The sequence below is a fragment of the Ptychodera flava genome, chromosome 7 (assembly GCF_041260155.1).
Source record: "Ptychodera flava strain L36383 chromosome 7, AS_Pfla_20210202, whole genome shotgun sequence".
Taxonomy (NCBI): domain Eukaryota; kingdom Metazoa; phylum Hemichordata; class Enteropneusta; family Ptychoderidae; genus Ptychodera; species Ptychodera flava.
In genome coordinates this window covers 5,810,918-5,883,006 of record NC_091934.1, presented here as the reverse complement: position 1 = coordinate 5,883,006, position 72,089 = coordinate 5,810,918, and the positions used below count along the sequence as shown (strand labels likewise).

The 72,089-nt window shown below is 37.4% G+C and overlaps 4 protein-coding genes and 3 long non-coding RNA genes across 7 annotated transcripts; 6 read left to right on the top strand and 1 right to left on the bottom strand.

Moving 5' to 3' along the window:
• Positions 1–16,723: 16,723 nt before the first annotated feature.
• LOC139136086 (uncharacterized) lies at positions 16,724–20,763 on the top strand. The gene is made up of 3 exons (XR_011553096.1): positions 16,724–16,802; positions 19,774–19,934; positions 20,650–20,763. It is a non-coding gene; the product is annotated as an uncharacterized lncRNA (long non-coding RNA).
• Positions 20,764–28,495: 7,732 nt separating this feature from the next.
• On the top strand, positions 28,496–29,588 carry LOC139136084 (uncharacterized). Its single transcript, XR_011553095.1, has 3 exons — positions 28,496–28,643; positions 29,179–29,253; positions 29,502–29,588. It is a non-coding gene; the product is annotated as an uncharacterized lncRNA (long non-coding RNA).
• A 14,473-nt stretch (positions 29,589–44,061) lies between these two features.
• On the top strand, positions 44,062–45,927 carry LOC139136083 (uncharacterized). The gene is made up of 3 exons (XR_011553094.1): positions 44,062–44,240; positions 45,093–45,313; positions 45,792–45,927. It is a non-coding gene; the product is annotated as an uncharacterized lncRNA (long non-coding RNA).
• A 304-nt stretch (positions 45,928–46,231) lies between these two features.
• LOC139137773 (neuralized-like protein 4) lies at positions 46,232–47,897 on the top strand. Its single transcript, XM_070706040.1, has 4 exons — positions 46,232–46,412; positions 46,667–46,751; positions 47,269–47,438; positions 47,728–47,897. The coding sequence occupies exons 1-4, from the start codon at positions 46,232–46,234 to the stop codon at positions 47,895–47,897; spliced, it is 606 nt and encodes a 201-aa protein (XP_070562141.1).
• Positions 47,770–54,437, top strand: LOC139136641 (uncharacterized). The gene is made up of 5 exons (XM_070704412.1): positions 47,770–47,839; positions 48,283–48,420; positions 50,249–51,688; positions 52,114–52,436; positions 53,236–54,437. The coding sequence occupies exons 2-5, from the start codon at positions 48,315–48,317 to the stop codon at positions 53,371–53,373; spliced, it is 2,007 nt and encodes a 668-aa protein (XP_070560513.1). The 5' UTR covers positions 47,770–47,839; positions 48,283–48,314; the 3' UTR covers positions 53,374–54,437.
• A 1,389-nt stretch (positions 54,438–55,826) lies between these two features.
• Positions 55,827–61,093, top strand: LOC139136640 (quinone reductase-like). The gene is made up of 3 exons (XM_070704411.1): positions 55,827–56,046; positions 59,296–59,532; positions 60,426–61,093. The coding sequence occupies exons 1-3, from the start codon at positions 55,917–55,919 to the stop codon at positions 60,656–60,658; spliced, it is 600 nt and encodes a 199-aa protein (XP_070560512.1). The 5' UTR covers positions 55,827–55,916; the 3' UTR covers positions 60,659–61,093.
• A 1,185-nt stretch (positions 61,094–62,278) lies between these two features.
• LOC139136082 (uncharacterized) lies at positions 62,279–65,339 on the bottom strand. Its single transcript, XM_070703870.1, has 3 exons — positions 65,260–65,339; positions 64,404–64,878; positions 62,279–62,752 (listed from the first exon to the last, which is right to left on the bottom strand). The coding sequence occupies exons 2-3, from the start codon at positions 64,863–64,865 to the stop codon at positions 62,393–62,395; spliced, it is 822 nt and encodes a 273-aa protein (XP_070559971.1). The 5' UTR covers positions 64,866–64,878; positions 65,260–65,339; the 3' UTR covers positions 62,279–62,392.
• Between the last annotated feature and the right edge of the window lie 6,750 nt (positions 65,340–72,089).

Sequence of the window (72,089 nt, the reverse complement as noted above, 5' to 3'; positions counted from 1 at the left end):
TTATCGTTGTTGTTGTTGTTGTTGTTGGTGGTGGTGGTGGTGGTGGTGGTGGTGGTTTGTGGTTGTTGTTGTTGTTGTTGTTTAAATATCCCTTACACTGCACTGCACATACGTCTCACGAGTCGTACATGACATTAGAAAAAAGTACACCTCTAAAATGAAACCAGCTACAATACTGTCAGCTATAATCACCGAAGAACAAACATTGAAATCAATGGTAGTAGAGAATCAACTCGAAAATGGGAGGTCTTCCTGACGTCGACGGTTTGAGACCTTAAAAATTATATCCGTGGAATATCACACTTATAATTAGGGATGAAGGTCTTCTCAAAACTGACTAAAGTCGATAACATCTGATGAGGAGAAAATCATATTTGAAAAGACGGAATTATGTTTTTTGTTTCTCTCGCTAGTGAGCAGAATGCTTAAGCAGTGTGGGTCATATAAGAAACAGTGCTGCTTTAAAATAAAATATTCACAAATAGTAAGACAAAATACACTGAGATTTCCTAGATATACAGATGATGAGTGCATGACTACTTGTGCAGTTTCAGGGGGGTCACGTGGATCTCCCACGGTAGAATGCTCACAAAGTCTCGAGTTCAGTGGCGATTTTATTGAAGTCAAACGTCAAACACTTCCGTAATCTATAAAACAGAAAACTTCATAATGTTAGAAACATGGGCATTTTTCTGAGAAGCAGAAGAGTAGAAATGAGAAGTACGCATACCCAGAAGGAGTTTAGGAAGTGAAACTAGTTAATAAGTGTTCGGGTTGGGTTTTCTAGGAAATAAGGACAAATTGTAACGAAATGTTTTGAACTTCCCAAACGCGCAAATCGCTGAGATATAATTTAAGGTAGCGACTCAGGTTCATTGTCACTTATTTTCAATCCCCATTTTCACAAAGAAGACGTGGTCACACACCCGACATGTGGTACTTTTTTTATCTGCTTGGTCACCGAAGAGTTCAGAAAATTTGTTAGTTTTTTAAAAACAGTGCGCATACGGCTGTTTTACTCAAAAACACGTGTTTTTTAGTTTTTTACTCAAAAAAGTGTAAGTACAAATCTCCAATCGGCCTTGGTGATCTGTTTACGGCAATCGACGGCTGGGTATACTGGGCAAAAAAACCGTGTCCCGGATTTTGAAATTCGCTTTTGTTTTCGCACAATGCACCTTCAAAGTGTCAACTTGACGTTTTTTGCATAAATTATCGGCCTTTGTTCACGTTTGTCAGGATATCTTCACTTCCAGGCCCTTTATCGGAAATCTGAGACACGGTCTTTCAGATATAGTCATTCACTGTCCACAGGTGAAAAATCAGGCTAATCTGTCCAGGCGCCGCCGACTTATACTTATTTGAATAATGTACGCACTGCCAAAAACGGAACTGAGAAAATCGACGATTTGTGTAAACGACCTATGCGTCACACATTGTGACCAAGAAGTCCGACTCGCGCACCATTTTCTGCGAATTTTCTTACACCAGGACTAAGTTGAAATATTTAGAGTCAGTTTTGGGAATTTTGAATATGTTTAGGATTGCAGATCGTGTGAAAATAGAAAGAAATTATACACTGAACTGGCAAATGCTTAGTGCCAGCAGCGGGTGGTATTTACACAACAAACCCAAAGGGGTACTTAGCGATTTAATCCATTTTCGGAACGTTTAACTAGCATATTAACTGTATACTGTTGTCTCAACGGTTACAATCTGGTTACCAGAGTTCACAGTCAAGACGAAGACGTCGAAACTTGCGTAAAAAAGTCTATCCGATCGAGACTTATGTGCTGTCGTCGCGCGATCGCGTCGGGCATTCACTTGTTCTTGACTCAAGTTGTCTACTTCCTGTCTCGCGATCGGCAATTTATGCAGGTTTATGCATGTTCTTTGTGAAAAGTGATTGTCAAGTTCATGTTAGCGCCGACACTGTGCGAACGGAACGTCACTTGCTAGTTTTCCTACCTCAAGATGAGACGAACACACGTAACTCTTGACAACATAAAATATCTGTCGTATTTTCTTAGCTTTTGCACCGCACTGCAAACTTGTCGCCCTTCGTTACGACGGGAGAGATTGACTCGTGTTATTTTTTCAAACTTTATTTATATGTGTTCTTGTACCGATTTTATCAAACTAATAATAATCACGCCGTAGCGTAGAACAGTGCAGGCTGTCATCGACAGCGTGTTCCGAGAGACAGAGTATCGACTAGTCTACAGTGGAGTCACTCGACTTGCGCAATACCAGCGCACACATAATTATTTCGGAGATTTTTACTTTTAGTCAAACTTTCGATGACTGCCCTCATATATCAAAAATTGCTAGTTTCAGCACTTCTAGAAGTTGAGCCGGGTTTGTTTTACGTTCAGTGTTGAGGTCCAGCTAGCAGCTGTGGAGTCTGCGGGTAGTTGATAAGTTTAGACAACACGCACACAAGAATCATTTGTGAACCCTCGCAATTCACGTTTGACGTAATTTAAATTTTGGGTTATATTTGAAGAAAGAAAAGGCATTTCGTTTCGAAAAATTAGCAGATCGGTGAACTTGCTCTTGTGAATCTACATTATGTGTGTATGAACTCCTGCACTGGCTTGGGAAACTCCTTGACATAAATGTCGCGTGATGTCGGGTACGGTGTTGTTCAAGGTTTCTCAGCAGACACGAAAAGACTGCACGATAGAAAACTCGAGTTTAAAAATATAAAAGAACACGATACTAATACCAAGCATGTACAGCAAGAGTGATAAAATTATCGCAACTAAGTTTCATCTAGACTGAAAGATCAGTCGTGTGCGGGCGCTCCGGCGCACTGCGACCTACGACCCTTTACCACGACTCGTGGTAAGGGTCGTAGGTCGCAGTGCGCCGGAGCGCCCGCACGCGACTGAATCTTTCAGTCTAAGTTTCATCTCGCTCAGGCTAATTTTTGGACTCGGGTATGTAATCAGCATAGCCTAATGTGTTCGAAAAGCAGCGTGTCAAATACTTTCATAGTTGTTGAACTGAGCACGTCTCCGTTATCGTCTGCGTCCTCGGCCAAATCTGACTCTTCACTGCATTCTTGATCGTTATTGCAGGGAGTATGAGCCAAAGTCGGACTGTTTTACATTTAAATCGACCTTTGCGCACGTTGCCGTCTTTTTCAGGTCCGCTTTTGTGGACCTTGCTTGCTTTTTCGACGGTACGGAGCGCGAGCGCCGGCTTTGGTCTGCTCGACGTGTTTGCCGTACCGATACATGCGGAGTTCAAAACGCTGGGCCTAACGTTGAAGCTAGCGCATGCGCACTACACCGCAAAGCCTATACATAATCTCTGCGTGTTTATCAAAGATATCGTGGTCGGTAATCCGCGACCGTTAAGACAAAAGGGAAATAATGGCACGCGGTGTAGCTGATAGTTTGTCATTTTAGTAATATTTCAGGAATTCCCGGTACGATGTGACCCAACACCTTTCCCCAAAAGAAAGACCACGTGTCAGTGGTTCGAAATTTGAAATAAAAAAAAATTGCTAAAATTGACCTTTGAACCTGAGTCGCATCGTTAAAGGACCAGATGCGGTATTGTAAGAGCCAGTGATATCAATAAGCGATAGCTGCTATGGGTGCATGAATTGTACTTGCAGTGGTTCCTAGATAAAATCAAAGCATATGTTGGTTTCTGTACACCTGTCTTCAGGAAACAGGGTAGGTTTCTCAAGATGTTTGTATTTCTAATAGGGTTTGACCCATGTAAAATAACGAACTTTTAAGAAATCATGCATGACTTTTAAAATTCGGAAAGGCAGTTAAATGGTTCGAGGGTTTTAAATAGCCTACATGTTAGCTCGGATTACCGGAAATCTACATTATATCTCCCTGCTATGCTTTAAACACAAATGAATCTTACTAATGCTTTTACAACCATCTTGCAACATAGGATCATAGACTCTGAGTCGTTCTTCAATATTTGAAGAGTAAAGTAGAGCTGTTCGTGACGGCCCTCCCACTGGCATCCGCGGAAAATACGCCCTTCCACTGAATTATGATGCCCACTGCCTCCAGTATCTATGGTCTACCCGCTCCCCGCTCCCTACAATTTAAGCTCCATACTGTCCTCTTCCCACCACTGAAATTTCCCATTATCCAACAAATGTACATATTCACGCTTGTGCATTTCATTTATGCAACTTTTTATCTGTCACTATTTTTGCGTTGGTTAAGTGCATGCATGGACGTAATATGCATTCGTGTTATGTGTAAGGCTACCAGACCGTTAGACTGTCCCTAATCCCTTTGCTTTTCTCGGGCATATGTATCAATCACTCGTTGGCTACGCTACTGTTAGTACTGTGGGCCATTGTGTTCACCTCATGACACAGGCCTGCTCATGACATATATGTTCAACAGACGCAGAGCTATTAGTATAATTAGCCGATTTGGATGACGTGCGGACGTGTGTGGCAACCCAGATCAACGCAAAACCTTGCGAGCAGTATACTTATCATTTCAACAGTTGAACAATGCCTCTGTAAGTTAAAGCCCAAAAAGCTGTTAATAGGCAATAAACCGATCTCAAAATATCCACAGTTTCCCAAGAGTTTTCTTTGAATAAGACCTCTCACAGACATAAATTTATAAAACAGTCATAAGTATCGAAAGTGGCATGTAAATTCAACAGTTTCAACATTATTTTAGATTCCCCGCCATTTCCAAAAATATGTACCAACACAAATTTAAGGTTATTAGATGTGAACACGTAGGCCCATCAAAATCGGGTATTTTCGGTTGGCAATAGGACTGTCGGTGAACGATAAGTAGTCGTGTTTCTTTATGGCTGTCTGTGCGTATATGTCTGTGTGTGCAAATTACCGTAGTTTTATCCTTTTGCGTTGGGTGCATAAAACTGAAATCTCTAGCGCAAACCCTCAGTCTGCATATGTCTACAGTTTGAAGTAAGTACGAGACATCTTATTCTATTCTCAAATCGCGTCATATCACTCTAGTGTGGTGACGTTTATTTGGAATCATCAGCATTGAAAACTGTATGATATACTTTGCAAATGCAAAGCCAGCTTTTCTTTTACGATATCGCCGACGTCGAAACTTTAGAACATCGAGAAACAGGAATCATTAGAATTGTGATAGCATGTTTACACGACGTGTTCATTCAATTGATTCAGACGTCTTTGTATTTAATTCATGCAGTGAAATCTAAACGCGCCGTGCCATTTTTTTCCTTTCTCCAACATGGAAGTTTAAGCCACACTCCAATCAATGGAGTGATCATGAACATTTGTTGATATATTAATCATGCTGTGTCTGAGAATTGATCTGTCCACTGTTTGGTTTTAAAGTGAACGTGTGAAACATGTCTGTAGACATCACTCCCATAAATTTTTTGAGGCAAAAAAGTAGACTGCGTTAAGTCTGAGGACACAGAAAAAAATATAGGGACTCGATAGCTGTTACTGTCATGTTTTGAAGTGTACCTGAAAAAAATCACGATTTGCGGCCCACATGCATTTTTTCATGCAGAATTACCGACTCACATACGTTTTGTAAAACCCCTCTTCTTATAAGTCGTCTGCTGAGCTCATTTTTTAACACAACCTAGCTTGTTTGGTATCATTAGAAAGGCAATTTATTTTGATTAAAATGATATATGCAACATGCACTATCTTCTATAGTTTTCATGAAATATAACCAAATTTACCCTTCAACCCACAGTTTTATGTCGCAAATCATCGTCAAACTAATCTCTAATTCTGCCAATGGCAATGATTTGTATTAAATTTGTTTCATTTGATACAGAAACATGTTAGAACCTTGAAAGCATTTTATAGACGAAAAGAAGTTTCGTATATGTAATGCCCATACGTTCGTCTCGTGCTCACTCTCACTCGTTTGTATTTTTTTATGCTTCTTTGACACCTTCAACTGTTTGTACTGTATAAAGAACACGATTGGAAATATTTTGGGATAATAGGATATTGTAGTAATATTGGTTTATTCAGTAAATTTAAGCTCATCTACTCTTCTGTTTTTGCAATTCACATGTTTTGAAGGGTAATCTGTAATATTGTAACTTTCAGCAATAGGGTACCCGACACTTTTGATAAATTTGCACAATAAATAGATTTCTTACCATTTCAAAATGACAGATCCTATTGTTTTCTTTGAAATTGTCATTATTGTTTTGTCCATTCCCCAAGTTTTGGTAATTTGAGAAAATAGAGGGTCATGTCCAAGGTGGCCCTGAAAATAGAGGGTCATGTCCAAGGTGGCCCTTGAAAAATAGAGGGTCATGTCCAAGGTGGCCTTGAAAAATAGAGGGTCATGTTCAAGGTGGCCTTGAAAAATAGAGGGTCATGTCCAAGGTGGCCCTGAAAAATAGAGGGTCATGTCCAAGGTGGCCTTGAAAAATAGAGGGTCATGTTCAAGGTGGCCTTGAAAATATAAGGTAGTGTTGTCATGAACAATTTTTAGACATTTTCAACTTTTCAATTTCAAAATATCTTTTAATACAAATATTTCACCAGCTACTTGAACTCCTTGTATTTTTTAAGTAGATAGAATAAAAAAATACAATTTTAACTATTTTACTTTGCCTTATTGAGGTACTAACTTCAAAAGTATGAAATACCTTAGTTTCCTGAACATCTACCACACAATGAAAATGACAGTTTAGCAAAATAGGAGAGTTTACAATGTACTATCAGCAGTCAAACAAAGTAGTGGTTAAAACTGTTCGAAAAATCGCAATTTGACAACCGTGATATATCAAAAACAGGTAAAGGATCAAAATTTGTAAGATTCAAAACATTCTGCAGAATTATATGATAAGTACAGTTTGCAAAATTTTTGTTTATTTCACTGTATTTACATTTGCAAAAAAGCAAATTTGACTAGATTTAGTAAAAAGCAGTTAACTTAACTTTGTTGCCAAGTAGATTGAACAAAATTAAGAAATTTACCTTAGTCTGTAGCAACAAATTATGGTCTGGTGCCTTATTTTTCAATAATTTTGACAAACTTTTCAAAATCCTATAACCCAAAATATTTCCAATCGTGTTAAAGGTTAATTGAATGGTGACTTATAAGCCATTGGCTAGGCAACTCATAAAGTTGCAAGTCACAATAATAAACAATTACAACTTACTACATATGAAAGAAGAATAAATTACCTTTCTAATTATAACAATGTAGCCAGGTTATGTTTAAAAATATGCTCAGTAGACGACTTACAACAAGACAGGTTTAACAAAACGTATGCGAGTTGGCAATACAGTTATCTTGTGGTACTCTTCAAAGTATGACTGTTACAGCTACAGCATTCCAATATTTTTTCTGTTAAAAGTTCATTTCAAGGTTCTAACATGTTTCTGTAGCAAATAAAACAAATTTAATACAAATCGTTGCCCTTTGTACTATGTCCTGGTAAATATAGGCAGATTTTGCGATTAGGTTTGACAGTAATTTGCGACATAAAACTTTGGGGTATGGGGTAAGTTTTGGTCCTTTTTCATGAAAACTATAGAAGATATTGCATATTGCAATATAGCATTTTAAAGAACAATAAATTTCCTTTCAAATGATACCCCACAAGTCAGGCCATGTTATAGAGTAAGCTCAGTAGATGACTTACAAGAAGACAAATTTGACAAAAATGCATGTGGGCCGCAAAATCGTGATTTTCAGGTACACTTCAAAACATGACAGTAACAGCTATCGAGTCCCTATATTTTTTCTGTTAAAATCCCATTTCGTATTCTAGGGATCCCAAGGCTTCTGTAAAATACAGGTTTGTTACCCTGGGGGGAAGCACATAGATGCCCCTCGGGCCAATGGCCTATTTGATTGTTAGTAATGGCTGCTGTATCAGCAATACCAGGAGGCATCGAACATTTTCCAAATAAACTTACGTCTTATCAAAATTACTTTATAGAAGAATATTTGAAAATTAAATAGACAAAAATAGACAGTCATCAACAGTTTATATTACTATAAGGAGAAAATGACAATAGGACTACATGGGCGTGTTTTAAATTCTTATTTTTATAGCTGTGCATTAATAGTTCATTGCATACGAATAAAATGCTCATTCACGATGAACCAGTATAGCAAAACTGGTAAGTTTAGTGACTAGAGACAATACTGCATGGAAAATACCCACTTTTGACATTTATTTTCTTCTTCAGCACATTGCAATAAGTAAATAACATCCATAAATCCATTTGATTTGCTTCATTGGAAGGAAACCATATTTATCATATTTTCTTCCGGTTAAAAATACTGAATTACCAGAAAAAATCGATTTAAAGTCATCCAATTCTATGACGTCATATTTGTTTGCTAAAACTTATGTATTTTAGAAAGACCAGTATCTAAGCTTTCTAAAACTGTAAGGTATATGGCATTTCAAGGCAGTTTACTTCAGGGAGAGAATGTTATACCCCTACCCCTAGCTTTTGCGCACCCCATACGGATACACGCAATTCACAATTGACTCCAGAGAAGTAGTGTATTTTTAAATATCCAATTTTAACACTTATTTTCTTGTTTAATATATAGAAATAAATAATGTAAACATAAAAAGCTGTCAAAATTTTGCTTCATAAACAGTTCACAATTGTTACATGGTATTTTGGGTAAAAAAATTCAAAATTGGCAAAAAAATCATTTTAAAGTCGTCTTATTCAATGTACACAAATTTATTTTGCTAAAGTTGGTGTTTCTCATAAAGAGCAGTATCTGAGCTTTCCAAAAATGTAAGGTTTGTGTTATTTCATGCTAGTTTACTCAATGTAGAGGAGGATATAGTACCCCCTACCCCTACCCATTTTTCGCCATTTTTCACGGTACATGCAAATCAAAAACCAGCCCAGATAGGTAGTGCATCCCAAAATATCCAATGTTAACATCTTTTTTCTTGTTCAGCAGGTCCTAAAGAACAAAAAAATACCCATGTAGTAGAGATGTGGGGGGTGCACGGTGGGGCCCCTCCAGCCAACAGACTAATAGTGTGTCTGAGATATAATGTAAATGACCGTACACAAATGCAATTCTGCTGTAGTATATGTAGTCAAACTACAGCTTGCACTTTCGCCACCTATAAGTTATAAGCAAAGCATGGCCTGAGTGAGGTGCCAGTTGTTTGAAGACCGTAAACAAAACTTGGAAATATTTTAGGCAAGAAAATGCAAGAAGCTTCAATGCAGGTTGCCTTTATTGACCAGAGACTGCACTTGCATTTCTGAGATTGTATATTATTACTGCCTGTGTAAACGTTTTGGTATATTTCAAAGTCTGAGAAAGCGTTAGGAAGATAAAGTCGTCTAATACTGTCGATGACTATTACTATACTAATAATAAACAGTGGTTACATACAGTGAAGCATAAAACTTGAAGTGAAAGACCATGCTTAGAGTCCAGTGATGTGAAGTGTCTCTGGTGACTCGGGGGTAGAAAGTCTCTGATTTGTGAAGGCTAAGTTTCCTTTGTATAGCAGTTTTGGAGGAATTAGGAGAAAGTCTACGAATCAGAGGAAAGGCGTATGATGGATTAGGCATATTGTCTTTGCAGATTGAATCACCGGTTGCTAAAATAAACAGTGGTAGGATCTAGGAAGTGGTGCCTCGAAGCTGAAAGCTTGATAGAATGAATGTTATATAAAGTAAGACACTGTACAAATAGCGACGCATAACAAGTATATGTTTTCTAACATAAAACAGTATTTTAAGCATGGTCTTATGTTTCGATTCCAGACATGGCAGCCTTGTTGTTGGCCAATGAATGGATATCAAATAATGCCATTTTTTCAGTGCCATATGTTAATCGGCAAATTGCAAAACAGATCGCCAAGGACACAAATTTGACAGTGTATTCAACAGTTATTGACCCTGCACTTCCAAAAGAGGTAGAGAAAGATGCAAAAGACGCGAAAGTTGACATAATTAAGCCTAGTATTGGGGATGATATCTTGAAGAAAAATGAAAAACCATCACCAAAATGGTTATATCTATACAAACACTATTACCCAAAAATCAGTCATTTAATAAAGCATTCAGATTTACGATTGGTTGTTGGCCATGCTGCATGTGGAGAAGGTGATACTGCTTGTGTAGCTCGTAGCATAATGAAGGAACTATGGAAGAAGTCAAGAGATGCACATTTATGGATGTTCATCCATTTCATACCAGATCGTCTCATCAACCAACAGAAAGAGTATGTACATTCCGATGACTACAGAGAAGAGAAAGAAAAGGAGCTCCGAGAATATGCTAACAAGGCTAACCTTGTAGCCGCTATCGGGCAGACAGTCTTCAACCATTTCTGGAATCAATTCCGGAGTCTAGATAGAAGAGAAGATCTTGTGCACCAATGTTATCTACCATATCCTGAAGACTTGTTTTGGAAACGAGAGGTATGTCCTGCAAATCTTGACATCCACACTGAGATTCTAATGGTCTGCAATAAACATGGCGATTTAACAGAAATGGACAAATTCGACTGTATCATCGAAGCAATTTGTGAAATGTCCGGCAGAATCTCATCAGACGTGAAACCGATACTCAAAGTCCACATGGCAAATATCTCTTCAAAGAATTTGCAGACCGAGCTCAACAACAAGATCGCCATGCAACCTGGACCTGGTTCACCCACGGTAAAGGTTGTCACCAGTTCCAATCTGAAGCAAGATAGCATATCAACGGCTCTAGCACAGTGTGCATTCCTTGTCGATGCAGACTTGGAAAGTACTTTTTCAATAATCGGTTTGAACAGTCTAGCTGCAGGTATACCATGCTTGTTAAGTAATCATTGTGGTTTGGCCAAATTCATCGGCCAGGACGAAAGTCTACGACTTTACAAAGACAACATCACTGTAAATGTCGGAGCCGGCACTAATCACAAATTCATGGTAGGAGAATGGAAGTCTTCGTTCGAAAAGATGATCAACAACTATGATACAGCACGTTGTCGAAGTCGGAAATTGCGTGCCATTATTAACAATTCCAGGAGGACGGGTGCCATTGCAAAGTCAATGAATCTGCTTATGGACAAGTGTCCAGGGAATGAAGGTAATGAGACTACAGAGAAATTTTAAGCTTGGTTCTTGTCATTGTAAGTTGTATTAATCAATGGGAAAGTTCAGTATGAAGGTTTAGGAAGACAACGTGTATGAAGAGGCCATCATTAACATTCCTGTAAACAAAGGAGCCACTACAACAGTCGATATTCATTGTAGATAAGAACCATAATGTGTAATTCTCCTTGGTCTTTTAATTGAGGCCGATTTTAAAAAAAAACTGCTAAGCTGGTTTCAAGTCGAATAATGGATTCACAATTCTATTCCAATATTTATACCTCTATTGATGGTGGACTGCTCGGCGACACTGCACTGTTATCCCCTAAATAGACACGAGTAAACAAACACAGATCGCGAGAATATTTTTGCAATCTCCTAAAACATTGTTATTTTCATCCTACATGTGATGAATATATGTATATATATATATATATATATATATATATATATATATATATATATATAATATATATATATATGTATAAATATATATATATATATATGTATATAAATATATATATATATATATATATATATATATATATATATATATATATATATATATATATATATATATATATATATATATATCGTGGTCAATATATATTGCCGGAGAGAGAGGTTTGTGTGTTTGTGTCTGTCTCTGTGCGTGTATTTCGTGTCATGAGATTTCATAAATGATTATTGCTGTTCGATAAATTAACTTATCTTAATCGGTGACGCGTTCATACTTTCTAACCAGCAACGTTTCTTGGTGGAACAGTGGTACGTAGACAGAGGCTTTGTATATTGCACGGCTTTCGTAAGTTAGATGAGAAAGTTGCCGTGCTTTTTGGTGAGCCTTAACTATTTTAAATTTTAAAGTCCAATAGAAGTACCGCGTACACTGAATAGTCGAGTCGGCTACTGCATAATAGGAAGTAGTACTCGAATGTTTAGCTTGCTATTATATAAACTGATACAAATGGCATATATACAGAGCCTTGTCAGAGCTGGTCAAACAGACCCCATGCACTCATTTAGCTGTCTTTTTTGCAGTTGCTGATGCCTCAACTCGGAAATCGCTGGATCAGAGCGCAGTTTCCTCAAGATCAGACCGGCCTGTCGACGATGGTTAGGCGTTCAGTATCTACAGTGTTTTGTGCATGTAATATCGTTCATCTGGCAAGCGAAACCTTGATTCAAATGTTTTCCAAGTAACACAGTTAAGAAATTCAAAACAGTATCATGAGAAATAAATTGTAATTTTGAACATGTATACGTACTTTGGAAAGGAAATGTTGAAAAGTCGTGTGCTTGATGGACCACTTACCAAACACTTTGCTTACAGACTATCCTATCGTATCTATCAAAATGCGTTTCCAAACTTGTTGCCTTCTGATAACTTCACAAATAATTTACATTCAACGTATTTCGTTTATATATCAACTGATTTCAGGTCGCGACGACACTGAACAAAGTTCATCTTCTTCCGCAACATCATCGCTAAGTCAGACATCAGGGGAAGCTAGTGACTGTCAAAATGATCAGCAGGATGATGATGATGATGATGATGATGATGAAGGCATAGGTGAATTTATGAAGTTATAACATAGCTTCTTCAAATCATTAACTTCAGTCTGTAAGATTACTCAAATTGATTATTTCGGTACAACATAAATTATTAAAATATTAGCTACTTAAATAATCATTTTAATCTATCTAAATGGCGTCCCGTTAATTTTCTTCAGGAGATCAGTTCTAAAAAGTTACAGAAGTACTGCATGTTGCAACATCTACTCGTCCATGAATCACTAATTTTGTATTATACTTTTAAGCGCTGAATACGGCGTCATGATTGTGTCAGTTTATTTATAGTAATAAGCTCTCTCCATCACTGCATAATACGTATGGAAGAATGTAATCGCATACATTTCTTCGCTATATCTACGGTCGAACACATTGAAAATATTGATTCCACGAAACCATTACTGTACATAATGACTTGTTCAGAGTTGGGGCAATAGCAGCATCACAGGTGTTAAATCGTCTCTTATGTTACATAGTCAAAAGATCACTGATTTATGAGAACAATTTTTTATTTGGCGTAATTTGTAGAAGCATTCACCGTCAGTATGTCTTGAAGGGCAATTTGAAGGGGAAATGTGGCTTGTGGCTTTACAAAGATCCGAAGATTTCGTAGGGCAGAAAATGTTCACAACATAGAAATGGTGTCGTTGTTAGCCCTGTCAAGTGCAATCATAATTACACTGCAAAGCATTGTGATTTCCTTCTGTTACATATCTTACCAATGACTCTTTATGATCCATTGCATAGGTTTATAAGAAACGGCTTAAATCAAGTAGCAACGAATGTACATTGTGCAAGGAGGTAAGGCCAAAGTAAGTAAATTCTTTGTTTTGCGTCCACTCAAAATCCTAAAAGGTACGCGGGTAAGCGGTTAAAAAACACACACAGAAAATTTAACACAAAATATGTTTGCCTTTATTGGACAATTTTAATCAAATCACATGAATACTCCTGTCACAGTGTGACACACTGTATGATCACTGTATGCATTTTCATGACAAATGGATCAAAATAAACAGCCATTCTTTGACATTTGCTTTTCTCTTATTAGTTTTAGATTTCTTTCTTGTGCATTCAAAGTGTCCACATGTCAATACCATTGCACAGCAACTTGACAGCCTCATCAATTTACTTAAATCTGGACAGTTTGAGGAATGGGTACACCTATAACTATATACAGTAGCAGTCTTTTGTCCTCAAGTTCTTTAACGTTTCTTTCAAGTTTCTTGTGATGTTTATGCTCTGATGCAATGTCGTAGTTTTGCTAAAAGGTGTCTGTTTTGAAAGAAAAACACAAATAGATATGGTAACTTGTAGCCTCTGCATTCAATTTAGAAAGATGGGGCATCAGAGAGAAGAAGACATTGGTATATATAATTGACAAAAGTATTCCCTGTAGCTTCCTCGGGACCATCCGTAAAACCAGCACCTTTCCTTTCAATCAAATAAAAGAAAGCATTTCGCAATTGTCAGTCTCCACACACAGACTCATCAGACCCAAATTTAGGTGGAAGCTTCACATCTGTATTCCTTGCATTTTTAAAGTACCACACCCCAGATTGATTAAAAAGATGAAGTATCACGGCATTAATGGAAATATTCTACAGTGGGTCAAAGCTTGATTGACAAATACAAAAACAGAGCGAGTCGTCATAAATGGAGCATCATCTGAATGGAGAATACGTCACAAGTGGTGTCTCACAGTGTTCAGTTCTCTTTCTGATCTACATCAATCACACTGGTGGTGAAATTATTTGTGAACTCAAAAATTTACTGACAATACCAAGACATATCACCCCTTGCGAAATAGTGATCCTGAAATTCGACAAGCTGATTTGGACAAGCTACAAAAAATGAGTGAACACTGGCGGACGCATATTGACTACAACAACCCCTTCAATAAATTCTCAATGAACAATATTTCACTGGGACGTACAACTGAAGAAAATGACTTGGGCGATCTACTTCATTCTACCTTAAAATCTTCAAGCAAATGTGATAAGTTTGCAATAAAGCAAACAGAATGCTTGATCTCATCAAACGATCATTGTCGATCAAATAAAAAAATGTCATTTTTCGTCTTTACAAGCAACTTGTTAGACCTCAGGTCGAATATGCAGTACAAGCTTGGTCACCATGGCAACATAAGGACATAAAAATCTTAACACGGCAAATAATACCTAAACTCAAACACTACAATTATCAAAATAGACTTAAATAGCTGGTTTAATAACACTTGAACAAAAAAGAATTCGCGGCGACATGATTCAACTCCAGAAAGTTATCAAAGGCCATGACCACTGTAACCTTTCACTTGAGTTAGCAGCCGACTCGAGAACTCGAGGACACTGTCCAAACTTCATAAACCAACCGTTCGACTTAACACAAGGAAGTTCTTTTTTCAGCAAGAGTTATGGACACCTGAAAAATTACCAGCCGATATCATTAATGCAGAAAGTGTGACCTCCTTCAAGAGCAGCTACGACCGCCTACTACAAGTTTGAACTTTCACAGAGGGATTCTAATATACTTTCCCATACCCAAACTGAACAAAAAAGTACGTAAAGGCCTTTCGTTTACAGGACTGATCACTGGTTTGTTTTTTGTTTCAAGTTAAAATGGACGAATTAACCAAATTTTTGGCAAACCTGAAAGACCGATAAACTAGGATAGGCTTCAACACTTTCCGATTTTTCCGTCTGCCATACTCTCTGAGTCGTGGTACCCAAGTCCAATCGGCCGACTGAATCTCTCTCTGTTCAAGTCCCGATTGCTCGCAATGACCATGCCTTCAAGTTGCCGTGCAAAGGTTTCCTGTTTTTTAACTTCGATTATTTCCTGCTTCCATCCATTTTTTATCGTGACGGCAAAGCCACAACAGACAAAGCCACAACAGAGAGCGAGAACGTGAGGCTCCAGGGGTAAATGTGTAGAGAGTACTGTTTTACGTCACCGCATGATCTATTAGTGAAATCTGACTGCCGTAAAGGAGTGTTTCATCGCAAAGTTAAAAGCCACACCTTTTTTTGCGACAAAATAGCGCCACCAACGGCGAAATTTTGAAAGGAAAGTTTGTGTTTTTTTTTCCGAAAAATCTCCAAAAACCTAGGCGCGCGCGGACGCAAAACAAAGAATTTACTTACTTTGGCCTAACAATATTTAATCTGATGCTCAGGGTTAAAAGTGTCGTTGCTCCTTTCTACATAACATTCATAGATATTTCTGTCCATGTAAGCGACGGCATGGGTGCCGTGCCTCAGAGTTATCTCGAAAAGCAAATACTTGGTCACATAAACAGTCACAACCAATTACCTGAAGTGAATGGATATCTCTCCGATAATGGTATGACTATGGGGGAGATTTCACATGGAAACAGCCTAATCGTTCCAGCAAAGGTAACAACGTTGGAGGCACTTGAAAAAATATGGTCGGACATGTGGAGTGGAAAATTAAGCGACGTTTTTCGCAAGGATCTTATCATGATAGACGTTCTGAATAAATCAAATACTACCACCATCATCGTGAAGGCAAACATCGAAACATGGGAGTACAAACAGTGTAAAGCTCTGTTACAATATAGACTCACAGGTAGAATTATTTGTTCTTTTTAATCATAATTTTAAGCATCTTTACAAATTTCACAGAGATTGAATGGTCAAGTAGCTTTGTTGAATAGAATTATTGCTTTTAACATATTTTTCAGTGTCATTGACTTTTTGCGAGTTCCCTGTTTCGTAGTGTGATCATTGTTACCTTTTCTCAGCCTCATGGTACACAACTTTGAAATACTCTTCAAATACCAATTTCGAGCATTGTACAACAATTCATTTTCTCTTCTGAGAACAGCTCGCAATGTTATTTTTCACTATATAATGAACGTTTATGGCCACTCACGTCACCGAAATATTTCATATTTTGCATCATATTTTTGTTTATAAATCAATACAAAAACACGTGTACATGTAGAAAAAAATAAAATAATTGATCGGTGATCAATTAACAATAGAGTATATCTCGATACTTTCTTGAGTAAATAAGAACCGAGAATCGAGACACAAATCACTAATAGTGCAATGTTGTTTTTACAGAGGAAAAGTCCATATCGTCGTCACGTGGCACTGAAACAGAACGTAATACCAGTTCGAATGAGACGGGCTTCAAAGGTATGGAAAGTTTTTACTTGGAAATAATTTTTTCTTATATTTCATTGGGTTTTCTACCAATCTTTACTCTTTACCTCCCTGTGATGTGAGTGAAACGGAGATAATCAATGATATCCTGATAATCTGCTGTCTATCATTCAGTGAATAGTGTCCATCTGACTATCACCGTTTCGCTACTTTGAAACTGCTGATTAAAAACTTTAAATTTTAGTTATTAGACCTTTAGAATGATGTCATTCAGATTATTTAAATTGCGGCAAATTTAGCCTATATAAATTGTTTTTGAAAATGTTTACATTTAAGTCAAAAACAACCTCTCTAAGTTCGTCAGTGCTTGTAAAATATACTTTTCAAGGCGTCAAAGGAGGATTTCATTGATATGAATATGGAATTAGCTCGACTAATAGAAAAGTCACTGGCTTACAGTGGAATTTGATCGAGTGTCCGTTTTGCCTTGCAGAGCTCGACAAGTCTACATGTTGCTTATCATTAGAAAAGTAAACATTTGCAACAAATTGAGTCTTTGATGTTAGATTATACAGCGCGCGGCGAACGTTTCCCATACACTGTCTAGTCTACAATCATGACAGTCACGGTCGTTTCAGCATGCCACTCATGCACAACAAGCTTGACACCGCACTTTAGCTATAGCACATCATCAAAGTTTTCTTTCAGCTATTTGTGTACTTTGATTTGGGAAATACAACTAAGACAAAACTCACTGGCATATTTTTCGAGTGTCGGATCTATATCTCGAGGAAAGTCCTCAACATCAACCAGACTGACTCTGGGCGTTTTATTATAGTAGAACATTGTATTTCTTCAGCAAGGTAAAGAATATTTTGAAGGCAGAGAGATATCACCGTCCCCTCCATAATAACCCGTTGCCGTGTATGACCGTCCGGAAATTAAGTGCCAAAATACAGTGAATTATTTCAGAAACACTGTGTGTGTTATTCAATTAATGGCACAAAATGTACCGTGTTGATTGAATTGCACTTGCATGTGCAAAATCAACATTTTTCTTCTAGTCTATTTTGTAGCTCAGAGAAGTGTCAATTGAGAAAGTTTCATTTACATGTAGCTGAGACAAAAGAGAAAGCGGGATTAAAGTTTCATGCAGGAGTGATTAGCATTTTCTGGTTGACAATATTCAGTGTTGTATCGTGTCAAACTTGTTGATAGACTGCACTGGCAATGATACAGACTGCATGCTGAAGGAACTGTTGTCGTGATTGCTGACATCGAGAGGAGAAGAAAAGTTTAAAAAAAAAAGAATTTACTTGTTTCTTCATAAAGTTCCCAATTTAAAAGTAAACACCTAAAAGAAAACTGATGATGTGCATGTAGTGCAGTGTTATGCTTGTTGTGAGTGACATGCTGAAACGACTGCAGTGATCGTGACGAGACAGTGTATGGGAAACGTTTGCCGCGCGCTGTAATCTAACACCAACCAAAGACGAAGACTCAATTTGTTGCAAATGTTTACTTTTCTAATGATAAGCAACATGTAGACTCGTCGAGCTCTGCAAGGCAAACCGGACACTCAATCAAATTCCACTGTAATTTCAAGTGCCCTTATGTACGACTCTCCAAAGTGCAATAAATTTGTACATGATGTTTTAAGACGTTTACCTAATACTTCTCAACAAATTGTTCCTTGAGCTGCTTTTCAATAATCTTGAAGATGGTTCTTACGTTCAACATTATGACTCTTGTCAGGTTTACTCATGCAATTAAGATTGCATATCGCGGGTTTCTGAAATTTTGCCTTAGTATTGGTTTCGTTTTTGAAACTCTGAATCCGAGTGTCCTGTAGTTCTCAATAATCATTTTGGATGCAAAGAGATTACATCATTCAGGGTTGATATAATGACACGTGAAATTCGCTCACAGAAATATTGGTCGAGTTTTATTGAGTCAAAACGTCCTTTCTCTAGAATCGCTTGTCCTGTACAGTAACTTTTACGTTTGGTTTGTAGATTTCTAAAGCTGACTTCAGATTTGTTAAAAACGATTATTAAATTAGTTTAATATAGCTGTCTTATGCCGTTTTAGTTATTTTCAATACTTAGGGAGATTTCAAATTTGGTCTCAGTTTTTAGGCATAACTATATTCGGAATAACAATCACTAGCGTGAAATTTGCATACAGAATTTTCAGCTAGATTTCTCGTTTTTTGGTGCTCACCACAACAGAATTTTGTAGCACTGGTCCTATAATAGATTTCAAATTGTTCTGTAGATTTTTCAGAAAGTCCTTTACTTTTTCTTCAGGTCACATTCTTATAAATTTCTTGTTATTTCAAATGCAGTGATTAAGGTTTTTCTTTGGAATACTCAATGCAAAATGGAATAGGAAACCTTTCTCCATTTCTTTAACCTGAGTGGACAGTCCTGCTGGTGGATATTTACTTGTCCCCGAGTCTGTCTGATAGCTCAGTAAAAAGCTTCGTGCTTTTCCGATTACTATATGTGTGTGTACTGTGTCTGTGTGTCGTCTGCTCCACGCACACCGTGTTGTTCGGTCGCGCACAGAATTGCAACATCTAAGTCGGTTACTGTGACCAACTCTTTTTGGGTTGGAAGCAGTGGCCGACTGGTTTTGTGTGAGGCCTAGCAGCTAGGCGATGTTGCCGTGAGTGTGTGGGGGTTCGTATCCCGTTTGGGTTATAGTAAAATTTATATTTCATTGTTGCTTTCAGTATCTCTCTGGTTTGCTTATGTAGGATCATTACTAAAATGAATAGGATGCGACAGCTTGTCCTATCCTCAGGTCTGCTCAATGCATATATTATAAATGAGATCTATCGTTTTTCATAATTGAGACACTTTTAGCTTTAAAGTTGAACAATCGAAAACTAGCGTCAATAATCATTCTCTTATTTCAAGTACTGTACATAAAACTCATAAATCTGGACATCTGAGGTGTGATTAAATCGTCAATTTATTTAACATTCAATAAATTAAAGGTTATCCAAGACCCAATCCATGGCACTGTCGAATTAGATCCCGTTTACATGACGGTCATTGACACATCTGAGTTCCAACGCCTCAGAAACATCAAAAGTCTAGGAACGGTTAACTTTGTCTATCCTGGATCTGTCCACACAAGGTTTGAATGCAGTATTGGGTAAGACATAGCATCCCATTTGTAATATTTCTATCGTATGTTCAGACCACTTGTGTTGACCCGAAACTTTTAAATTATGTTGTTAATTTTTAATAATTTCTTATATTTGTTAATCTTTGTTTATATAAATAAGTCCACAAAACATGAGCTGTAGCTACGACTTTACTTTGTATGCCTTCGATATTTTTTCGTTCATGTCGTTATACATTCCTTGACAATATAAACCCCTGTTTGAGAATATTGTTATACTAATATGTAAGTAACCAGAAAATAAACGAACTTCTTATGATACGACGAGTTTCAATAAAAGGTAATCTTGCAAGATGTTTCCAAAATAAAAGAAGAATGCAGGAAAATGTGTTGCTACCTCAGTATAGTGATTATGCAACAGAATTATGGACCTGGTGTTTTAATGTTAATGTACATCAGCTTTTGCGGACGATATACAGCGCGTTTTCATGATACCATTGAATTTGTCTGGATTTACTTGAACTAACATATGCAATTGATGTCTTCAGTCCCATTATCAATGCATCTTTATCAATCTGATTAACTTTTGACAATGATGTTTTTGTTTTAGTGCTGTCATTGCTTGTTGTTGATATCATTAACTTATAAAAAAGTTGATGTCCTGCTACAGGCCTTTGAGTATGGTCTGTGAAGTTTCGTTAGTGAATAATGCATGCATATTTTTTATTACATTTCTGTATTGCAGAAGATGCTACCTTGCACTTAAGGGTCAGGTACCTGAAGGAGAACTATCAGAAAACATTAGGCCTAACAAAAGAGGAAGAACTATGCGTTGGTCTTGCTGCGTTGTGTCTCGACTTAGGTTGGTTGTTTTGATTTGACCTTCAAACAGTAACTTTGTGTTCCCTGCATTACAAATTTCTGGGGACAGGACCTCTTACAACCGATAACGTAGTAACAAACCAATAACGTATCAAACCCAATAACGTAGTAAAAATTTACCGATAACGTAGTAAATCAACAGATAACAATGAACGAACCGATAACGTAGTAATTTTTCCGAACCGATAACTTATCAACAAATTTACCCATAACGTATCAATAAACTGATAATGTATTGGATAAAGTGATTCATGGAATAGATTCATTCAGGATAGATATCCCCGCGATCGATCGAACAATCCATTAATCGATCGATCTTTCTATCGATTGAATTATTGAATGAATTGATCGATTACGTGACTAACAGAACGATATATATATATATATATATATATATATATATATATATATATATATATATATATAGATCGGTCGACGGATAGATAAATAGATAGATAGTGTATCAACCCATAATAAAGCCAAGTGAACATGACGTATCAAATCGACCGATAAGGCAAAGTAAGTAAATTCTTTGTTTTGCGTCCACTCAAAATCCTAAAAGGTACGCGGGTAAGCGGCTAAAAAACACACACAGAAAATTTAACACAAAATCTGTTTGCCTTCATTGGACAATTTTTCTCAAACCACATGGATACTCCTGTCACAGTGTGACACACTCTATGATTGCTATATGCATTTTCATAACAAATGGATCTAAATAAACAGTCATTCTTTGACGTTTGCTTTTCTCTTATTAGTTTAGATTTCTTTCTTTTGCATTCAAAGTGTCTACATGTCAATACCATTGCACAGCAACTTGACAACCTCATCAAATTACTTAAATCTGGACAGTTTGAGGAATGGGTACACTATAACAGTATACAGTAGCGGTCTTTTGTCCTCAAGTTCTTGTACGTTTCTTTCAAGTTTCTTGTAATGTCTATGCTCTCATGGAATTTCATAGTTTTGCTGAAAGGTGTCTGTTTTGAAAGAAAACATCAACAGAAATGGTAACTTGTAGCCTCTGCTTCAATTTTAAAAAGAAGGGGCATCAGAGAGAGGAAGAAATTGGAGATATAATTGACAAAAGTATTCCCTATAGCTTCCTCGGGACCATCCGTAAAACCAGCACCTTTCCTTTCCATCAATAAAAGAAAGCATTTCGCAATTGTCAGTCCCCACACACAGACTCATCAGACCCACATTTAGGTGGAAGCTTCACATCTATATACCTTGCACTTTCAAAGTACCACACCCCAGATTGATTGAAAGATGACGTATCATGGCATAAATGGAAATATTCTACAGTGGGTCAAAGCTTGGTTGACAATACAAAACAGCGAGTAGTCATAAATGGAGCATCATCTGAATGGAGAATACGTCACAAGTGGTGACCCAAAGGGTTCAGTTCTTGGACCAATACTCTTTCTAATCTACATCAATCATACTGACGGTGAAATTAGTTCTGAACTCAAAAATTTACTGACAATACAAAGACCCTTGCGAAATTGTAGTGATCCTGAAATTGTACAAGTTGATTTGGACAAGTTACAAAATGAGTAAACACTGGCGGACGCATATTGGCTACAACAACCCCTTCATAAATACTCAATGAACAATATTTGACTGGGACGTACAACTGAAGAAAATGACTTTGGCGATCTACTTCATTCTACCTTAAAACCTTCAAGCAAATGTGATAAGTTTGCAAAAAATCAAACAGAATGTTGATCTTTTCAAACGATCATTGTCGATCAAATAAAAAAATGTCATTCTTCGTCTTCAACTTGTGAGACCACAGCTCGAACATGCAGTACAAGCTTGGTCATCATGGCTACATAAGGACATGAAAATCTTAGCACGACAAATAATACCTAAACTCCAACACTACAATTATTAAAATAGACTTAAACAGCTTTGTTTAAAAACACTTGAACAAAGAAGAATTCGCGGCGACATGATTCAACTCTAGATAGTTATCAAAGGCCATGACCACTGTAACATTTCACTTGAGTTAGCAGCCGACTCGAGAACGTGAGGACACTGTCCCAACTTCATAAACTAACCGTTCGACTTAACACAAGAAAGTACTTTTTTCAGCGAGAGTTGTGGACACCTGGAATGAATTACCAGCCGATGTATGACCTCCTTCAAAAGCAGCCACGACCGCCTACTACAAGTTTGAACTTTCACAGAGGGATTCTAATATACTTTCCAACACCCAAACTGAACAAAAGTACGTAAAAGCCTTTCGTTTACAGGACTGATCACTGTTTATTTTTTGTTTCAGTTAAAATGAACGAATTAACCAAATTTTTGGCAAACCTAAAAGACCAATTAACTAGGGTAGACCTCAACACTTTCCGATTTTTCCGCCTGCCATACTCTCTGAGTCGTGGTACCCAAGTCCAATCGGCCGACTGAATCTCTCTATGTTCAAGTCCCGATTGCTCGCAATGACCATGCCTTCAAGTTGCCGTGCAAAGGTTTCCGGTTTTTTAACTTCGATTATTTCCCTGCTTTCATCCATTTTTTATCGCGACGACAAAGCCAAAACAGGCAAAGCCACAACAGACAGCGAGAACGTGAGGCCCTGGCGTGAGGCTGAGAGTATCGACAGGGACAAATGTGTAGTGACTGTTTTACATCATCTCATGATCCATTAGTGAAATCTAACTGCCGTAAAGGAGTGTTTCGTCGCAAAGTTAAAAGCTACGACTTGTTTTTGCGACGAAATAGCCCCACCAACGGCGAAATTTTGAAAGGAAAGTTTGTGTGTTTTTTTCCGAAAAATTTCCAAAAAACCTAGTCGCGCACGGACGCAAAACAAATAATTTACTTACTTTGGCCTAAAGTATAAATCAACCAATTATGTATCAAATCAACCAAAAATAGCCAATAGTCAAAGAGTAAATATTCCACTCAACTCATAATGCATCAAGTCAACAAATAAATTATCAATCCACCGATAAAGTGTTAATAAATAAAACCTAATTGAATATAAATGAGTGTTGTATATTTCGTTTTTCAGAATGAGTTACACCTTCAGAGTTACATATATTTGGAGTATACTGTTTTCGTGATATCAGTCGGACATCAAGAATCAAATTTCATCAATTTGGTAAATTGCGAACTAATTGATAAGTATTTCTGCAGGATGAATTCAAGATACAACACATATGTGAGTGTCTTTATCGACACACTTTCTAAGTTGGGAGGACTTGGAAAAAAGTTTTCAACATGACTGATTATAAAATTTCGTTACTTACAACGTCAGTATATCAAAATGACAATAAGTCTTTACAATGTAACTCTCATTCTGGGACTGAATTACAGGTAAATCTGGACTCATTGTTCAATTGAATTCCCTATAATCAAAATTCATTAATTTTGCAAGTTACTCCTGTAAGCAAGCCAAGTCAACAGATTTTGTAGACAACATATTGCTTTTTCTTTCCTTTTTATCCTTTCTGTCGCGATTAACGTCAAGTCACATCGTATTTGAAATAGGATTACGAAGATATCGGAAAATTATTGAGTAGTCGTACTTTGTATAGTGCTGATAGGAAAAACGCTTACCAGAGTTCATTCATACATATTTATGCATATTTGCTATGTTGGCTGTTGGTGATTGCGGTATTACAATTGGTCTGTTAGAGCCAAAAACAGTCCCGAAGGAAAAAGGTCTTCCATTTTGTAGCAGGTCGGATTACGTTGTTAAAAAATTTGTTGTGATAATCACATTGACATGCGAAGCAAAGTATTCGCACGAGTTGCCTGTATAACTTTTGTTGCAGCACGAACGACTAACTTGATATACATGTTGCTACACTACTGGAATGGTTTGGAAAGTTGGTTGTAATCTTGCTATTACAACCATATTTCTGTCTAATAGTAGCCGATACATATACATAATAGTTTCCTTCTCGGTAGGTTTCTCAGTGAAAACCAACAGCCGCTTATTCCCCTGCCTTTGTTTCATCAGTACTTATACTATCACTTTGAATTGTACCCAACTACAACTAAACTGTATAGCTAATATAGCAAGACCAGAAAAAACTTCCCAAACCAACTCCAGTAGTGTAACAACATTTAGATCAACTAAGTCGTTCGTACTACCATGAAAAACAGTGGAAACACGATTGATTTGCTGCAGAAATTTGTAACGATTTACGGTAAACGGAGAAAATAAAGAAAGAAAAGAAGAAAATTGAGTACGAGACAATTTGATAACAGATCTATCTATCTATCTATCTATCTATCTATCTATAAATCAATCGATCGATCTACCGCTCCCCATGAATCGCTTAATCAGTTTTCAGTTAGTTGATACGTTATTGGTTTTTTTGATGCGGTATGGTTGACCGACCATCTATCAATCTATCGATTGAGTGATTGATTTATCTATCGATACATTTACCTATCTATCTATCTATCTATCTATCTATCTATCTATCTATCTATCTATCTGTAAATCGATCGATCTATCGCTCTCAATAAATAGCTCAATTAGATATTATCAGGTAATTGATATGTTATTGGTTGTTTTGATGCGCTACTGTTTGACTTTTCTACGTTACCAGTTGATGTAATCTGTTATTGGTCAATAGATCCGTTTTCGGTATATTTGTTGATACGATATCGGTTAGGAAAAATTACTACGTTATCGGTAAATGTTTGCAACGTCATTATTAGAAAAATTTACTGCGTTGTCGGTTCGTTACTACGTTATCGGTTGATTTGATACGTTATCGGTAATTTTTTACTACGTTATCGGGTTTGATAATTTATCGGTTAGTTACTACGTTATCGGTTACAGGGCCAAAGAGAATACTTTCAGTCTCACAATTTTTACAAATATTTACAGACAATCAATTCGCTTCAAATCTCTGTGACTATTTTCAACATCACACCTATTTTAATACCAATTTTGAAAAGATTGAGATCTAATACTTGCACACACCAGGTTGTGGTCCATTTTCAAGTCTTTTTGAAGAAAGAATAATACCAGCGATAACATCAATGGAACATGAAGAATTCTCCGTGAGTTAAATACATATCATTTAAATATTCTCTGGCACATAGAAAACTTCAATCTTTTTATGAAGGCGAACTCTCGTCACAATTCCACAGAAACTTAATTACATAACGTTCTCCTTCACAGACTCATAGCTCATTGGATAATATGGAATTTTACTTCCTACGATCGCCACTTAACTCTACCATTGGACATAAAAGACATTTCAGAATGTAGATAGGTAGGTAGGTAGGTAGGTAGGTAGGTAGGTAGGTAGGTAGGTAGGTAGATACATACATACATACATACATACATACATACATACATACATACATACATACATACATACATACATACATACATACATACATACATACATACATACATACATACATACATCGAAAAAGAGTATTACAAATATTTTAGATCTGTAAAACACATTGATATGGGGCAGATGCTCTTTGGGCAGAATCAATCCATTAATCCCATCTACTAAAGTGATCAATATGTCACTTCTTCAATTTAATGCTGTTTGACAATACAATACATTGTTCCAGCACACAATGGCATCCGTTAAAGTATTCAACTCGATGGTAAAAAAGTACGACCTTGAAAAGGTTTTCAAGGACTATGGCTATCAGATGACCGAAGTCAACTTTCATCTGGTGAAAGAAATGATCGACGGACCACTCGAGTTTGGGAATGGTTATGTCAAGGTAAGGTTATCTATTTTACTAGGAACATTAACAAACTGTATTTCTGTCCATGGGACCAGCGCAAATAGTTAGAAATATTATTCCAGCACAGAGACAATTTTCAGTATCAATATACTGCAAGAAAGCATGGAGTTGCCCCTGAATTTAAATATTGTCCGCGTTGAAAGATCTTTTATGACAAAAGTCATAGATTGCATCTATGTTAGCTCACACCCAGTTTGAAATCCTCGAAGGCTCTGACCTATGTAACAATTAGCACTTTCCTCATCCGATTTTGGTCAGGATACCCACTCTTCTTGTTATTCATGTTAGTGCATCTCACGATGTACTTCCATATAAACTATAAACTCGCGGAACTCATTAAATATTAGTCTCACTTACCAGGAAGCTAACACTAAAGATCTATTCCTATTCTACAGGCAACATCGTATCAAGCCACAAGTCCATATAGATATTTCCTCTATGAGGTGGGTAATGACTTACATGAATTAGTGTTTTAATTGACAAGTTCAAAAAAAACCTCGTTCATCCGCTGTGCACATTCAAATCTGTCGAAATATTTGCACAAATGCTTTTTTTGAACTTTCGATGTCAGGTTTGTAAGAGGGTGTTACTTCGGTTTTCTGGTCGCTTTATCATTACTGTCAACCAGAGGCCTACACAAAACCATCAGCATGACACATTATGCATTTCACCTCATATCCACATTGTAGTTTTGTACGGTTATCAAATCCAGTCGGGTTTTGATACGCTTTTGTCATTGTATTCGTCCATTGCGTTCAAATTGTCGAAGTCAAAAGGGTTTTTTTTTTACTATTTGTGGTGGTGCAGATCGTTTCAAACAAAAGAAATCGAATGGACGTCAGCGTATGGGATGCTCTGGCAAGGGATAGCTGCCATCTTGGTATAGATCGTGGTAATTCAATGCATGAACGCTTTATCAAATTCACCGGAGTATTTCAGGTCCACGAGATGGAACAGAGAAAACAGATTCATTTTCGAGACAAGGTAAAGGGACTATACATCGTGCACTGATTTTGCTGATCTGAAGAGAGAATTTTATCAGGTGATGATTTACCAGTCAGGAAACTAAGATGATTTGTAAAATATTTATCAATCAATGAACATATGATACGCCATATCTGTTTATAAGTCATCGTATATCTTCATATCAGTATTTCGCGTCTACTTACAGTACGTTTACATTAATTTTCTATTTAAGGAAGCATCAAGTGCATGTGAAATGTTACGTGCTAGATACAGACAGAGAAGTTTGACTACTTTCCATAAAGTGAAGATTGCAATCGACGCAATGTAAGCAAACTTGTCAGTAACTTACGAGTAAATATAACAAATATTATTCATTTAAACGTGCCTTTTGTGGCAAACTAAGAATAGAACAGCTTCTGTGTGTATTTAATAATGAAGAATTATTGGCTCTATGCAAAGCCTACGTCAGATCTCTAATGGCAAATACATACTGTCAATTTATATCTGCATGTGGTAATAGAAGATCAATCAGGTTTCTATGGAAATGTCTTGAACGCAAAGAGTAATATAATGAATCTTATAAATGCATTATAATTGGTTTAAGGATACTGATGCACTAGTCGCTGCTGCTCCGCATATGAAGCTGAGAAAACGTACAGGGTGAGGTATCTTCTGCGAAAGTAGTTACGCTACCCATCGCCCTTTAAATAACTTAAAATCATGTCTGGAAAAGAAGAAACACTGTAAAGAATTAATCAATGATGCATGTTAGCTTGTTACCCCCAACCATTCGGATCTCGTTTGAAATGAAAGATGCAATTGCTTCTTTGAAGTAGTCCCAACCACCATTTCAACTTCTGCATTGATTTTTGTAAACGGAAGATAACACATTACCTGCTATGATTTCATTTCCCTAATGTTTAATTTCTGTGTAGGGAAATTGTTGGTATGAGTGAAATACTCAATGACATGGAGGCTTACATGACCTTGGACGATACTATCTATAATGACATCCTAAAATCACATGGCGATGAACATCTGTCGGAAGCTCGATCAATCTTGGAGAGGATTGAGAGAAGAGACATATATAAATTCGTCGACAACGTCGAACTTCCTTCTCATATGAAAGAAGAGGTAATGCACTTTAACATTACTGGGTCTGTATTTGTAATTAAGGTGGAGCTGCATGTTGCCAACACAGATTTTTCAAAGCAATATTTCTCATCAAAGATGACAAGGAAACTCCCTTTTTTCGAAATTGGGAGGAAAAAGAAGCCAGGAAATTGGATGATTTGCATACGTTTGCATAAATTAACACTTCTTTATCACGCAACTTTCGACTGCTTGACAAGCTATAAGGTGAATCCAATCATTTTTTTTCTTGGTTAAAATTGAATAATATTTGCAAAAAATTGATTTTTGAGCAAACTATGCTGTGTTGGTTGCAGTGCGCCATTATAAGATGCCCATAGAGTACAATTTAATGTTCACATAATAATATGTTACAGTAGCAGAACTTTCTCGGCAACAGTGACGTCAGCTTTTATTTTGAACGGGGTAGATGATTCTTGAAGCAGTGTTGTGTTTAATCAATAGAAGTATGTTTTATCGACTTGTACTAACTAATATGGTGGTCGTTTTATGCTTTCCAATTGATTGTTACCATCAGGAAGTGAGAGAAGAAGATATTGTTGCATCGCTAGCCAATGACGGGTCTTTGAACGCAGAAGACTTAAGGCTCACTGTAAGATATAATCATATCCCTTCAATTTCTCATAAATACATGGAATTTTCAAAATAATGAGAAAAATTCAGCCTACCGATTCCCTTATTTTGGAGAGCCATTCATAATGAAGAGTACACCAGCCTCGGTTATATTCTTCAAGATAGACCTGGCAACATTAACCTAATAATATTCCCGTCTGGAAATTTCAGTTTCAATTTTCGAAGCAAAATTAACGTATATATATATTCATTTATTCTTAAATTCAGGTCGTAAAGATGGACTACGGAATTGGAGATCAAAATCCTATCGATAACATGCTCTTCTACACGAAAGAGGGTCTCCCTTTAAAAGATGAAAGAGCCTTGCGAGACGAGGTAAAATGTCGTTATCTTTTTCGCGAAGTATTCATAGGTTTATTCTTCAACATAAATACATTTGTAAAGTTTATTCACGTAGGAAGGGGGGGTAAGGCAGGGAGATCCATTGTCTCCTATGCTTTTTATTCTGATTTTGGAAACTCTCCTGGTTTCAATACGGTCAAACAAAGACATCACTGGCATCACCATACTGGGGGAAGAAATTAAGGATGCTGCTTTTGCAGATGACATGACTTGTTTTGTGTCTGATACTGAGTCTGCCGGGGTGCTATTCAATTTGTTAAACAAATTTCATGAGTGCTCAGGCCTGAAAATCAACATGGATAAAACGCAAGGGGTATGGCTGGGAAAGTGGAGGGACAGGAAAGACAAGATGTTTGGGGTCAATTGGCCCGCGGAGCCTATCAAGATAGTAGGAATTTATTTCTCATACAATAAAGATATTAAACAGAAAAATGTAAGCAGAGCAGTGGATACTTTGAAAACTATTCTCATATTTGCACCCCTCTTTTGAAGTCACAGAGCAGTTTTTTTGGTTAATCTCACTTTCGACACCTCTTTGACACTCAAAGAATCTAAAAATGCATTTACAATAGCAGTCACTCACTCTGAATGCCAGCACCGCCTTGTCAAACTTTCCTGAAAAACAGCAAATAATGACTTTCCCTTTTCAAACATTTTATTAAAAGCTAGGGGACCTCTACCATAGTTAATACACTAAGGACTCCCCAACTTCTCATTGTTTGGTCAGTTTTTCAGAAGTTTCAACAGGCTGTAACTCTGCAATGCCTTTGTGCCCAAATGTCTAGTTTTTTTATTCCACAGAGAATGTTGACTACTTTTATATTTAATAGTTTTGTTGAAGTTTATAACTGGCGCTCTAGCCTTTAAGGAAAATGCCCGATAAAAATTCTTTAAATATAAAAAAAAAAGTTTATTCATGTACAATAATCAAAAAACGTTGTACTTGAAGCGTACAAGATATTGACTGTAACCGTAACATTCAAGAATTTACAAGCCGAAGCATAGACCATTTCTCGAGGGCCTATGCCTGGCATTAACAGTAAATGGCAACACATTTCACGTCATGGAACATGCTTTTCTTTCGAATAAGTAATAATATGTTGAAATAAATTCTCTTTACAGATATCCAATCTGTTGCCAAAGAAGCTTCAAGAGCGTAGACTCTTTGTATACGTAAGGGATTACCGCAAAAAGGATGTCGCTAAACACTGTGTAGACGAATGGGCTAAGAATATATTGAGTGAACAAGCAGAAAGCAAGGTGGGTGTATTCGTTATGATGTTAAGATGTTGCAATGTTTTTCGCTTTTTCAGAAAACACGCACAATACTTCTCACTGCAATGAGGCAAACGAATGCAGATTTGAATAATTTAATGTTTAGGTAATGAAGCTGGAAGAAACAAATCCATGGCCTAAAATCACTAGGCACAATCAGTATCTCTTTTCAGCAATTTTAACCTGGTGGCGATTAGTAGTCTCTCCCTTTTCAAATATGCAGTTGAAGAAGGCCTCCTTCACTGTGTCACAGATTTATATTCATCCTTTGTCGACTCCCACCTCGATGTCAGTAGTAATAGAAAGATGTCCGAGCAGTAAAAGTTTCAATAAACTTGTGGTGTCAATTACACTGTAAGGACTATAAAGATTTGATAAAGAAAAAGTAACACAATTGGAAATGATACGGTCTCTTTGTTCGTAAGATCTGGGCAAAAACATTTGTCATTATGTTTTGCTAAATTTTAATATGTGAACGTAGTGATATTTATTATCGCTATTTTGTAGATTCCTGGGCACGATACCTGTAGTAAAGAACACGTCCCTCTACAAACTGAAGTCAAGGGCGAAGTCGAGGAGTCATATGGTGACGAAACTTTAAAGTCAAGTGTACTTGTATCTGTTGTGTGAAATAGACAGTAACTTTGGCTGTTTATGAATTTGTTTACTGGAGTTGGGGTTAATTTATGTTGTATTTGTAAACATAATATGCAAACGTAGGCTGTTGAGAATGTTTGGTAGTGGTGTATGTACATGTGAGTGGCTTGACTTGTTGACAACAAGCTTACAAGTCACCTGTGGTGTACCTTAGGGTAAATACTTGGACTATCGCTACATTATAATTTTTGTAAATGACTATCTAATTCATCTGACTACTTTAATTTCGACGTTTGTCCCGATTATTCGAATCTTTTCCACACATATACGAGACATACACTACGTATAGACTTCTCACTGATAGAAACTCATTTAAGAGATGTGATGCAAATAGACTCACTAAAAATATTAGGAAAACTTAGTATATTGTTTTTTCACCAGAAACATAGATCACTGTATTTCCATGGTTATATTTGAGTGAAAACTAGCCTACAATTCATTCAAACCAAGTGTCATTTTTGGTGTAATTATCAATGAGCATCTAACATTGAAACAAGATATCACTGTAGTGAACCGATCAAGAAGACAGAAAGTGGCGATTTTATTTAGATTCAGAATGTTGTACCGACAAACAAACTAGTGTTACTGTATACATAGTTATAGTTAGTTCAACATTACATATGATTTATAAATATGGGGAAATACGGATTCATTCTCATTTCTGAATCAGATCTACTTTGTATTACTCAGAAAATGTCTGTTAGAACCATAACTTTTTCTGGAATCAGGGAACCATCAACACCTTTCTTTTCGTTGAGCCTTTTTAGACGTTCGCTAACATCATAAGCTACTTGTTTGTAATTTTACGTTCGATTTACGTCATCAGATTGTACCCCATCCTCTGACAGGTTTTTTCCAAATTGTACTAGATCGTTATCATTACACCCGTCAACGATAAGGGAAGAATTTACCATTGCCCATAGTGTACTATAGGTCAGTCGGCAATATTGTACACGTGTGTTAAACCGTGGAATACTTTTTCTGCTGCAATCAAATCATGCACTTCCAGGTTTAGTCTCACAAAAGCATTAAGGGATCATCCGGTACACGAGTACGTTACGCTGAACCAAACATGTAGCAATGGGTATCACGTGATTTAATGATAGATCGTCTAGGCAAATACTAACACATTTAGGGTCTCAGAATATCGATTGTGTTATACAGGAAAACTTAACTCTGAACTATACTGTCTCAACAGAATACTTTCATAATTTGTAGAATCACTTCGCGTGTGTTTAGTTGTGCAATGAAAATTCTGTATGCGAGGCTAGACTAGCGAAACTTAGCTATAAGTTTAGCTCCATATTACTATTGAAATATCAAATTTTTAGTAGCTTTCTCGGCTCGATTACCAGTAAATGTGTCACATAGGAATATCTATAGCCGTGGTAATCATGATTTGAGATTATCTGATAACCGTGAAAGCTTACTATGGTTTATCGTGCTGAAACACGATTCGGTATTCAAGTAAAGATACGTGTTTTGAAGAAATCTGAAATAAGTCAAGCATTACCGCTCATTTGAGCTCATTTATCTTGCTTTTAGAAACCCTAACTATTATCCTGCACAACTTCGGTGTCTGACATACATCTAACCTTAATCATTGTTTCTGTTTGTTTGTGTTATTATTAGCTAGCCGTTTTTATAAGAGGTTCTGAAATGGAATGTGTCTACTAATATGTTCTTGTTTCATATTGTTGCCTTCCGTTATCTATATAATCAGGTCATAACAGTATACAATCTTCTATTTTTAACGTATTTTCTAACTGACTACCAATCAGTGTGGTTAAATCTATATTTCTTCTGCGTGACTCATTTTAGAAATTTGTTCTTTGACATAAAATCTACTTTGCGTCATAGTGTATACAGGAACCTTGCTATCTGTGTTTTCGATGCTACGAGTCTGTACTGCGTCTCACAACTGCTAATTTGGTGATTGTAGAGCTAGGACATATTTACTCTGTCATAATTACAAGAGGAATCTAAAGAATTGTATTTGAACATTTTGAAGAATGTCATATATTGAAGTAAATTTCATTCCCCGACCTGGAATTATATGTGTGCCAATTGAAGGACATAATTTGTTGGGATAAATAGCTCCCTATATTGCTTCACATCTTAAATGCATAAATTCACTACCAATATAACTATTAATGATCATTATGTCCAGAATGTAACGACGAATCGCTTTTGCAGTTCCTATCATACTTAATTAAAACGAAATATATTCTTTTGATTGGAATGTAACATCAGAACGGCTTTAACAGTGTTGCAGCCAGGACGCGCCCTTGCAAAACAGGACCTGTTGATCCGCTTTCTCATGTCCTGCGGGTCACCTCAGACGCACTCTTGAGCTACTGTGTTGAATGTCGTCTGCAAGTAGTATGTGATACTGATGGCGACCACACACACACTTACACACACACATATATATATATAATTATATATAATATAATATATATAATATATATATATATATATATATATATATATATATATATATATATATAAATAACATATATATATATATATATATATACACACACACACACACACACACATATATATATATAATATATATATATATATATATATATATATATTATATATATATATATATATGTGTGTGTGTATATACGAAAATGGATTGCTTGTCAATGCAGGCAAAGTATAGTGCTCAATGCATTTCTGCAGGGCGGTATTACTGAGAATCTAGGAACTTGTAGTTGTCACTCTACAGGCTGTTTCATGCGCTAAGCAATCATCAGATGATGATCATCATCTGATGATTGCTTAGCGCATGAAACAGCTGTAGAGTGACAACTACAAGTTCTTAGATTCTCAGTATATATATATATATATATATATATATATATATATATATATATATATATATATAAATATATATATATATATATATATATATATATATATATATATATATATAGATATAGTGCTCGGAATTGTGTTCATTGTCAGTGGTCAACTGTGAAGGCCCTGGTATTATCGCAGTTATACCCGCGAGATAGATGGCCACATTATGGAAGTTGCTGTATGCGTACTATTGAGATCCATTTCCAAACTTGTTCAAGCTGGCTAAAACGCCCTCGTTTTGCCTGCTCAGATCGCCGATTATGAGCGTGGATTTTAAGTTCAAAAACAAAATCACTGTGACAAGCAGTCGTAACAGCCTAGACCCTGAAACACTACACGCTGTCCCTGATCTCAGCCGACTCCCCCCCCCCCCCCGACGAATTTCCATTTAGAGATGAACTCCATGAATGGAGACAAGTAAAACAAAGACGCATATAAACAATAACACGGTCATCAACGTTGACTTTATTCATCAAGCTAATTGACCTGTCAGTGGACATTGACACAATTTTGAACAAACCGGCATGGCACAATTGGTATCAAAGTTCTTTACATTCTGTAACAACAGACCCTTGAGGGAAATCCAAACCTTAATGTAATAATAAATATATGCAATAATAATAATAATCATAATCATACAACATGTGCGAGTGTGTATTTTGTACACGCGCACAATTTATGTTGTCCAAAATATGCAAAATGTCCCAAAAATAAAGAGTATCGGGACCACTGTCCCCTGGTTTTAAAACTCCTGGCTGCAACGCTGACCTTTATATCGCTTACCAATTATGATGATGAATAAAGATTCCTTATTCTTTCATTAAATACGGATTGTTGTGTTTTAAGATCATTGGTGATGTTAGAAGTGAGTTGTGAGAAAGCTCGGAGCAGACATTTCTCTTTCTATCTTGACGGATGTAGCATTGTTAAACGGTATTGCTTCCATTGTTCGCTTATTAGTCATGGGTGCCTGGTACCATGAAAATTTTACCGGTGATTCGATATTGCAATCCTTACAATGTCGAAACTTAAGTCTTAAGGGTCAATAAGCTTTATAATTGGAATTTCGATGTATTTCCCAATACTGTTATTCTCTTTAAAATACAGTTTCTTGTTTGACTCCTAAAATCGTATTGATAAGCATGGCGTCCGATTTGCCATCACAGCCTGAATGTCCGGAATGCCCAGTGTTATCGTTGACAAGTGAACTCCCGACTTGTATTCAACAATATATCATTGCTTGTTACCCTGGTGGACGATCTATAGTTTGACACGTCTAGTGCTTTTTGTTTCAACATAGCTTAGACAGAATAAGAAAATGTGCTTGAACATCAGGGCCGTATCACGGAGCCCGATCAAATTGCTACGGGGGCAGAACCTAGCTTAGCGAGGATGTTGGTAATTTACATAAATTTACATATTTACAGTGTCGAAATTTTCATTAGCAGGGAGCCCCCCACCCTCCGGAGACTAAGGCCCTGAACCTCAACAACGAAAGTCGCCGTTTAAGGAACTGACGATTTATAAACGATATATTGGATCATCGAGTTATCATTGGTATCTCCAATGCTTGCAATATTTGACACTATCAGCGCCAATAGACCAATTATACAAGGAATGCTTAAAGTATTAATATCATTTAATCATTTTTCTTTTTAAATGTGACGTAGATGTTTGTCTTTGGAATATTGGTGTCTAATATTTTTCAACATAGTCAAGCAGAAGAGCTTATCTATGACAGAGTTCCTCTTGCCATGAGCAAAGTTTCCATCATTTGCGACATTATTCCCCAATGGTAAAAATTCTGGCGTTAAGCGTTGAAAGAGGCATATTTCTATAGCTGAAAGCTTGTGCGTGTTCCAACCTTGCTATATCACGAATATAGCATAGTTATTTTCACGTCTTGACCAATCAGACCGATGTATTTGCGTCATCAATATACTGCAATGATATAAGGCTGCGTTCACAAAAAACGGCGGAGACACTGGAGGAATTCGGCGGGATTCCAAAATTTTGGGGGTAGTAGAGGAGGACAAGAAAGTTTTCTCTGCCCGAAGAGGGACCTGAAAAGTTTTAGTTTCCTTTTACTTTTTGCATTTTTCGATTCCAAGGTTCGGTAGATAGTGCAATCAAAAATGAATAACACTTTATTGTCATCCACTTGTTCTAATGTTAGTAATAATTAAACAAAATCTAGAACAATTTTGTCGCAGTTCATGATTTTATGATTATCTCGAAAAAATCTAAACATGTATGATTTATTGTACAAAAAACCTACTTTGCAAAATTCATCATCAGTTTTAGAGACAACTGCTGCAGTTATAGTCATGTGCACATTTTCCTATATTTTTAAACTACATGGTTGGTTTTCCATTTCGTTCAATTTGTTGCGATTGCCATAGTTCTACAAAAAGCTCATGCAGAATAACCCCCACCAACCCCCACCCCCAGTGTTTTGTAAGTCTGACTCCAGCCGTCTCGTAAACCTAAACCCCCTGATTTCCGCCGACACCTCTGTAAAATATGGAGGCTCCCAAAGTTTGTCACGTGGTTCCAATTTCTAATTCGTAATTTTGATTTGCAGTTAACATTGCACAACTAGCGGTTCACGTCGCTATTCCTACTAGAGAAAACCAGCTACTTATATTACCCAATTCGTAATTCCCATTTGCATTATTGATTACAAACAAGGTTGGCCGCAAAAGATACTGCGCTGAACGAGTCATTCTTACTTCAGAAATAGAATGCTAACAGAGCAAATTCGAGATCGAAATTTGGTCCTATTTTAATGCAAATGGTAAAGTGAACCGATGAAATAATGAAATTTGCCCATATTTCGACTTTCATTCTCTGATTTCAGGGTGAAAAAATGGTTGGCCGAATAATGTCGCGGATTATATCGTAAACTGATACAAAAGTAAAACTTTGAACAGTAAAGACTACTTTAAGTGAAAAAAATGTATGTGACTTAATGAAATTATTTATTTTTAACCAAATTTCCCATTATTACACCCAAAATTTCCGAGATAAAAACGTTTATTTTATGGAATATTTTAACCTTCCAGTATTGTCAATTTTGAGTAGCATCTGAGTCATATATGTCTTGAACTCTGGGAACAAATTTTTGGTAGGTCACTGTGTTCAGTTTTTATATAATTTGGCAATTAGCTAGGAATTGACAATTTGCATACTCTCTCATGATCGTTTTGTGTGCTCTTCAGCAGGTGCCATTGACCTGGAAAGAATTGGATGAACTCAAGTTGGCTTAGACTGATAAATCCAAAACGTTCAAAGATGCGTGTAAAATGAATCAATTTAAGAACTTGCCCTAGGTATATGGCTCTACAAACTGCTAATAACAGGTAGTGTTGAACATCTACGAGCAGGACTGCGTAATACATGTTTATTTTTCTGGGATTGCGGGCTTGTGATAGTTTTTGAGGACTTGAAAAATTTTGATCATATAGAGGAAGATAGGAAATTTCTTGAGGGCATTGAGCAGGGGATCTGAAAAAATGAGATTTCAATCGCGATTCCTCCAGCCCCCCCCCCCTACAATCGTTATCGCAGCCTAATGAATCGTTGGCTGTCGTTTATTTTTTAATTAAACCATGTAAAATATTCTGGTATTAAACATTTACGCTGCCGATTCAGCTCACCTACTCTGGTACACGACGCCGTATGATAACCTGTGGAATGTTTATTTGAAGTAGGATTTTTGACGGAAACCGTCGATAAGAGGCAGTCGATTAAAGTTGTTGATGACACTTTAAAGGAAGTGCTTCAAATGTGGCGGTCAAAAATACAATCAATTATTTTGAATGTTGAACTACAAATATAACTCATTGTAACCGAGAATTTTCATATTTACAGTACTGCAAGATAATCATCGTCACCGCCGATTTATTTCATGATAACCGTTAAATCGTACCTTTTCTTTGTCTGTTATTTCAGCAAATGTATGAACTATTACATATGTCAGCATTTCCCATCGGGCAACATTGCCGCTGTGGTATCTGCGCTGCACTTGAGTCTTCTACTTATGAGCGTCGCCAAATATCCCAATTTGCATATCCATGATATCTGAAGAATTTACTATTCTAGGCACTGAGTTACAAATGAAAGCATAATAAATAGCCTAAGCTTACTTTGATAACTATTTCCTTCGACTCCAGCAAAATATCAGATAATGCCACAATAAAATGTTTTCTGTATGATGATTGTGATTTTAAAAACAAGTCCTATTCGGCTTACTGTTCATATAATACATCGTACGGTATCTTGAGTAGCAAACATAGTACACAATAAATTCGTTGAAATTGTTTCCTTGTATAATCATGATAGAAGCGCTTCGGGGACAGATATTCGTACTCACAAATTCTTACAATGCTTTTCTGATGTAGCTCTTGTGGAGGCTCAATTTGAAGTTCTTGGAGTAAGAGAAATTTGTCTTTCGAAAATCGAAAACTTTAATTTTCCCGTAGAGCTAACACAGAAATGGCGGCCATTTTGAATTCCAAATATCGGTAATATTAGGTAATATGTTTCTCTTGTACCAAACTTTGCTCTGTGACTCCCTGATAATATATTCTTGATTTGTTAAGAGGATCGTCGAAAATTTCACTGACGAAAGTTTGAGATAAAAGTTTAAGTCTTTAAATTACGGAACGTATACTAACTGAAGCAGCATAAAGATTCTTAATGTCGAAATGAAAATAATTCTGGATCATTAAAATATATCTTCGTTGACTACTCGTTAGGGGCAATGCAATGACAGAGAACTTTTGGCTGTACTGTGCCACCAGAAAAATGTGTTTGTCATTTTATGGTATTCAATCACAAAAATCTGCATAAAGGCGATTACACCGAATGTTCTGCCTCTTTCGCTGCTAATCTCCTTAGCAGCACGGTGCTACTACTACCTCCATGCAAGCATAATCGTCTACGTCATTCCGCATGCAAGGCACGTACACAACAAGAAGCGCGCCATCACACGACAGCTCAGAACGGATCGACTTGGCTGGACGTCAATAGCAGCGAACGTAGCAGCAGTTGGGAGAAGGAATTTTATACGTACCGGGTGTGTAAATGAACTGAGCTTCACTTTTTGGTGCGTGTAGGACAAACTATACACGATTTCTGATTGTGAGTAGAAAATGTCTCCTGTTTGTTGGTAGTCTGGCTATAAATTTGTGATCGGTTCTCTTTCACTTTCGATTTGACTACTCTGACAGTATAATCAATGTTATGAATTGCTTATAGCATCACCAAAGCTCGCAAAATTAGTTTAATTGCTCATATTTACAATATATTTTCCGGAATTAGCTATAAGCATCGTCGCTGTGTTGTGTGTTGAATGAACGCTGTTGTTGCGCAGTCTTTTAATATACACGGAAGTGATCAAAGTTCACAGTGCATAGGAACAGGTATTTAATTCTCATGTATGTGTATATAAACACATCTGAGTGCATAGTCCACAGTTGTTTTGTGTCATAAGCCGCGTCCGGCCATCATCGTTGAACGTTACTTTGTATTCTGGTCGTACGTTTATTTCGAGTACAGTTAGTATTACATCTTCTAGACTTCGAATTCGACAAACACTAAAGAAGAGCCAAACGCTGAGATATTGAAGTGGCAGTGCGACTCCTTTCACATGCACAGAATGAAATTAATCCGAATTAATCAGCAAAGAAGAAGTAGTAGTTTCTTGCAACATGTCAACAATACTTTTACTAACTTTAATCTCGAATAGAAGCTGTTACTCTTTCAATATTTTTCCAGTATTTTTGTTCAGCGTATTCAATAACCATACATGTTGAAATGCCAAGTAATTAGCCTATCAGCACATCCCATTCGTATCAGTTAACTGCTCTTGCGGTTGAAAATGAATTTAACTTCGAACTTCTGAATCAGTTCATTAACGCTCATGTACAGGCTTTGTTTAAGAGCAGAGAATATAGAAAGAATACTATCAAACTTTAAGGAGTAGTAGAACAGAATCTGTAGTTTTTGCGCAGAACGAACAATTACTGTTTCTTTTATGTTTCTGTGAATAGTCTAGCGTAAAATAAGAAGCAGTTGCGCTCATTAACCATTTTCCAAGTTTCTTGGTATCGCTGAACTTTTAAATATGCTTGCGGTCGAATGAGAAAGCGCTGTTGAGATTTCAAAAATTATGCTTCTGAATTTATATCTATTCATATAGATACCTATATCAAAAATCAAGAATTCTTTATCCGCCACAAACTTTCTTTTTTCATGATACTAACCCAATCTCGTTTCCCGTCGCCTGCTGTTAAGTGTGTTCGTTCGTTGATGCAGAAAAGTGCGTTTACCTAAATATCTGAACGATGTTTTATTTTTATGGCAAGGGGACAGATATTATTCAGAGGGGCAGTTTGGAACTTCGGTGATGGGGTGAGGACAGAGCGGGCAGTTGGGGCCGTGGGTATTGAGGGGGCATGCTGTTTGGGGCAACTACTCCAATTAAATTGATATGTACAAGTGTGCCACGTCGTTGTCTTCTTCTTTTAAAAAGATTCGACTTAGATTGAATACTTTGGAGATCACAGTGGAGAGGAATGCCACATAGCCTGTGCCTTATCAAGCAAAGATTAACTGCGTCCATAACAAAATCTTAACACTGTACTAGGTTTCGAAACCGGCTGACAACTTGCCCCGTGTTCAGATTGGCAGTAAACTGTGGATATGAACGGATCACTGAGGTAGTACGACGTGTTACACTGTACTTTGACTACAGTAAACATATATCCAGTTGGCTGCTGGTGATAACACGATGACCGACCAAGAAAATGACATTCTAGGAAAATTCGAAGCGGAAATAAATGAAATAAACCTTAATGTGTATTCGACACCATCGGCCAAGGTATGTAGGTCACCCGACATGCACAGAGGCAAAAACAACCACGCAAGTAATCGTTAGTTTAAGTTAGAATGCGCCTCGGGGACAGATATTTGGACTCTCTAACTTTTACAATTCTTTCCTGATATACCACTTGTGGGGGTTCATTTTAAAGCTCTAAGCACAAGAAAAGTTTCCACCTGGTTTTTTTTTTGAAATTCAGAATTTTTCTTCCATAGATTTCACACACGGATGGCAGCCATTTTGAATTTAAAGTATCGGTAAATCTTAGATTATTTATTTCTCTAGTACAAAAATTTGCATGGTGACATCAATTTTTATTCTTTATTTTGAAAAAGAATTGTTGAAGGATTCCTAAAGGAAAGTTTGACCAAAAGTTTAAGTCATTCACTTTCGAGGCGCATAGTAACTAGTAAAGGGCTGTAGGCCTAATATTGGCGAACGACGTGCGTAACATCATATTTACTGAATAGTCGTAGGTGTATATTAAATTTTTGTGCATTTTCACGTTCTTGTTGCTGTTTTGATAGAAACGCTGGTTGCTGGTCGACAACTCACTCGGTGTCCTGCATAAACTTGCCAAAGCCAAAGATAATCTAGGGTATTTTCAAGGCGCCGATGCAAGACGAATATTAGATATTTACAAGGCTGCCGCTTCTGAAGATCGGAGACTATCCTCTCTTCTGATTCTGAGTTACGTTACAGATCCTGAAACTGATGTTGAAATCATCAAAGATGACTCAGGTAAGATTCGACGCATAACGTTACGGTGCACAACCAAAATTAAAACATCTGTTTCGAAATATTTTGCCTTGATAGTTTATAAGTCTATACATTCTTTGATGTTTAATGTACCAATGTGATACCCCTTTCCATCGAACAACCAGACAAAATACAATCCGTAGTGAAAATTTATACATTGCCCTATTTTCGACATACGGAACCCTTTTGAAATGGTTGCATGGTACATGGTATATGTAAATATGCCCTGAGACTGATTGGGAAAGTCGCGGTTTCCGACAGTAATTTTGAGTGGAAGAAAAAACAGTATTGCTGTGGTTTAGCTCTATGAAAATTGAAATCAAATGTAAATGTCGATATGTTAACATAATTACATAATAATAGAAGGATACCTGTTAAGATATTTCAAGCAGTTTTAACATTTATCCCTGAACTGCAGACGTCATAGATCAGTTATTGAGATTGCTAAATGGTGTGAGATCAGGACATGGCAATCGGCGTGGTTTCTCGCTGCAGGAAGTTCTGGAAGGACTTGAAAACCTGTCATTACATCCAGACAATAAGGAAAAGGTAAATACGCATGCGTGATCGTTTTAACAGTTAGTGTGATCTGTTTCAAAATGAAATATATTGGTTCGTTTCTTGTTTAATTTTCACTAAATATGGTCAACTTCATGCAATAAAACTTTTTAATTCTTTAAATGCAGATACTATGTTTTAAGTAACATATAAGATGCCGACAAATTTTGAATTGTACCTGTTTGATAAGCAAACTTGCGTTAAATGCCTTCAGCAATGTAGCAAAACGTAAAAAAACGGTCTGTCTGTTTATGAATTTGCATCACAACGTGGTTTGGTTAAGACCTTTCTTTAAAATAGAACTTTAGAACCAATCCGCTGGCATCACATCTGTTTTGATTTTTACTTTAATTCTCGATATCCGTAAACGGTGAATCTATGTAGACATTTCTTTCAGTTGCATTTATTTAGTGAATTTGCTTCTTTTTCATGTATTATTAATTCTTTTATATCTATTAATTTATTTATATGTATTCATAGTACACCTGTATCACAATTACATGAAAGCCGACCGAAGAGAACAATCTTTTATCATTCCATTCTAGTTGGATGTGTGAACTGAAATCAAATATTTTATTCTTATATTACAATATTTCACTTGTCAGAATTTATAATTTACTACTTCCTTGACAAATTGATTTTCAATGAATGAGAGATCGTTTCAAATCATGATTATTGTGCAAAATAATTCGATATAAAAGTACTGACAAGGTATCTTCTAATCAGTTTCAATTTATATTCGATTTGAATTCAACTCAGATATTGACACAAGGAGTTCCCATCCTGCTGGATATCTCTGAAAGCTGTAAAACAGAAGACAAAAATCTTGTCGCCAGGACACTGTCAAAACTTGGATTATATCTTGAAGGAGAGAATAGTGATATTGCTGAGAGTGTCCAAGGTAAAAATTATAAACATGACAGATTCTACTTGGTAATTGAATGTTATGCCCTGATATTTTTGTTTAACAGTTGCCGCGGCCACACACAAAATATCTCAGACGAGAACTTTAATACATGCTGAATAGCTTGCAGTGAAATATATGCAGAACATAATGCACTTATCATATTTATGCCATTGATTTCTTATTTTAGAAGATGAACCATGGTTACTCTACCCCACGTGGGGTACAGTAACCGTGGATGAACTCACTAATTTTTATGACAGAAATTGGGGAAGAGACAGTTTCTGTCGGTATTTAGCGGCAAACATGCATTTTAGTGCAAAATAAAACCAGCTCTGTCAGATCGTGCAGTAACCGTACCTATACTCAGATCTGAGTACGCAAATGTGGTCTCTGTTGATTTGTAAACATACTTTCTTTTGTGAAATATTTTATGGTTGTGTCACAGTGTCTATGATTCTCTTCTTAAAATATCTTGTGGTTTATATTTTCACCATATTTCATCTAGAAGAGGGACTTCAAGACGACATTATGTTTGTGGAGAGTTTGCTTGGCAGTTTGTCAGAGTTTGATCCAAGTCAAGTGTCTGAAGTACAGGATATAATGAAAGCTGTGCTGGAAGTGACGTCAAAACACAACAGGAAGACGAGAAGTATTATCTTGGAGAAGGCCATCGATCAAAACATTGCAGGTAACACAATATTAGGATTCAAGAATCTATTCTGTACTTTGTTTCTATTCAATGCTTTTTAAGCGTTTATGGTAAACACAGCTCTCAATGCCTGACTTAGTTTTCTAAATTTCAGCCAAGGTTCATTTCTGAATGTAAAAATTAATAAACATTTATTTGAAACCTGTTTCTGTTCAAGGTCAGACAAGCACTAAGTTCATTCACCGAGTTTGAGGGTTTAATGTCAATTAAACACGTTGATAAAGGGACGTCTAAACAACACGTCTATATATCTAGCACCTTCACTATCTATATAATATCTAACAGAAAATAGACCGCATCCATTAATATCCTTCCCTGATCCCCTCGAATAGATATTGTATTGACCAATGGCCTTGTTTCCTTAAAGGGGCAAAGTCGGGTATTTTTTATGAATTTTGTTTAATGCGAGATACAATTTATATTGCTTGACATGTTGAAAGATAATGAATGAGTGACCATGTGTGTATTCGACCCCCGTTTAAGACACGATACATGAAACCATCGCGAAAATGAATGAATGGTCATGACCATTAATTCATTTTCGCGATGGTTTCTTTTATCTTGTCTAAATTCGGGGTTGAATATATGCATGGTCACACATTCATTCATTATCTTTCAACACGTCAAACAATATAAATTGTATCTCGCATTAAACAAAATTCATGAAAACATGGCCAACTTTGTCCCTTTAATGTAGTTGAGTTTTTAATAAATCAGCTATTATCAACTATTACACATACAGAACAGCGAAGTTGTAATATGAGGGAAATCGAAGCATCAGTCAATGATGACATTAATTTCTATGGAATATTTTTCTCTATTGTATCCAAGACATTTTGATGAGTTACTTTACAAAGCTCTTCATGGAAGGCGAGGCCTCGTTGTATGACGATGATAACAATGACAAATTTCATGCAATGTACATGGCGGCCGCTCTGCTCCTGAACTACAGTGACGTCAGCGTTTCCTTTGCCAGTGTCATGGGCAAAGCAGGATTGGTGACGTTTTTACTCAGTGTATGTGACAAACACTACGCCCATCTCATGCAAATGGTAAGATTCTTTTCAAGGCGAAAGTAAAACAAAAGTATATTGCGGGTAGTGCAACCCAACTAACTTTACGTCCGAAAACACATTGTTTTCGCATCTTCAAAAGTGAATTCGAGGAGGTAAAACTCTTTGTGACAAAGTTATATCCTGCAAGCATGTTACCATATGTGAGGAAAAACAATTTTCTTTCATTTATTTATTTATTTATTTATTCATTTATTTATACCAAGAGAGTCGTCATTTTACCGGAGGTCGGGGGTAATCAGGAGGTTAACTTTTTACAATTTTTATGCAGTTGTGAATTCTACTGTGGATAATTTGGGGAGTCTTAATTTACACAAACTTTTTATCAAAATAACAACAACAATGAAAGAAAAGTGAAAAATCTGAATACAGTAGGAATCTCTCTCTCTCTCTCTCTCTCTCTCTCTCTCTCTCTCTCTCTCTCTCTCTCTCTCTCTCTCTCTCTCTCTCTCTGTAGAGGGAGCGTCTTAAAGGAATGGAGAGAATTTTGCGAGGAAAGATGCCAAAGCATTTAGAGAGTTTACTCGAAGACAATGAAAAAACTTATGTCGATGAAAAATCCGAAGAGCTGGAAGAAGCAGAATTTCACGCGAAAGAAGTACGTTGAGTTGTTATAGTAGCCATAGTTTCTTCTCGTTTTAAAACTTATGTTATGCACAAAAGGAAAAGAGCCTTGCCCACTAAGGTTTAATGCGATGCTGCTTTCATTTTTAGCCTTGACTTTTGAAAATATCGCGTTGACTTTTAAAATATCGATATTGTAGATTGATGGAGACATTCAATAATTATCTCAGTCTGCGACGGAACTATATATATATAGGTTGATTTCTATTATCATCTATTCGAACAGGGGCTTTCAGATACAGACACGAAATTGAGAAATTCCGTTTTGTACCGATGGGTATACGAGCTGGTGTAAAATATGGCGGCAAAGTAGCGTACAGAATGGATGCAGAAATTGACGATGTCTTCAACAATAAAGCAGTATTTCTCACCAACAAGCCGTTGAAAGACAATCAAATGTACGAAATCAAGATCGATCGCTTTAACAGCAATCTGCCGTTTTCTCTGGCAATGGGTAAGCAATAAATTTTTACAAGCCTTACTTACGATACGTATCTGAAAGACGTCTTTATATATATATATATATATATATATATAATATATATATATATAATATATTATATATATATATATATATATATATATATGCTTGTGCATATATATTGTTTACAACCGAGTCCGTCTGCTAGACAATAAACAAAGGTCGAAAGGTCATAAACATGGAAGGTCTCCTTACCATACTATAGTTTCAAATATATTATTTTTCAGGGGTCTGTATGTATTCCGAATTTCCCGAAGATGTAGTATATTATGGTGATGGACATGGGAAGGGGACCGGTTTTTGGATTCTTCGGTAAGCATATGAAATATTGAACATATGCAAACAGAAACGAATATGAATCAGTTAGCTTTTGCTCAAATCACAAGTATGCTATAGTCAATCTGAAACTAACTAATTCAACGTGTTGTTGTTGTTGTTGTTGTTGTTGTTTATATTGAACTGAAGTCCAGACAATAATTCATATGTCACAGCAATGAAATGCAAACGATGATGTATCGTGTTTGCAAAACTGATATATTGTTTCGACGCAGAAGAAAATTATTCGTTTTTTCCACAAAAAAATAATGAAAATATTATTAGTATTAGCAGCGACATTTTCACATTTTAAAAACAAAATGAGTAAACTCTTTAAATTTACCCTATTTTAAGGGGCTAAGCCAATATAAGGGGAAAAATCTTGCGACCTACCTTCCCTTATTTTCGGAGGCATGTTATCGGAAACACATTTTTTATTTGGCCTTATGTTAGGATAAATATTTTCAGCCTTATGTTGGTTAGTCTCCGACTTTCTCATCTCCTTTGAATGTAGGACTGGTGATTTTTGGCAAGACTTTACACATATCGGAAGTTCTTATCCTTTGAACTTTGAGAACATCAAAAGAGGAGATCGCATTGGTCTTGCCAGACACTCTAATGGCACGCTTCATTATTTCCTGAACGGAGAGAGCAAAGGCATTGCTTTCAAAAATGTACCTGAAGGTCAGCTATCCTACCTTGCGTTTCAATTAGAATTACAATGTGTCTTCTTAAGATGCACCATTGTTATCCTACAATCTTCATAAGTACGAATTTCTTCTAGCCTATTAACACTTGCACATGTATGTCAGCACATATTACTCAACTGTACGCAAAATACACACAGACAGACTGACTAATTGCAGTAGGAGAGAGAGGGGGAGGGAGGGAGAGAGAGAGAAAAGAGAGAGAGGGGAGAGGGACAGAGAGAGAGAACAGCTGATATGATGGGCACGTTTCATTGCCTTCATAGGTGTGTTTCCAGTAGTGGCAGTGACAGGTAAATGCCTCAAGTGTCCATTGTGGACGACCCATCTCCTGTCGTATTTTAGAGGAAGAAGAGGACAAAACCAAGAAATCAATAGGTGTGACACTTCTAATCACTCCTTGAATATTATCTTATATATAGTGAAGAAAATGTAAATGATAGTCTAATTCACGAGTACAATTGTAATTGGAATAGATTAATCTGTAAATCGCTGGTGGGTGACAAATGGATAAAGACGATATTTTTTCAGAGGTTTGTACACCAAGTTTTATTGTACTCACAAGTAACAGCAGTTCAAGTGAATCCATAGTTTAAAGTTGAAAAATGACCAAGCACTTACTAGAGAGTGTGCAATGAGTCGTTACACTTGTAGGCGCGATGCTTGCTCCTGTTGTGTGCTTTATGTGAGTTATGAAACACATTATGAAATTGCAAGTAAAAACGGAGTTATAGAGCATTCCATACGGTTATTTTCGTTTTCAATCGGTACTTGTTGTCAATTACATAAAAATACATACGTTGTCTTTTGTCGTTTCATAGAAACTTTCTACGTCGACGCAGCTTTCGGTGCTATGCAAACTTTCAGACGAAACCGAGCTCCGATGGGACGCGACTTTGAGTATCAGCCCTTACCTAAATCACAGGATGACATCGAGTTCTTGAATAAGACTTTAGAAGGTAATTTACCGGTATTTATAACAATTCTGCCAATCAAGATCGTTGCATGACATCCCAAACACCTGATCACTACCACCTTAGGTGATTTAAAGTTGCATATGTGAGAATATAGGGTGTTGTCTAGTTTTCAATTAACACGTCAGCATGCATGTCTACAAGTATTTCAAATGATCACTCCCAAAGGAAAAGACAGGTCTTCCTTTGCTACTTCGTTCCCTCGTTAATTCGTCAAACAACAACAGTTTGCCCTCTTTAATTTTATTTCCGATCGACACTTTACTGAATTTTCAACACCGGATAGATAATTCTGCTGGTGGACAGAATTGTTCTGTTTGAAGACCAGTTTAGCGATATATTCATTGCTTTGATGAAGGTTTGTGAGCGATAACCATGATTTGTGAGCGATAACCATGTACAAGTGCTTCATGTACTCCACAGCGTGCGGTCAGAAAAATTGGAACAACTTAGCTCGGTTATTGAACCACTCTTTTTAAGGATGGGGATTTGACCGAGTGATTTTGACTGTGATGTCTTTGGTAGATGACATGGGTGCCACACGTTGTGAGTTCGAATCCCATCGAGAATTTACTGAATTTAAAATTGTAATCACAAATCAATGATTCAAAACCAAACCATCGATGTATGAATAAATAATTGTCATATCCGAAAATTTAAGATGGCATGATATTATGTTTATCTCTTGTTTCTCATTTGGAAGAAATTTCTCTAGGGTATCATTGCACTAAACCAATACATTTTTTTTCAAATCAATACTTCCTATCACACAGGGACATGAAAATCGCTTCACACCTTATATTTTTCAAAATGCAGAAAATCTGGAGTTTAGTATGGTAGCAATAGTTTAAAAGAACGATAAAGGGGTACATATTTTGGATAGAAAATCTAAATTTTGGTATTAATGATTGAAATTAATGTAAGTCAAAAACTTGATACTCCTTTATGAAATTAACATCTCATTTGAAATCAGAGGTACGTAGTGGGAAAATGACAATTTTGTTTTGCATTATTTATTCTCATTCTTAAATTGCAGAGGTTTAGAGATTGACATTCAAAATCGCTTTTTAAAATCATATCAGCAAAATTGAAATGACTCTTATTACTAAAGGAAATCGTACTTTTGTCATTTAGTATTTTTATCAGGGAACATAATGTGAAAATTTAAAAAATGACTAAGCTACAGTGAAGTTAATTTTTAATGTTGAAAACGGGAGAAAAAAGAAACCAGGAAATCAGTGATTCGCACAAAGTTTCTTAAATTTACACTTCTTTCTCACTCAACTTTCGACTGATTGTAATGCTATAAGGCGAACCTAACCAACATATTAATCTTGGGTTACAAATCAATGATTGAATGAATCTTTGCAAAAAAAAAATGATTTTAAGCAAAATACGCTGTGTTATGTGCAACGCCTTTACATAATCATCCTCTGGTTATGCTGAACACAGCAGTGGATGATCGTTTGAGTTATGGAGGCGAAAAGGATAAATTTTTAAAATATCGCGATGAAACGATGGATATATTGTGAAAATTTAGAGTGTATAATATAAATCTTGATGTATTAGACTACAAAAAGGAAATTCAGATTTCTTTGATTTCAGATCATTTTTTCGAGATCAGAAAAGGGGGTCACGACTCTTTGAAATTCGCTTTTATACGACGAGCTTGCAAAAGATCTTTGAGAAAACAAGCCTGTTACAATCATTTACTCATAGCCTCGTAATTAAGCAGTATACGCTCAGTATGTTCCTGTAGGTGTCATTTTATAGAGTGACTTTATTGGTTCTTATGATCAAATCTTCTTTTCAGAAAAACGCAAAGCTCAAGAACAGGCCCACAATATATATTTCCATCTGGATAACATCCAGGAAAATCTGGCACAAATCGTAAAACGAGCACAGAAGGGATACATGGTCGAAAGAGATTTACTCTACATGATTCAAATGACCGTCGAATGCGTAATGCTAATCGTCAAAGGTGGATGTGAAAGGGATCCCATCTCAAAGACGCCCTATCAATTCGTTGGACTGACACTGAAAATTCAAGGTGCACTTTTGAATGCATACCACAGAAATGTCGCTCCAGAAGATCCAAATACACTAACTGGGAGACTCAGCAACATATTTGAGTGTGTTGTTAAACGCTGCTTCGGGAACATTCGCAATTTAGATGGTTATATCTGGACAGGCAGTACAAGTGAGGGCTTTGCCTTGACAGATTATTCTGAAGGCAGTGAAATCCGCCTTGACGACGAAATGGACATTATGGTCCCCATAGCAACCATCGCCGAGGGTTCAAGAGGAGGACAGATGTGCGATGAGATACCAGATATTCTAGTACAGACCAAATGTCCACAAGTTGAAGGTGGTGCACATATCGGTCTGACGCTGAATTTTATAGAAAGCCAGCAATTCCACGACAATAGTTGCCAAAAATCGAAAGATGAGCAGATCTCCATGATCACCGAAAATTCCTCCTCCACAGATTCCCATGATGAAGGTAAAGTTCAAACACCTTGCAAGGAATCAGCTACTCTAAACACACAAAGGTCTGAAGTCTGTGACGTCACTGGTAAAGAAGGCGAGAAAACGCCGGAGTGTAGTGTAGAAAGTGCAGTAGCTGTCAGTACGGCAAAAGGAGATGTGAACGAGGAAACTTGTACCAGACGAATAGACATGAATATGTCGAATCAGCAAAGCGGAAGCGAAAACAATGATAATTCACTGGTGAAGGCGTTTGAAACCGCTGCCCAACTCAGTCCCACTGATGAACCATTACGAAATCCAAAGCCTTGGGACAAAGCTGGTAGTGATCTTTATTTTGGTGCGAGTGCGCCCGAAAATGCAGACAGGAAGGCTAAACCAAAGGGTCTTGAAAGGTACATAAGCGAACTCGAGGAGGTTGGAACTCGCCAGCCAAGGAAACACCCTGCGTTTATATGGGTGAAAGCATCACATCCTGGATACGTGAAGGTACAAATACCAGCCAACAGGAAGAAGTTATTCAGCGAGGGACTTATTAGACACCTGTGTAGTGTTGAGAATGAGGGTGGCGAAGAGGTGATCTACTTGTCCAGGATAAAGTTGTTGAAAATCCAGGAAGCATTTGTCCGCTCTGAAATTCCCAGCGTTCAATACTGCATCGATGTTCTACCACCGGTGTGGGGTGAAAACCGTGGTACATTGGAGGTAGTGCAACAGGGACCTGTCCAAACACTGTGCTTACATCATCATCTGAAGTCAAGAGAGGGTGAGTTAAAAAGAAATATCTTGTTTATATTTGTGTAAGCTTCTCGGCGCGGTTTTTATTGCAATGTGTATTTTGGTATGGGCGTGGCGTTATATTAAGTATGCTGTTCCTGTCGCACTTCATCTAGACAATTACAAAACCTGCGTGTCAGGTCACTTTTCACTCCCTTATCTTATTTTGTTTGTGTCATTCGCTCGCTGTTTGTGTCCATGACACAAATTACGATGAGATGAACTTGTCTGTAGTTTTACGGGGGGGGATCGACATTTCGCTTAGAATAAGATAAATCTTACTGATAGGATTTGAATTGTTTCTGTGATAACAGACCACGGTATAATGTGATTAGTGTGATAAAAGTAGTGCTAATACTGCGATGAATTCATTTCAAAATGAAAGTCTTCAAAGAAGTTTATTTTATATCACAGCATTGACAGGGGGAAATTACACAACAGCGGAATTCGACCAAACAATCGATGTCGCTTTGGTTCTGTCATGCATTGCCTGGCCATCTGAAGCACAGGAGTGGATTTCAAGGGCACGACAATGGCCATCTAGTGACATCGTTCAGCGAATCGTACGAGAGGGGTGTCACGTGGTTCCAAAGGCGTATCCTGGTGAAGAAGACAAAGAGGAACTTCAATGGAGGTTATCGTTTTCTCTAGCTGAACGAACCTTGGCTAACACCTTCATGCCATGGCAAAGGACGACTTATCTTGTATTGAAGAAACTGTGGCGTCGACATTTCAAGGTAAATGCTATTTTATGTACTGAAATTCACCATCAACTTTTTGTTCGCTTCCGATATCAAAGGTGTGTATTTTTCGTTGCAATCTTAATGTCGTTCGAGGATTGATGTTGATTGCTTCACGAAATTCACCGAGGAAAAGCATATCGTTCGTTTCTGTAGTCGAGCCCCAACCTAAGCAAAGTGCAATATGCATATTAGATCAGAACATTTGAGATGGAGTTCATGATAGGGTCACGGTAATTAGTCTAAATATTTTTAGGTGATTATGTATTATTTTTCGCACTCTGAATTCTTCCGGACATAGAGGGCGCTGCTATATCTTCCTGACATAGAAGGCGCTGTTGTCTTAGTTGGTCACCTCTGTTTGCCTGTATGATAAAAACTGTAAACATCTGTAAATTCTATTGGTTATGAATTCTGAAGTAGCATTAGACTCTGTCTTAGCCATTCGCTGGCTACTTTATGTGATCCTAGTCTCGTCTGTGTTTTATAAAGACTTATGGCTCTACCTGGCCACACAGGAGGACACAGCCGGCCAGTTGAGAGCGTACAAGTGAAAGCACTCCAGAAATAAGAAGCTGCCCAACCAATGGAGGGCTTTGACAGAATGTAGAGTCTTGTCCAACATGGCAATCTAGCCAAATAGCATTGCTAGGGTACTTGTTCATTTCAATCATAATCTCACTGAATCACGTTGATATCACAGTTGACAATTTTAAAGGAAATACGGTGATGATGGTGACTGTATTTGATCAAGTCTGCATTTGACGTTTATTTTACTGTTGTTTAACCATTCCAGGAACCTAAAGTGATTTCATCATATTACTTGAAGACGACAATGTTCTGGGTTTCAGAGAAGATTACGCCCAACCAATGGCAGGAAAACAACATCGTCGGTTTTATCTCGAAGCTCTTAGTACTCTCATCGGGTTCCTGACGAACAGGAAACTTACAAACTTCTTTCTACCTGATAATAATATGATTGGTCACGTGCCAATTGAAGACGTTCAAACCATCTTAGAGAAATTAATAGATATAAGAAAGAAACCACGATCGTACCTGGATGGTTTGGTCAGTCCGACGAACACATTTACTGTCTTCTCCGAAGAAGCAACAGAACCGTGTGTTGACAATGAGTACGGACAACACGCCATGTACAGACAGTTATTCAATGAATTCTTCTTCAAACTGTGATAGGAGAAAACGATACTGCAGCGTGACCGGTAGATATCGTCCGGTCTGATACAAAAATATTCAGAAGTGAAAGGTTCATTCGCATAATGTCATGCAAATATTTTAGACCTGCGAACAGTTTGATATATGGTCTTCTCCAACCAGACATCTTGTCCTTGAAACAATACCTATAGGCAACGAATGCCTGACAGTGTGAAGTTTGTTTTGTTTTCATTCATCTTCAGCTTAGATCTACCATTGTTTTGGTTTTAGGGGTAGCGTAAAAAAAATTAAATTTGACAAAATTTACCCACACATCCGGAAGAACAAATTACATATGGAATTATTCTATTTAAAGAAAGTTTCACTATTAAAAGAGACAGATTCAATGGAGGTAGGCTATAGTCACAGTGTTAAATCAGTTATCATGAACCAGATTGTATCACAAACACATAAGACTACAATATTTCAACCTTTGCGTTCGACCACAGCATAGATTAAACTGTCTTCATTCTCTCATTTCACTATATGTGGAAACTAAGGCGTTGCAATGGAGGGTTTTATTATATGTGGTGAAGCACCTGTACACAGGTGACAAATTTCATTTTATTTTTAAATCACATTCTAAAGAGATTATACACAATAGGTCTACTACATCTAGTGAGGTTTTAAATGTGTCTGTGTCCGTTTCAAGGGACAATAGTTGTAAGAGTTAACAATATTTTCATTGTTATTGTCCTTCAAAACAAATATTCTTTTCTTCTTTTATTATTCTCGCTCTGCGGCATGCAAAACGTATTGTGTGGACATGCAATATTATTCTTGACAAAGGAATTTAAATACTAAATACTAAAACTCGGTTGCAGTTGGCAACACTATAGTATTTGCATTACATACATACAAAATTTCGACACGGTGTTAGCAGTCAGAAAGAAAACGTATTTCACAACAAGGTCAAATAGTGAAATACATCAACAGACATGGCAATGGCTATTGAGCTTACACTGCGGTATTGTTTTGCTTGACATTGAAAGTGATTGCCCAACCTAATAATATCATCTTGTATCGCGTGCTATCGTGTAAATATTTGTCAAACGTAACTACATAAATAAAGCCATTAGGTGTATGTGGTTTCAGCATTAAAATATGAACGTGTTATTACTCCTATTATGACATTCTATCTCCGGAGTATAACTCCCAAATGTTACTTCTTCCCTTATCCTGAAGATTATTCCTTGTCTTTCTTTTTTGGGGGTTTTATGTCTTCGTTATTTTCATTGTAGGCCAAAACGGAGAATTTTTGCAAATTTTATCCAACAACATACCGGCCTTTTATTTTGGTGACTAATAATAAAAGCCCTTAACGCTTTCTACGATGTCATCCGATCACTGAAAAGTGTTGTAAAATGCTCTCCCAAAATTCCAGATTTCGTGAGGTTACCTGACCAAACACTGTTTTGTATATGTGTATTTTTTTACTCAACACTTACTCACTCGTGCGATTTCCCCTCGCCCATTTCAAATGTTATGGTACCAGCCCCGCCTGCTCAAGATCACGTATTCTGCTGACACAAATATTGTGCAGCAGATGAGAGCACCGAAGTAATGACCCGTTGAATAACTAGGTCATGAGATCAATGACTTGAGACGTGGACGGGAAGTGGTGTTGTTGTGGCATGCATGGCAGCAGCGTCTTGATATTTATAGATGATTGTTTGTTATGTCTGCGGAAGAAGCTCGTGTATATGACGCTCGACTGAGTCCACTTTCATGTCGGGGTGCTAGCTTTTGGCATCAATTCGGGATTTCAGGCGGAGAAGGTCAGGTAGCTGAGGATCAGTTTTAGCAAAGATCTTTAAAATGCGCCTAAGGTGGCTGAGACATAAAGCAATGTAAGCGGCATGACAGGGGTGTCACACCCCTTTTGAAAATCTGTACATTTCAGAAAAAACTTAGCCCTGTTTGCTTGTTTATATATTTTGTGAGAATACGGAGGTAAACAAACAACAATAAATAATTAAACCTAAGTTGCAACCGTAAATGAAGGTAACCAATCGGGGGCTCCTACATAAAGAAATTTACTGAGGCCTTTTTTATTGTTGCCCGTGTATGTCAAGTGACCTTTCGGGGGGCGACTTCCCTATACGTTCCATGTGTGTTGATCTGTTGGGGCTGTTTTCGCTGATCAAGTTACATAGAACACAGAGTAGCGCCCCCGGGGAAAACACGCTTTCATTAAAGCGAGTCATGCAGCTGTGACCTACTTATTCCATTTATTCTGTCTGACAACACAACACCACTGTGAGCATGGCTACCGGAGATGGTCTGAAGATAGTGTTATTCCTGGGTACTGTCCGTGATGGACGAAACGGTCTCAGGGTAGCCAAGTTTATGAAGAACAAGCTTGAAAAGACCGGACACCAAGTCACACTGTTTGGTAAGTGAATCTTGTACATTTCTGTGTCACTGTGTGTGTTCGGTGCACACGAGCGACGAAACTCTGTCGATCAATTTAATTTGAATATCCCTTACAAATCCAAAGCTTGCATACACACTGTCTTCTTCTATACTAGCTCTTGCAATGCTACACCGTGACAAATGAAGTGATTATACCGCATTTGAGGAATTCGAGCGCATTTCTCACCATCTGGCATACCACATACACATTCACACTTAATACAACCGTGCCGTGGTTGTAAAACTGATACTGATTCAGACACTATGAGTAAGGCTGATAGCCTCTTACATGAATTATGTAGGATGACCATAAATTTGTTATTTAGGTGAAGACTAACAATTTGATGCCCTTAGGACCGTGTAAGCAACTGTGGTGACATCATCTCTGAAAGCTATTTTGCACAAAATCGTAGAGTGACTAGTGACGTATGTCAAAGTCAACTGCATGAATTCCTGCTGCCTACACCTACTGACAGCCAGTGTAATAGTATATTCTGTAAATGTCATAGATCAGCAGATCTTCGGTTGAAAGTGTGGTGACACTGCCACCACGCCAATGCAATTGTACGCTTTACTGTGTTGTGACGCTGCGACCACGCCCACTCAATCTGGACGAAAAAAAATGCCAGTCTGGCATATCCCATACCGTGTCTTGCCGGAAGAGGCCCCACTTATAGACACTGCAAAGAGAATAATTACGTCGTACAGTAAACACACCCATGGTCTCTTTTAATCTAACTGTTACGTAATTTCGGGCCATTTTCTAGTAACAAGGACGTGCTGTACGGCACGACGGTACCACAGCACATAGCAGCGCAAGCAATAAATATTTCTGAATGCGAGCGATGGAGGAAATGTGCTGTAAACAAAGGCATACCTAGGCCCCTGAAAATTCTTAGTTTCAACGCCATTACAGGTGTTTGAGTACAATGTTACTTCCTGGTGTCCTCGTTGTTTTCGTCATGTTTGGCTCTTAGCCAGGTCTGTGCCAAAGATTACTGCAGTCTAACAGAACGGACGCACCGCACAAATGACGATTTTACATCAATAGAGTGGTACAGCAGATTTTTAAAATTGTAATAAATAGGCCTAAAGTTAACCTAGTCGCCTCCCATCATGATAACTTCTACAGTCAACAATACAACATATATGCATGGAGGAGTGCGCAACTAGACCTTGGTGTGTGTTTGATGATAGATAGGGGAAAATATAGGTCAGTTAGGCCGAGAACATTTTCAAAACTACTGGTTTGCCAAGAAGATGTTAACGGGGAAGAGGAATCCTTTAAGAAAGTCAAGCTGACACGATCTTCTATTCCGAAAGGAAACAAATTTCGGCAAATCAGGAAAAGCGAAACCTACATATTCTCAGTCCGAGCACAGCCTCATCGAGTCATGTAGTGTAATGGTCCATCCCTTGACGTTTGGTGGCGACTGTGTTGATCTAAATGTCAAATATGAATAGAACTTGATGTGGAAGCTTCCTGGGAACAATAGGAGGACTAAAACATCATTTGCAATGCCACTCTTCCATTAAAATTGGCCTTACTTGCTGCTGTCGATCTATTAAACTGTAAGCAGAAACCCTGCTTCGAAGAGATTATACTTGCTCCGTTACAACCTCACTTTGCTCTAAACTTTTTTATCCTGACCTCCCTGGATGCGAAGAAAATAGCGGTTATCCCAATGACTGCTGCAAAACCGAGTGAGTCCACGCATCAGACATATTATTCCCAGGGTATTTCAAAAAGACTAATTCAAGGGCATATGTCAGTGAATGATTTATTAGCACATGAAATGATCAGATGATATCTATGAAGGACATCTCCATCATAGAGAGATTTGATAGCTATTAAGATAGTACGTGTCTCGATAGTGATAGAGTTGAACTTTTGCCCAAACTTTCCTCCTGACACTTTAAACCACCGTTTTCGAAATCAAGAATAAGAATCAGAGGTCACAGTGCAAAATTTTGGGTTTAGAGAAAGAAAATACCCGATATTTTGCGACACTTGAAAATCAAAATGGCCGCCATTCCTGAGGAAAGACAAAATTTTCGATTTTCACATAAATAAACCGGTCGAAACGTTATTTATCATATGAGCTTCAGAATGATCCACAACAAGTGCGTAGGCAAAAAACTGTGCGTGTATTGTAACAGTTTAAGAGTGCGAAAATCAAGTTTCTTGGAAGAGATTTGATCTTTTCGGATTAGTATACAGCTAGTCCTGCGATATACTCGTCAGTCCTGTATGCTCGCAATGACCTCCAGATTTGCAGTACATCTTGTGATTCAGATGATATAATTAGAAATAAGAAATGAAACATAACAGCAACAAGCATATTTCTTACGTACATATCCTACAGAGTACGCAAATAATCGTCCGGCAAATTTGTCGTGCGCACGTAGAAAAAAAAACCAGAATTTCGAAATGCCAGGGTTTGAGTTCAATCAAATGTCCGCTTACACTCTTGAGTTAGCATTGTAGTCAAACAGAGGAAAGAGATTAGATGTTGGTAGTATTCTGGCAAAGTAATAATAATGACTGATATATCATAGGCCTGAAGATACAAAAGTTTAGGTGTCGTGACCGTTGACACACGAAAGCAAGTAAAGTTGCATGACCTTTGTGCATTCCTCCCCGTTGAAATAATGTTAACAAAATATAAGCTTATTCTTAAGTCGTACAGACTAGAGATACGAAGCTCCGCTGTGAACCTTTCGAAATGTTCTCAAACACTCTACTTGTTGGTCTCCAAAGGCGATGAAATCCAAGACGTTCTACGGCTGTACGCGTCTTGAAATTGAAAATCATTTTGCTCAAACTTTCTGAAAGGAAACTGTATACGATTCCATTTCGAAGCAAAGAGTAAGAATTAGTGGTTACCGGGCAAAATTTTGTACTAGACGAACAAATAACGCAGTATTTCTCGGCTCTAAAAATTCAAAGTGGCTGCCATCCCTGTACTATCTCTATAAGGCAAATCGATTTTCACAAAAATAGGTCCGTGACAACTTTATTTACTCGTGAGTTCCACAATGAAGAGCCACAAACAGGAGAACAAAAATGTATTGTAGAAATTTATAGTCCGAATATCTGCTCTCGAGGTAGATTCTATCCTTATATTATTATCATTAGTATTACTATTATTATTTATTTATTTATTTATTTATTTATTTATTATTTATTTATTTATTTATTTATTTATTTATTTATTTTACTGCACAGATCCTCTGGAGCTGGACTTTCCGTTGTTAAAGAAACCACTACAATTCTACAAGGATCGTTCTGAAGCACCTGCTAAGTTAATAGAATGCGACAAGATAGTTCAGGAAGCAGATGCTTTTGTGATCGTCAGTGGAGAATACAATAACAGTATTCCGCCACCTTTGTCCAATACAATGGATCACTTTCCTCTGAAGAGCTATGGATTCAAACCAAGTGGTATTGTCTGCTATTCCATGGGTGAGTGAGCGATTTGACAATGTCAGTCATTCAAAAGTTTCCTTATCATCAACATAATCCGAAGATGAGTCTTGTACTATGGCTTGTTTTCAAAATCATGGCAAACGTTTCGCTTTGTATCCCCCAGCATCAGTAGCGCTTTATATAGACTGTTAGACAGAGAACTTATGCGTTGTATTTCAATCAAGTCTTACATTTCGTGTAGTGATAGAAGCCAAACAAAATTATGCATTTCCAATGAATGGAAAGTACTTCAAATATATGAGTACAAACAATGTTTTTTTTTCTATTATTTTAAATAGAAAAAGATAAAAAATCTCTCTGCGTTAGTCCGCTCGGCTATGGAGTTTTAAACCCTCTATCAGCTATCAAATATTTGCCAGTGCTGACATCTCTGTCATAGTTTTATAAATTTCTCGCCGAACACACAATGCAATTCCTTTCTAACAGATCTCAACACTTGGCAAATATGGCTTACTCATTTGTTAAAGTGATACATTAAGTAGAAGTTGTCTAGACGAGTGTTAAGGCGAAGGAGAATTGTCAAAACCTAAAACTGTGGAATAGATTTTGAAAATAAATGACATTTCGGCGGTTTTAGTCTCATACAAACTTTTCAAGATTTTATACTGACGGTCTCACTTTCTGCTACGTCGAAATGTTCTTTCATCAGATATTGTTGAAGATAACAGCCGTAAAAATTTAAACTCCCTCTCTTTCACCACGAGAGATTTAGTTAATGTGGGACATGTCATCAGATTTTAGAAAAAGGAAAACAGCGTTATTCATGGCGTACAGACCGAGACTGATAAAACAAATGGCATCGATCAAATGGTCATGCAGACGACAATTTTCCAGTTTTTGAACTTTACACCTCATCTTCAACCACACAGGTATGTTTGGCGGGATAAGAGCGGCCATGCAGCTTCGTGCCTTGCTTGGTGAGTTGGGTTGCATATCTGTGTCTAATATCTTCGCCATTCCACGTGTCCATGAAGCTTTCGACGAGGATGGGGTACCGAAGAACGACCACATGGAGAAGGGGGCCGATCGTCTGTTAGCTCAGCTCGACTGGATGGCCCACGCAATGAAGAACCACAGAGAGAAACATGGAGTACCTCAGTAAACCATTGAATATATATCCTACACAAATCTGCTACCAACCTTTTCCCTACGCTATTAAAATATAAGAAAATTATGTCAACGTCACAATACGGAATACTGCTTTAGTTATTTTTGAGGTATTATTGACTTAAAATATTGTCAATTTGTCTGCGACAAAATACCATACGCATTAGGGGATATCAGTTTTTTACCCAACAGGTGCTAGTTTCCAAAGACAATCCTTCGTCGACGTCCGTCACACGTTTCAACAGGCTATCAAATTTGAATGTGAAATCCGAAGCAAGGCTGTTAGCTTTATTCCAGACCAAAAATGCAGAATTTTACAACACATGTCACACGAGGAAGGACACTTGAACCCTGGATTTGATGTTGCTTTATAGAGTAGCATTTGTCAGACATCCGGGCTCTTTGAATAAACTCTTTCAAACCCAAATAATGGTCATAGTGTTTGTTGTCCTTGTTTACTTGTAATTTATGCCTCTTCTTTTCGTTGTTGCATTCATTGTTCTTCGATTCATTTTATGGTGCAAGTCACGTTCTAGTATAATCAATTGAGCAGTTTTCCTTTGAAGTCATCGAAAAATTGTATGCATATTTGCGTATTTGATAAGCAATTGAACAGTTAATCACTTGGACTCATATTTCGACAGGATTATCGCCAGATTTTTAGGAATGAAGCACGTTACACTAGATTAATGTCTTCGATCTGGCGTTTTCCCGATCAGTGCTAATTTTCTTCTCAAAAAGCAACATTTTGGTGCTGATAGATGTTTTTGAGTTCGTGTCCAAAGACGAGTGCTGTGTTTGGTCACCATCGAGGTCAAATGCTTGGCAATACATAATACATTTGGAGAAGTTCACATCATTACCCATTTTGATCGGCCTCACTTTATCGAGCAGGGCTTTTCGCTTAGCCGTTACGATACCGTTAGCTGCAGACAGTCACCAATCAATTGATCAAATAAAATATATGAAAAAGTGGATGTAAATAAGTGTTGGTCCATCTTACGTTTGGTACACAGGTGTAGGTGCCACCTTTGTCGAAATACTTGAACACCATATTTATATCACTATGTATCCCATGATACGCGTATGTTTCTACTGCCTCGAAAAGGCTGGTCAAAGTTATAATTTCCTTTGTTTCGAATAACGGCAATACTCGGAATAGCGGCAAACTCCCTCCCTTTTTATTCAGAGTAATACCGATATATCAAGGACAGCAGGTAGGATTGTTCCAGCACAATTGCACGCCCTCTACGGCAGCGTCGACAATAGTAAAAATATTACAGTGTAATTTTTTTCCGATTTCGTCCATATTGTCATCACTGTGAAAGGGGCGACATGACGCTTTTTTCGTTCACGATTAGGCCAAATTTAACTCGTTTAACGTGTGCGCTGAGACATAATTTTAACCAAAATAAAAGAGCGATACTCGTAGATTAAACCAGTAATCATATTGTATCGCACAGTTGATATACTCTGTTCAAGATTCAGGAACCAATGTCGTTCACTACAAAAGCATTCAGATGATAACTTGTCAAAATCACATTAAAAAGCTACACTTGGTTCAAGTCGTTTTTGTCGTCGTTGCCGTTGTGAATTCACGATAGGGTGACAAGTATTTAATGTTGCTGTCTTTTATTGAAAATAATCGGGCATTCACACACAATCATTCAAAGACAATTTAACATTCCCTCTCAGTTTTTTGCCTTACAATGAGATAGGGGTTATTTCTCTAACCACGATGTGGTGGTGGGTGACCGTGGTGTGGTGGTGGCTTATTGCCTCCATCATCCCCACCGCCGTCACCGCCTCCGTAGTTAGGGTCGTTGCTATTATTTTCGTCGTTGGCGATGTAACATTCCCGACTTGTGTTGCCGAGTCCGCTGTCACTGCGCGTTTCGCCCTTGAAACATCCCATAATATATGGGTAGTCTTCGGTCATGTGATACCGGTAGACACCGTTGACGTAACGTCCATGACATTCATCTAGGTCGTCGGAGGTCAGAAGATCACCATTTTCGTCGATGGGTCCATAAATAGCATAGCCATCGAGTGCGACACCGACAATATCCGACGGTACTCCGAGTTGGTACTGGAGATGAGCAATCAAAAAGCCAATTAAATGGTTGCCTAGCGAGAATCTTTCGCTTTGAAAAAAAAAATTGAGAGAAAATAAGGATGACCTTTTACAGGTGAAGCACTATATGTGAAGGAGGCATTCCGACAAAGAAACACCAGGAATTCCCGATCTACATTTAATGAAAAGCAAACTACTGCATGTTTTTGTCGGCGTACTCGCCATTTTAGGATCGTGAGTTCATCTCTTGGATTCGACATGATTACGCCGATCAACGCACTCCTGCTATTGGCACTTTCAAGACACGTCGCATAAAGGCCAGTCAATTGAAATTACATTGAATTACCTCGCGAAGGCATGCCGTCAAATCACAAAATTTCAAATGACCTTCACTAAAGCTCTTACAATAACGTCATTGGTGAAATGCGCGCCTCTCGGCCATTTTGTCATCTATCTGCGACTGGAAGTTTGGTCCTTACATTTCAAACAAACGTGTTTTCACAGCGAGTTTTGATAACATTTCTGAAGAAGAATCTGAACATCCGCGCCGCAACCAAGGAATTACTTTCAATCGGCTATAAATTGAGTAGTCAACCGCACCAGTTCGACATTAGCACGATTACGAAGAAATTTTTCGCATTTTTCATTACGCCTTCAATACAACTCAGCGAGTTAATGATTCTGTTTATTACTCAACAATATTTGCTATGGTAAAAGTTGTATATCAGAGCAGTTGTTTTGGTTTGAAATGAAGGGTACGCTTATTACACATATGATACATGATTTACAATATGTACATCAGAGTTGCAAAATCAAGATGGAGGTATTAGACTATTGATAGGTACATTAGATTCATTCAACCAGAGAATAAAATGGAAATGGAACTTCGAAAGTAATTGCGAAAGGGGAAAACGATTTGAACTACTATGTGCTTCTTCATAGTTTTAAAGAATGAGAGAAGATGGCACCTTCACTTATGAAAGTGAGTGCCTCGATAGTGAAAGACTTAAACTTTTACCCAACCTTTCCTCAAAGAATCTTTCGACCATTCTTTTTCAAAATCAAGAATAAAAATAGGGGTCATTTTGGTTAAATTTTGGTACTAAAGAAACAAAGCACCCAAGGTTTACCGATATTTGAATTTCAAAATGGCTGCCACCCCTGTGTTAACTCTATCAAGAAAAATAAAATTTTGGATTTTCGAAAGTCTAGGATGGTGGAAATGTTTCGTACACCGGGAGCTTTAAAATGAGCTCCCTCAAGTAGTAGATCAGAAAAGAATTGTGAATGTTTGGAGTCCAAATACATCTGAGATGCATTCTACCTTAAAGATTTCTTTATGTTTTCAAGACAAAATTTATGCAGTATTCTTCAACGCATCGAATTACCCCGATATCGATTCAATCGTCTTCAAGATGAGTAAAAATTGTCAGACGATACTATATTATTACTAAGCCCGGGAAACAGCCGGGACTGTTGCACTCTCCGGTATAGTAATCGATCGACAGGGCCTTTGTTCAGACTGTGTGATTTTAACGTTAATCATCCGAAATGAAATAATTATTTGAAATTTAGTGTAACTGTGATCATACTCAGAACAAACTAGCAACTGCACGAGACAATATTACATTTGATAAAGATAAGAAGTTGTAAACTCAAAACATACCGGAGCTACGCACGAAGCCGGCATCTTATGATAATGGTAACGATCATTAGGATCGGGATGGCCATCGCAAACATCGAACGTTTCAGCATCGTCTCCTTCCACAGCGTTCAATCCACTGCTAGCAAAGGGGCTGAAGAGCGGTACACCGTTGACAGTCACTGCAATCGGTCCCCCGGGAAGACATCCACCGGTGGCTGCTTCGGTAGGATTGACAGGAATGTTAAACTCATAGTCTTGCTCTCCGACAGTGTTTGGATTGATACCAGGGAAATTACCGGTGTCGTGGTCTGGAATACCGTTACTGTAGATGGTGTGTTTGTCGCCGTCTGTGTTCACGAGGATAAAGCCAGTTAAACCGCTGTTCTTTTCTTTGGTGCCCTTGTTGTAGAACTGAGCAATCTCATCGTCGGTGAGGGCGTACGCGGACGCAGCAAGCAGCACATAAATGACAACTCTCATCATCTTGAAACGGTCCCTGTGTAACAAATGTGCACATGACACATGAGAATTCGCCAGTTTCTATTGTATATGCTGCATGCTACAGAAACCTCTCTCTCTCTCTCTCTCTCTCTCTCTCTCTCTCTCTCTCTCTCTCTCTCTCTCTCTCTCTCTCTCTCTCTCTCTCTCTCTCTCTCTCTCTCTCTCTCTCACACACACACCACACAACGCACACACACACGCTTGACATTGGAAGATGGTACATTTTCTACCAAGAATTCACTGACTTGAGATGTCACTTTTGAGACGCATGTCTAATTGGAAGATACACAAGAAAGCTTGAGTTGGAGAAATTTTGAAAAATTTGACGAAGACATATGTTGTAAGAAACTTATCCAAAGCTTCAAAAACGACTCACCTTGTCCCCTATGCTCCCAAACTCAGATTAGATTGAACTGTTTTACTTAATGACATTTTCTTCTTTTATGCAACCTGACAAAACATAATCCACCACAGGTGACACTGTTCCCTTAGATGACAAAAATAGAACATAATCGGCGACTTTGCCCGATGTGGTAGTGAGATACGACGTGAAATTGAGACAATATTTATTGGTTGAGATTACGAAACTTGTTGACATAGAGCGTTCATAACTGACGACGTCGGATGTGCTAGCCCCTCTGTTCCACCATAGACAGTAGAATGGCTGTCTATAGTTCAACTTGCTGGGTTTTCCAATTCTAATTGTGAAGTAGACGATTCCTGATTTGTCTTCCACTGTACATACTGCACTGAAATATAAATGTCTCATCTCCAATGATTCAGACAATTGAACAATTATGAACTTCATTTCGCTAGTGCTGAAAGTTTTACAATTTTGGTATTGTGTTTTAAAATTAGGGAAACTGTGGCGCTTGTTTGCCTAACGGCATTAAAACTAAAAAAGCCATGTTGTAACTAAGGTTTTACATTACATTTGTTGCTTTCTTTCGTTGTTTATTTTATTCTTCCATTTTATGTGTCTTCTACTTGGAGTTGGTAGGGTTTATAAGGCATCTATCACTTCTAATACTTTCTTTTTATCGAGTATCTTATTCTTCTGACCACTGTGTTTTTACGTTCTGTTTTTACTTCTGTGTATCTCGTTTTTATGTTGTATTCCGGCGACTTCGAATTCAATTAGATTTTGCAAAATGCCACATTTCAAACTTTTATCTCACGTTTTCTCCAAATCTGAGTAAATTTTCACCATGTACATCTATTTTTTACAGGCTGGAGGTGACAGGCAATGTGGCCAAGGACTAAATGTCAATAATTCAATCAAAGACACACATCTTGGCTTTCTCTGCTCAACAGGAAATAATAAAAATGTTATACTAAATCTGTTTCTGACCGGAACATCTTAAGCTCCCATGACATGGCAAAATTCGTACAACTTCTGAGTATAGAGAACTTCTATAGTGAAGACCTCAAGATGTGTGACAGGTGACTTGTCACGTGACCATTCTATCAATATAATTATGAAAACAAAATAGACCGTTTACTGAGATAAAGTATACGTGGTATTACCGATTAAATGACCTTTGCCCGGAAGTCAGGTGATGTCACTCGAATGGGTTCCCATGAACTTTGACTACATTTCATCAGATCAATCAGTTTGGATAATATTATTAATATTAAAAACAAATAAATAAGATTATGAATTGCTAAAGATGGTCATCAGGTCCAAGGGGCAGCCAACGAAGTTGTCCACAGAAGAGGGAAATTTCGTAAAACGTTGTCTTCGAGAAGCAGCATTTTTTGCATTTTAACAGGCGAGCAATGGATGAGCAGGATTTTTTTTATAATCAACTGGAAGGTTGCATTATTTTACTCAACGGGCGGTTCGGAAAAAATCGGCAAGGATCAAGATTCGGTTGCTGAGGAGAGACAAAGTAATACGGCGTATGGAGGGAGAAAGGTTCTCGGAGAAGCATTTTGTTCTGATAAGAGGGAGATGGGGGAGGGACGGCTTTGAGTTTTCATGGTGATGTGATGAAAGGAAAATAATAAAATGTTACAAGGAAACATTGACTCTCTGCTACTGTTTATGAAGGAAGGCAGTTGCGAACAGCTATCTTTTTGCTCTGTGATGTTACACTTGTACAAAATGTCTTGCATGGTGTCACTGTATTCAGCACACTTGCCTTGTACCAATAGTATTGATTGACTCAAAGCATGTTCTGCGAGGACTGGGATCTACCACTGGTGATATATATACAGATTGAAAATTGCGACCATGCACCACACATATTGTCAACAGTACTGACAATTGTCTTCAAACATGGCATAATTGCAATGAACAGTTTTATATCGCTATAAAACCAGTGTAACTGCATCGTGTAGCCGAAGGGGTACGGCTTTTCCATTGTATGCGTATGCCCACCGTCGCTCCACTAATGTGGTGTGCCTTAAGGCAGTGTTCGAATTGCGAAATAACACCTGTCCGGCAGTCCGAGACTGGTTGTTTTTCTGTCGGACTGGTAAAATAAAAAGTTACCAGTCCGGCGGACAGGTTGACTTTAGCGTGGGGAGTCTTCTTTAAAACTATGTCTGCTATTTTTTCTCTGGGCTCCCATTCGAATTTTATGGCAAGATAGTTTTCTTTCCCGTAAATTCATCCTACTCAACAGCGCATAACAAAAATACTTAGGCACATAAAAGTAATCGCAGTATCAGGACTGGTAAGTTTTTGGCAGGACAGGCAACTTTTTGAAGTTACCAGTCCTGGTGACTGGTTGATACTTTCCACGAATTTCGAACACTGCTTAAGGTTTATGCGTCTTCAGTTGAACTTGAAATTTCTGATAAATTCTCTGTTAAGAAACTAGATTCAGATTCTCAAAGAAAAGTATTCGTGTGTCACAAAAACCAGAGGAGTAATTTCATTAATATTCAAGAAAGGAAATGAAGACGATCTGCGAAATTGGAGACCAATAACGTTGCTTAACATAGATTATAAGATTATAGCACATGTACTGGCCAACAGACTGAAACGTGTACTGCCATCTATCATACACAGAGATCAAACGGGTTATTTACGAGGCCGTTACATTGGCGAAAATGTTCGTATTATTGATGATATTTTTCATTTTACAAAACACTTGAAAAAGAAAGGCTGTGCTCTTTTTGTCGACTACGAAAAAGCTTTTGATACTGTCAACTGGAAATTTATGCAACAAGTTTTGGAATATGTAAATCTCGGCGTTTCTTTTAGACAATGGGTGAATACGCTCTATGCGTCTGTACAGAGCTGTATAATTTACAAAGGGCATTGTAGTGCTTTCTTCGATTTACAGCGCGGTGTGCGGCAAGGTTGCCCGATATCCGCTCTTCTGTTTCTACTTGTGATCGAACCTCTAGCATGTAAAATAAGGCAAACAAGCGACATCAGAGGCATCCGTATCCCATTTAAAAGATCAGCTCACATACCAGAGAAGGAAATAAAGATACTACTCTATGCTGATGACACAACGTTGTTTCTTCAAGACTTGCACTCAATCTACTTAAGTCTACAAGTAATGGAAAATTTTAGCAAATGTAGTGGTTTGAAGATGAATAAGAGCAAATCTGAAGCTGTGTGGCTGGGAACCTGCCAAGGCTCAAAGGAAAACATCAGCGACTTCAAGTGGACAACAGAACCTGTCAAAACACTCGGTGTCTATTTCGGATATGATGAAGCGAAGTGCAAGCAGCTGAATTGGGACAGTAAAGTTGCTAAATTAGAATCTGTTTTTATTGCCTTTAAATCCAGAAACTTAACATTGTATGGTAGAATTCTTATTACAAAGTCGTTAGCCTTGTCACAAGTACTTTATTTAGCCTCTTGTATTGCTATACCTGATGATGTATTAGACGCAGTGCAAAACCTGGTTTTCAACTTTGTTTGGAAATCCAGAAAAAAGATGGCCAATTAACAACAGAGTTGCAAAACAATGCTACAACGTAGGAGGTGTCAAATACCCCCGACTTCAAAGCACAGGTGAATGCACTTAAGATTATTTGGGTGAAACGTATTATTGGGGCGAAAGATGGAAACGGGTCATACATTTCATTGTATTATGTATCGCTATCGAATACGACTACGTTATTCCATCAATGTCATATGTCACAAAACTTTGCAGATCACACTGAGAGTTTACCAGCCTTTTACAAGCAAGTTTTGAAATCATGGCTTTTAACAAAGCGTTGTATTCAACCAAATGAAAACGCTTCTGTAAAATGGTCAAAGTTTTTGAATATCTTCTTTGTAGACAATGGATGTAATAACCTTTTTGTTTTAAGCAAAAGCGACAGAGTTCCCTTACAGAAACTTACATGTAAACAAATGTACAAAACCAATTTTAACCATAGACCACAGCTGTCTTTCAAAATCTGTCACGAAATGGTGTCACAGAATACAGATTTCACTTGAGGATATTAACCTCAATAAATGTTGGAGTCTAACAAAATCACTGACAAAAGAGTTGAAGTTGATAGAATTTAGTTGGAAATTTTTGTCACGGATTATTCCATGTAATAAATTTCTCTACTTTTGGAACAAGAGAACGTCAATGGATTGTAAAGTGTGTAAGGAGGTAGATAACCTCGAACACAGATTTTTACGATGTCAAATTGCTAAAGTTGTCTGGAATAATATAGAATGTATTCTCAGTAAACTTTTGAAAACGCCAATGTACATAAAAGAAAAACACATTGTACTTTATTGTTGTATGAACAATTTTTCTCAAGATGATGAAAACTTCGTTAATTTTCTGATACTGATCGGAAAATGGACAAGTATTGGCAAATGGAGAAAAATGTCTGAAATATGAGCTCACTTGTAGAACTAAATACAGTCTTTACTCTGAAATGTACAAATATCCAATGAAATCCATACAGTTAATTACATTTATTAACTTGCTATTTGAATACGAACTTGATGTTAATGCAAACGTTTTGTTTTTTGAAGCATATATTTTAATAAAAGATAAAAAAAAGAAAAAAAAAAGAAAAGTATTCGTTACAACTATATCTGGGTATATTGTTGTACTGAAATCATTTTGTAAAAAGTGCATTATCAACGGAAACCATTTTATTGGACTAAAATCGTATATTGTCTATAGTTTCATGATGATGACAATGGAAATAGGTAGATTCTGAAACGGAGACACTGAAAACATCGCAACACTTAGCAAGACTTTGAGTGACAATAGTCATTTTCAGGATTTTTTTCATATATTACTGCCACTACAGTGCATTCATATATAAATGTCATATATGTCATTACAGTTCATTGTTGGTTTTACGAATGGAAGTCGTTGTGAAAATGTTTATCCTTTGGGTAAACAGTACAGTTTTCAAAATTGTGATAAAACATTGCATAGTTACATGGAGAACCACCCTGGTTATAATTTCTCAAAATTGTCTGACAATACTCCAAGAACATCAAACACTGCAAGGAAGAAGACTCTTTTATCGCTGCATTTGACGAACTGTTTTGTGTTTCGGATTGTATGGCATTTGATGTTACAGTGGAATTTGATTGAGTGTCCTGTTTGCCTTACACAGCTCTACAAGTCTACATGTTGCTTATAATTAAGAGTAAACATTTGCAACAAATTGAGTCTTTGGTGTTAGATAAAAAAGACTAGAAGAAAAGTGTCGATTTTACACTACAAGTGCGATTCTCCACCAGCACTGTACATTTTTTGCCGTTAAATTACACATTCAGTGTTTCTAAAATAGTTCGCGGTATTTTGGCACGTAATTTCCCGGACGGCATCATGCACGGCAACGGTGAAGTTAGCATGGAGGAGACGGCAACATCTCTCTGCCTTCAAAATTTTCCTCACTTTGTGAAGCAATGTTAACGCCGAGAGTCAGTCACGTTGATGTTAAGGACTTTCTTCGTGATATAGATACGACGCGAAAAATATGTCAGTGAGTTCAATTCGTCAGTTGTATTTCCGAATCAAAGTAAATACCCGAAAGAAAACTTTGATGATGTGTAGTGCGGTGTCAAGCTTATTGTGAGTGACATGCTGAAACGACTGTCGTGATTGTAGACCGGGGTATACAAAACGAAGACCGAAGATCGAAGACCGAAGACCGAAGATCGAAGACCGAAGACCGAAGACCCCTGAATTTGGATTAAAGGCACGATGCACTCTAACCGGCAAGGACGGATCGAACGTTATAGTATTTAGTACGCAGTAATTACGCTGTTTCAGACATGATACACGCCAAATACCATCACATCGGAGTCAAACTGAAACACTCGCCTGCGCGACTTGATAACGATGGCGGCTAACATTCAAACACAATACACCGAAGTTCAACCGAAATTAAGCTAATACGGCGAAATATGGTCCTTAAATACTGGAGATTAAAAGAATCTCACACCCCCAAGGACCTGGGATCAGATTTCTCACACGAGTTGGGATATTTTGTCTCACACGAGCCGCAGGCGAGTGTGAGACAAAATATCCCCAACGAGTGTGAGAAATCTGATCCCAGGTCCTTGGTGTGTGAGATTCTTTTTCTCACATGACCACAAACGGCGTTAAATTCATATTGGACACGTACAATATTATCAAAAATCGTGACAACTCTGTCGTCTGCCGCTGTACTTTGACCTTCTTACTTTGTAGTTCTAGTCCGTGTGTTACTCGTCGTGCCATTGGATAACATTTTGCGCGTGGAACAAAACAGACTGCTTATCATCCAATCAGAGGTCGTGTAATAGTCGCGCCATGCGCTTATTCATAATATACTATGCGAGTAACCGGAAGTGTACCCTTCTTTCTCATGATGGGCGCCGCCATGTTTTTTTTTTTTGAGTACTCGTAAATAAACAAATACGAAACAAATTACTATGATATAACATGCCTTTTATAAAATATACCTCTTTTATTAGCCAGTAAATGTTATTATACACCTTGTCGCTGATACAAAGTATCGTTGATATAGATAAACGGAGAAAACTGTCGTGCATATGAACGGGGGCATACGCAAAGAATGCTGGGATTGAATTATAGAAGAGCGCCCCTGTGTCAATAATTAGATTAAAAAATTGCAAGTTTTTAGACGGAACGCTATAGTTTTCAGCTTGCAAGTGGAAGGTGGGCAGTGCGGTTACCATTGCAATGATAATTATTGCATAATACGTCCCTTGTTTAACACCATAGGCTGTTATCATTGTAAAAATTGCCAATTTTTGTCCAAATT

Excerpts from the sequence above, each read along its gene's own strand:
- LOC139136641 (XM_070704412.1), top strand. The coding sequence starts at position 48,315 with ATGCAAACTTTCAGACGAAACCGAGCTCCGATGGGACGCGACTTTGAG. Across the intron at positions 48,421-50,248 it reads CTTGAATAAGACTTTAGAAG|AAAAACGCAAAGCTCAAGAA; the intron begins GTAATTTACCGG and ends TCTTCTTTTCAG. Across the intron at positions 52,437-53,235 it reads TGTGGCGTCGACATTTCAAG|GAACCTAAAGTGATTTCATC; the intron begins GTAAATGCTATT and ends TAACCATTCCAG.
- LOC139136082 (XM_070703870.1), bottom strand. The coding sequence starts at position 64,865 with ATGATGAGAGTTGTCATTTATGTGCTGCTTGCTGCGTCCGCGTACGCC. Across the intron at positions 62,753-64,403 it reads CGGCTTCGTGCGTAGCTCCG|TACCAACTCGGAGTACCGTC; the intron begins GTATGTTTTGAG and ends GCTCATCTCCAG.
- LOC139137773 (XM_070706040.1), top strand. The coding sequence starts at position 46,232 with ATGGGTATACGAGCTGGTGTAAAATATGGCGGCAAAGTAGCGTACAGA. Across the intron at positions 46,413-46,666 it reads GCCGTTTTCTCTGGCAATGG|GGGTCTGTATGTATTCCGAA; the intron begins GTAAGCAATAAA and ends ATTATTTTTCAG. Across the intron at positions 46,752-47,268 it reads ACCGGTTTTTGGATTCTTCG|GACTGGTGATTTTTGGCAAG; the intron begins GTAAGCATATGA and ends CTTTGAATGTAG.
- LOC139136640 (XM_070704411.1), top strand. The coding sequence starts at position 55,917 with ATGGCTACCGGAGATGGTCTGAAGATAGTGTTATTCCTGGGTACTGTC. Across the intron at positions 56,047-59,295 it reads ACACCAAGTCACACTGTTTG|ATCCTCTGGAGCTGGACTTT; the intron begins GTAAGTGAATCT and ends TTTACTGCACAG. Across the intron at positions 59,533-60,425 it reads TATTGTCTGCTATTCCATGG|GTATGTTTGGCGGGATAAGA; the intron begins GTGAGTGAGCGA and ends TCAACCACACAG.